General features: G+C 42.6%; 4 protein-coding genes across 4 annotated transcripts; 2 read left to right on the top strand and 2 right to left on the bottom strand.

Moving 5' to 3' along the window:
• Positions 1-2,525: 2,525 nt before the first annotated feature.
• Positions 2,526-3,758, bottom strand: FOXD1 (forkhead box D1). The gene has a single exon (XM_054398085.1). The coding sequence runs from the start codon at positions 3,756-3,758 to the stop codon at positions 2,526-2,528; it is 1,233 nt and encodes a 410-aa protein (XP_054254060.1).
• Positions 3,759-14,137: 10,379 nt separating this feature from the next.
• BTF3 (basic transcription factor 3) lies at positions 14,138-21,925 on the top strand. Its single transcript, XM_054397456.1, has 6 exons — positions 14,138-14,248; positions 14,584-14,652; positions 17,943-18,056; positions 18,209-18,410; positions 20,902-20,958; positions 21,565-21,925. The coding sequence occupies exons 2-6, from the start codon at positions 14,584-14,586 to the stop codon at positions 21,609-21,611; spliced, it is 489 nt and encodes a 162-aa protein (XP_054253431.1). The 5' UTR covers positions 14,138-14,248; the 3' UTR covers positions 21,612-21,925.
• A 17,911-nt stretch (positions 21,926-39,836) lies between these two features.
• On the bottom strand, positions 39,837-59,336 carry ANKRA2 (ankyrin repeat family A member 2). Its single transcript, XM_054397829.1, has 8 exons — positions 59,036-59,336; positions 56,798-56,956; positions 52,082-52,147; positions 41,544-41,641; positions 41,249-41,374; positions 41,013-41,079; positions 40,843-40,923; positions 39,837-39,892 (listed from the first exon to the last, which is right to left on the bottom strand). The coding sequence occupies exons 1-8, from the start codon at positions 59,334-59,336 to the stop codon at positions 39,837-39,839; spliced, it is 954 nt and encodes a 317-aa protein (XP_054253804.1).
• A 1,131-nt stretch (positions 59,337-60,467) lies between these two features.
• Positions 60,468-69,867, top strand: UTP15 (UTP15 small subunit processome component). Its single transcript, XM_054397881.1, has 12 exons — positions 60,468-60,557; positions 61,106-61,198; positions 61,283-61,467; positions 62,614-62,792; positions 63,490-63,615; positions 64,167-64,302; positions 65,385-65,469; positions 67,672-67,821; positions 68,012-68,113; positions 68,330-68,463; positions 68,959-69,017; positions 69,511-69,867. The coding sequence occupies exons 1-12, from the start codon at positions 60,468-60,470 to the stop codon at positions 69,732-69,734; spliced, it is 1,563 nt and encodes a 520-aa protein (XP_054253856.1). The 3' UTR covers positions 69,735-69,867.
• Positions 69,868-70,509: the final 642 nt, after the last annotated feature.

Genomic DNA, 70,509 nt, shown 5'->3' with positions numbered 1-70,509 from the left:
TAGTTTCCTTACCATATACCTTCCAGCATGGTCTTCCTCTGAAGAGACCCAGGGGAAGGGCGGCGAGCACGCTCGGCCCCCCTGCCCTTCGGGCCGGGCCGGGCCGGGCTGGGCCGGCCTTCGCGCAGGGGAGGTCGCCTAAGCTCCCCAGGGCTTGCGGCGAGAAAGCCAAGAGAAACAAATGCCGGGGCTCCGGAAAGGGCTTTTCCCATCCAGCTGCCTGGGGACGGCGCAAGGACTTACACAATCTCTCGCCCCCGTCCCTCGCCCTGCTGCAGCAGCCAGAAGCCGGGACGACCGCAGGCAGCAATCCTCCTCGGGGAGCCTAGCATTGCCGTGCTCAGGCTCACAGCCAGCTTTCCCCTCGCAAAGTCTTTCACTGCTTGGTTCTAGCCACATCTCCAAAAGGCCTCTAAACCGACCTCCGTACTCCTTGCTGGATCGGCGCGGCGGCCCGGCGCATCCGCTTGATAGGGCCCGGGAAAAGCAAGTTAACGGGTCTCTTATGAAAAAGAGGCGCTCTGCCCAAACGCGGTGCCTCTGCCATCTTTTCCCTTTAGTTCTAGAAATTAAACAGGTCTCTACCTGCTTCTTCTCTAAGGCACCCAGGACACCCAACGAGGTCCTCCAGCTGCAGGCTGCGAATGGAGCCCAGAAGACATCTTATGTCTAGTCTTTCTACTTATTGAAAACCATTGTTTTAACCCTGTACTTCTACGAACAGAAAAGCATCACTTTTCTATCTACGAGCAGACTTAAACCCAAGGCAACGAAGTGCTTTGATACATAAAATGCATGTAACTACACAACCTTCCCCTCCTCACTCTAAAGAGCACTAAATACCAAAAGTAATCTTTCTTTCTCTCTCTCTTTTTTTCTTTTCTTTCTTCTTCAAAAACTCTTATAACTTATCCTTGAAATCACTGATATGCTACAAATACAGTAGTACTCAAAAGGCTCCCCGCTGATTTGAAAAACGCATGTTCCTAGTCCACAAAGCAGCAACACGCCTACTTTTAAAAACGGTGATTCTCTTTTCATACTTCAGCTCCTAAGCTCCAAATATCTGAGGCAGGTTTTTTAGTTAAAAAGAAATTTTAAGTCTATGAAATAGATATCTATCGACCTTATGTGTGTGAAGACGAGAAATCAGCATCAGAAAAGCTTTCACAGTTAGTTTCATTTACATATCCTTACTTCATCAGCTCATGTACTTAACCAGATCCTCGTATGAGGATATTCCAATGCTCATTTTATATTGTATGTAATGAAAAGTAGAAACACATGTTCCTATTATCGTCACAGAAATATAAATGTCTAGAACAATTCCCTCTGAAGTTCAATACATGCCCTTATTAGCAGTATTTTTCTTTGAGCCTCTTGGAAATCAAATCATGATGCAGTTGTGATTTAGACCACAACTAAGAGAACAAAAATAGTTTAAACTCATAGTTTTGTTATTGTTTTTTGTTTGTTTGGTTGGTTGGCTGGGTTGGTTTGTTTGTTTGTTTTTTCAGTCTCCTGATTGATGCCTTACAGAACTGGGCTGTATTCCTGTGAGAGAGACCTATTTCTAATTTTTCCTTCTGTTACCCTTACTCTTGTAGTTTGGTTTTGGTTGGTTTTTTTGTTTGTTATTTGTTTTGGGGGCTTTGTTTGTTTGGGGTTGGTTTTGGTCTTTTATGCTCTGATAGGGTTAACGATGGTTTGACTGCAAAGATCATATTTTGATCTTATTCACAGTCAAATCCAGACATAATAAATTACATGATGTAAATTCCTTGGTTATTATGCTATTAATCTTGAAGAAAAAAAAAAATCAACATCCCAGCAAAGGGAGAAGTATTACAGAGAGAAGGTTCTGAAGCCAGTTCTTTGGCTGGATTCCTTTGGTCTTTGGTTTTGCTCCTTTCCCTTTTTTTTTTTTTTTTTTTTTTTTAAATTAAAATTTTTATTTTTCAAAATGTGTAAAAATTTTACATTAAAATGGTACAATAATACTTGCCAGTAATTTTTAACAATATTCCTTGTAAAGAATATGCATAAAGTACAAAATAAAAACCTCCATAAGTCTATTATAATACAAAACACAGGTTAAAATAAGAAATGATAATCTTGACTTTCTTCTGTGTAAACATGTTAATCTTTCTTTTATAAAAGTACATGAGACAAGTGTACTAAAATGAAAAAGTATTGCTTTGCTGTCCTCCCTCAAGCCTATTTTTTTTCTTGTACATTACTTTTTTCAAGCTTCTAGACCTGAGAATCTCTGAACTTCAACGGTTTAGAGACAATATTTATCATCGCTTTTTTTTCTTTTTAAGGAGTAACGAGTAACTTTCCAATAGCATGATCTCCTGCCCATGCTAGACCTGGCTTTGCTTAAAATACAGCGGATGCCCACCGAGCCCCACCGCGCAATCCCCACGCAAAACCGCGGCCCCTCCGGGCGGCGTCCACCGGATGTCCGAGCGGCGGAGAAAGAAGATACCCCAGATCCTACCTTCGGAAAGACTCCCAAACCCTTAACAGTTAGAGATGCGGGCAGCGAAGCCGGGGGTGGCAGGCAGGGCGGCAGCGGGGGGCAGGCCTCCCCCGGCGCTCCCCAGCGAGCGAGCCAGCCCCGGCGCCGCGGCCGACTGAGAGGCGCAGCTGCTGCCCGCGGCGGGGCCGCCCCCCGCCCCGATGATGCTCTCGATGGAGAAAGGCGAGCGGACCAGTGCCGCGCCGCTGCAGGGCTTGGCGGCGTGCAGGGAGGCCGCCAGTGCCGGGCCAAGCGGGTGCGCGTAGCCGAAGGGCGTCCGTGCCAGCTCCGCCGCCGGCAGCAAGGGGCCCGGCGGCGCCGCGGCAGCGGCGGGCAGCGCCGCGCCAGGGGCGCTGCCGGGGGTGGCGGGGGGCTGCCGGGGCGGCGGAGAGGGGTGGTGGAAGGCGAAGAGGGCGGAGTGGGGGTGGTACGGCTGGAGTTGGAGGCCGTAACCGCAGCCGTAGGGTCCGTAGGCGCAGGTCGGCTGCTGGGTAGGCTGGGGCGGAGGCTGCGGGAGGAAGGCGGCAGGGTCCACGGCGCGCAGCAGCAGCTCGGGTGCTGGGAGCTGCTGCCGCTTGAAGCGCTTTCGGCGGCGCAGGAAGCTGCCGTTGTCGAACATGTCGGCTGACTCGGGATCCAGCGTCCAGTAGTTGCCCTTGCCCGGGTTACCGGGCTCCCGGGGGATCTTGACGAAGCAGTCGTTGAGTGAGAGGTTGTGGCGAATGCTGTTCTGCCAGGCGGGGAACTTCTCCCGATAGTAGGGGAAGCGCCCGCTGATGAACTCGCAAATCTCGCTCAGCGTCAACCGCTTCTTGGGGCTCTGCAGGATGGCCATAGTGATGAGGGCGATGTACGAGTAGGGCGGCTTCACTAGGCTATTTTTGCCGCTGCCGCCGCCAGCCCCGCCGCCGCCGCCCGCCCCTCCGCCGCCCGCCGCCGGTTTCTGCGGGCCGCCCCGCGAAGGAGGCCTAGAACCGCCGGCACTGTCACCGCCGCCCGCCGCACTGCTGCCGCCGCCGCGCACGGGCGACCGTGGCAGCAGGGCGTCGTCCTGAAGGTCACCCACATCCTCTTCGTCCTCTTCTTCCTCCTCCTCCTCGTCCTCGGCATAAGAGCGGCGGTGGCGGGGCTGCGGCTCCTCCTCGTCCTCCTCCTCGTCCTCTTCGCCTACCACATCGATGTCGGTCTCCTCAGCTAGCGCCGACGCCTCGGACATCTCCGAGCCCAGGGTCATGGCGCGCCGGCGGGGCAGCGCATCGGTGGCGGCTAGCCAGCGGGCGCCCTCCCCTCCGCTGCTCGGCCTCCGCGCAGCTCCGCGGAGAGCCGCCCTGCCGCCGCGGGCAGGCAAGCAGCTCCGAGTCGCGCCGGCTCCCAGAACCACCGGCGCGCCGCGGGAGCGCTCCTGCCGCAGGCAGCGGCTCGTTTGAGTTCTGTTTCGGGGCGGGTTTTGCTGCTTTTTGGATTTCTCGTTCTCTCTTTTTGTTACCCTCCCCCCTTTTGGGGGGGTATTTTAGTTGTTTTTTGTTGTTGTTGTTGTTGTTGGGGTCGGGATTTTGGGGGCGGAGGGGCTGTGCAGCCGCACCTCGTAGTCGGTTTCCCCGGCTTTCTCTTCACCTCAGCCCCCAGACATTAATGGACGCGGGGCAGGAGGCAGCGCGCCTAGTCCAGGGAGGAGGAGAGGGGAGGAGGCTAGCGAGGAGGGAGGGCGGAGCGATTGGCTGGCGGCGCCTTAGGAAAGGCAGTAAAACCGCTAAGGCCCAGTCCCAGGGAGGGCGGCCTTGCTCTCCGCCTTATAGTGAGGGGGCCATCACATGGCTCCCAGCGTCACAGTGCGGCGGGGCGAGCGGCGGCCCTGGTCTGCGACGCACTCCCCCACCCGCCCCAAGGCAGCTGTCCTTGCTTCCTGCCCTAGCTTCCCTCCTTCGTCCCGTCACCGCCAGAACGGGCTCCGGGTCCTGAGGGGCGACCGGAGCAGTCTGTAGTGGAAAAATGGGACGTTAAAACGCAACGCACCACCATCCCGGGGGAAAAAAAAAAAGGCAAACCAGTCTCTCAAAGTGCTGAGGCATCTTCCCCGGAGCCGTCCGGAGCGTGCCGAAACCCTGCGTTTTCCTGGCTGTCCCCAGGGATGGGGTCCCGCTTCTCGTGGGAAGGAGAAAAAAACCCAACATAACAAAACAGGCCGGAAAGGGAGGTGGTGAGTTCATAAATTCCAGATTTCTGTCCGCGGGATGGTTTAGACACATCTCTCCCCACCACACTCTCCCCCCTTTTCCCTCCAGAGCTTACTTTATTTAGGAATTAAATATTTCTCGATGTCAACCTCGCAAACTCTCAACGAACTGCCTTCAAAGCACTAATCTCACACTTTATATGTAAGGCTACTGTTTTTAAAGTGAGACAAACAGCTCCCTCCATTATAGGAAACGCTAACAGAGAATTAGCATAAACTCTTTCCTATGCAAAGAAGACGATTCACTGGCCTTTAAAATGCGGTTTCTGCTGTAAGTGCAGCAACAGTCCCGAAAAAGCGACACAAAAGATTACTTCCGAAATTCCACCATTCATAGTTTCAGGTGAGGCATATGAGGAGAGCAGAAGAGCGAGGACATCTTTTACGCGAAGGCTTGGAAGGGGAAAACCCAAGCCTGGACATAAATGCAATCACTGTGATATTAAAAAGAAAAGCTTTGAAAATTCCCATCACTTCCAGTTCTGTCAGGATAACCCATGATCAGGATACAGCTGGGATGAGAGGACCAGAAGAGCATTTCATGCTGCGGATCGTGAAAAGGGCGGATTGATGCCTAGTGTCTTTACTACTCAAATCTTGCTTCTCAAACAACTCACACAAACCACTTGCTTGAAATATGTTTTCGATGTATTGTCCTAATCCAAAGGTACGATGCACCATGTTTCAAACAGAGTCCATTGGATTTACGGCTTAATCCTTTTCACTATTTCCAAACAATCCTATTTACATTTTGTTCACTAGTAAGGTTCCTGCAGTAGAATACCATCAAAAGTTATAAAAGTTAAAAAAAAAAAAGGGACACCACCCCTCCAACCATTAATTGACTACTTTTTTTTTTTTTTTCCTGCAGAAAGACGGATCATGTTACACGAAATTGACAGTTCATAGGAAATAAAACACCTCGCTGAATAAGTTTGGGGGTCCCAGGCAGGTCCCAGGACTTTTCCTCTCCGAGAGGTTTCTCTTCTTTACAAAGAGTTAGTATTTTTGTTAGTATTTTTTCCTTTTTACTCCCTTTTGGTTCCTTATCTTCTTCCTTGCTCTTCTCCCGATATTCTTTTAAGTGTCTGAACGTTTAAAATAATCCGAAAAACAAAACCATGCTGTAAAATAGGAAGAACGGTGGTGCTTAAAAATTTACAGGTAGAATTGCTTTAGCGACAAACAAGAAAAGCCAGATCTGCCCGCTGTCTGGAAGCAATATGTTTCACGAAGCGTGTGCACCGGCAGCTCCTCGGCAGCACCGTGGCCCTGGAAACACCGAGGCCCCGCGCTCCGAGAGGGCACGGGTCCTCCACGACGTGGCCGGCGTGGCCTTGGCGGCGGGGCTGGGAACCCCGCTGGCGACCTGGGCAAAGCTACAAGCTACAAGCTTTTGCCTGTCTTCGCGCGGAATGAGTGGGTGGCCGGGCCGGACGGAGTGGCTTGCTTTCCAACCCTGACTGATTCTATGATTCTATGATTCTATGATTCTATGACAGCTGAGCCAGCCCCCATCGCGGACTAGTAAAACCTGGTGTTGAAGCCCCTGGAGATCACGATTTGTCTTGGAGCGTCTTCGGCTCGCTCCTGTCCGAGTCTGGCAGGTGCTTTCTGAAAAGAGGAGGAAGGTGAGTCTCACCTGCACAGCCATGAGTAGCGTTTCTCCAGGTAGAACCGCGCCACTCCCGGGACTGAAGCTGTGCCCTGACCCTCGCCCCGCCGCCGCGCTCGCTCAGCCCCGGCAGTGCTCTGGGCGGGCGGCGGATGCCACCTACCGGCAAAAAGCGCCGCGTGGAGGCGAATAGGCTGCCTCCGGGATACTGTGTGCCGCGGCAGAGTGCCCGGCGTGGCCCAGCTGCTCAAAGCAGCCCCTAGGAAGGGCTGGACAGGACTTCCCCGAAACCCCGAGCAAAATCACGTTTTCGGGCTGGACTGAGAAACGTCTCTCCACGGAAGGGATGAAACTCTCCTGATCGCCTTTCCATCCGTGCCCCTGAACTGTATTCATCCTCCAGGCAGTGGGACTGCCCCCTCTCAGGTCATGCACCCACCCGCGAAATGGCAGCTTCCTGGGCCCAGGGCCTCAAGGATTGTCTTCCCTGTTTTTCTGCTAGTTGTGAAAGATGCAGTGTGATGCACACCTAAAACACCACTGGCACAAAGGCAAGATATGAAATACTGGCATGCAGGCAGGAGTTATTTGTTTGTTTGTTTGTCTTATTAATGTTTATCATAAATGTAAATTATATTTATATGTGCAATTCCAGTATTCTTATACAGAACACCTCACATTTTATCAATACGGTGCATGCCTGGGATCAAAGCACTGTGGTAATCCACACAAGCACTCCTGGTGACTCCTTCTGCTTGCCTGACGACCCTTCCTGGCAGCACAGCTGGGCCCCGGTGTCCACAGCTCCTGCTGGGAACCAAGAAACTTTCACCCCAACTCTGTTCCTCAGATCCAAACCTGAGAAAGGGCTGGGTATTTTGGCAGCTCTCTGCTGCTGGAGGTGACTGGACCAGGAGCATCCTGGCTCAGATAATGCGTTCAGTGACATTGGGCAGAAGCAAGACTGAGTTGAACTTATTACCACTGCTGCTTGAAATCTCCCTTGTTCTGGGAGACAGTATGCCTTGGGACCAATACAGCATCCCATCCCACACATCCTTCTACAGTTCAGGAGCCTGTGACCAAGAAAGACACCTAGGAGCCTGCCTTGGGACAGGGGATAGATGACCCTACAGACCTCTGGCCTGCTATGTAAAATCAAATAGCACCCATGGCACCTAAATGAACATTCAAGCAGTCACACTGGGACAGTGGCCGAGGTGCTCTGGGTTTTCTGGGGTTGACCCTGACCATGCAGAAGGATGCCCAAGCCTTCTTCATCACACTGTGGGTCACATGTCTGGTTGCAATGTTCACCCCTGGGTGACTTGTTGAGTGTTCAGCTAGGTGCAGTGTGTGGAAAGTGAAGTAAAGCCTGGCCACCAGCTACAAATGCTGGAGCTGAAGAGCCTTCCCTGGGCCTGCTGCACCTTTTGAGACTCCAACACCAAAATCCGTACTTCTTTGGGCACGGCCTCATACATCTCCACACCCAGATTCGAGTCTTACCTGAAGAACTGGAATTTCTATTATTGAAATAAATCCATTTCTTGAATATTTTACACTTTCTTTTAATGTAGTTTCTTCCACCAAAGATTAGACTGGATTCTGAGCTGCTTGTGCTGTGGAAATACTAAATCCTCCAGCAATACCTTGCAACAGGTTGATGGTGTCCATGACAGGGACTACTGCAGCAATGGCTGAGATGTCCATTGCCCAGTATCACAGTGATTACTATTTTAGCTCCACATTTTTGTGGGTTTATCCCCTTCTTCTCTTGATGTGTGCTTTTGAGGGAAGATAACACTTCCTTTGAGCCTTCTGCAGAGACTTGGATTTATAAACAACACCTATGTGACCCAGATGAAAAACAACGCATTGACAAGGGGTGGCAGCAGGCACTTGGAAAGCTGAAAAAACCTCCTGGGGCTTCCTGCTATGTATTCTGATGAAAAAGAGCTTGTCACCCTTGGAGGTGACCCTAGCTGGTCAAGAAGAAAATTTTTTAATTTCCCACCCCCTCACCCTCCCTTCTTTTCTCTCCTTGTTCTACAATTCTTGCAGGGCAGGTGTATTTGCTATGACAGATGAAAGTCACTTCATTTAAAGCCCTTTTGGACTGTGATGGGTTGAAAATTCCCCCTAACATAAAATTGCCAGACCAGCTCAGTTGAAAGCAAATGAAGCTATATTTATAAGCAAAACTACAATCTAAAATATGGAATGGAATGAATATGTACAAAATAGACAATATTTACATATATTTACAATTTATGAAGAGCACAAGAACCCCCCTGGACAAAACCAGGGGGCTACCAATATCTTTCCTCCTTTCTCCCTTCCTTCCCCCCTGCACACAGGACAAGATAAAGAGCAAAGAGTGGTTTGTTAGTACTTAGCCACAACAAGAATGCATTTGAGGTCAGCAACAGCTAGCAGAAACAACAGTTAGTATCCACCAGAGTGAAGGAAGCTGAAAAGAGAAAAAGTTAGTTTACAAATCTAACTTTATGCTGATAGTCAGACGAATGGGGTTATTTAGACTTTATCATTATTTTCCCTTTTACACCCAATGGTAATTTATTTACAGTCTACCACTCTTGCTCAAGATCTGCAGGAAATTTTCAAGGTACAGCTTAAAATTACCACACGGACCTTTAATTTCTGTAAACTGTGACTGAATGTTCTCAATATCCTCCTGAACTTCTCATCTAATAGAACACAAGGAGAGACCTGGCTAGCAACATAAGCTGAGTTCATCAGCGAACATTGGATGTTTAGGAAAGAATATAGAAGCAGAACAAGTATGTAAAATTAATTCCTAGCAGCTAGAAATCTAGGTTTGTTTTTTGTTTTGTTTGTTTTTAATCTAGAGATAACATCTGAATTCAGTAGCCTGTGATGAAGTATCTTCTGTGAATTTGCCCAGTCACTTTTTGAAAACATGTACGTTTACACCACGGAACATATTCTGAGGCAAAATATTTCCCAGCTCTAACCATATGTGGTGTGAAGTGTCTCTTTTTATTTGCTTTAAGCCAGTCACCTGCTCATTTAATCTGATATAATCTAATTTTTGTACTAGGAGAGGCAAACAGTAACTGTTATTAACCATTCTCTCCTTTCAATCATGACTTTATATATTTTATCACATTTTTTATTATTAGTTAGCTGTTTTTCAGGCTGAGGTGTTCTGTTTCGGATTTGCTGGCTTAGCCACAGAAGTAACTTTTACCCCTGACAATTCTTACCATCTTCTTCACCTTTTCTCAATCATCTAACCTGCTTATTATTGTAAGAACCATCCATAACGGCATAAAATACCTAAATTTGCTTTCCCAGGTTTCATTTAAACTTAATATTTTTAATGAGCCAGTGCCTATTTCCAGTGCCAGTGGAGGGACATCTGACTTTCAAAACGAAGTCACCATAGCTGATTCAGCAGGGTATTATTCACATAAACAAATCATATTTATTTAAGTTACATTTCATGATTCCACTGACTATTGAAAACCTTTCTAATATTCTCCACATAAGCCCTTAATTCTTTGTTGTAGACAGGCTATGGCTAAGAAGGAGGGAAATCCTGTAATTTATGGCTCAGGTATTTGAGATATTTTTCATTTAATTCTGCAGCAATGCAACTAAGCCCCAAAGGAGTATGAACCCTTTCATAAATGCAGAGACTACTGGCAGGTATGCTCTTCATTTGCTTAGAAATCCTTGGGGATAAGATATACTATGATCAAAGATAGAGAGGATTGATTTTTCCATCTAAAACTATGTGGGTGGTGGGTTCCTGGCAGTGCTTGAGCAGAAATCAAAACCAGTTGCTGCAGAAGGTGCAGTAGTTCACCCTCCAGCTCTGGTGCCCCCACTTCTGGCTACTGCACTCATCACTTGCCTCCTACTGAGCACCAAGCTGAATCAGTTCTAGAAAGCCAAATGCAAAATCCAGAATTAGTTGCACCTTCATAGCTGCCAAGATATTTGTCAGAGGTGGCACACAGACAGCTATACATCTAAAGCAGGATAAATTTAGTCCTGATTCATCCTGGGCTAAATATGCCATCCTTGAGTAAGATTATGCTGATTTGGGATCATGTCTTAACAGTATTTCTGACTTGTAACTACTTCTCTTACAGGGGTCAAAACACCTCTGTGATCATGGCTTGAATGATCAGTTTCTTTCGAATTCTCTATGTGTAAGATGTCTACAGAAATTACTTATTTGTCCGAGTCTCTAGTATCTATGCATAAGGTACCATCTTTTTCACACACAGCCAATGAGGACTATGACAATTTCTGACTTTTACCTATTTTGTATCTCTAGTTGGCTTTTGTGAAGTGTTTTAAACAGAGAGGCATCCGTAGCTCGTGAAAGGCTTGTGATGTGGCTTGAAGCTCAGGTATTCGGGGTTGCTGAGTTTACGAGTTACAGGCATAGTGAGTGAAGGACACTGTTAAGAAGCCCTCTCTCATCCTGGACACTGAGGACTATAATGGGTCATACAACTCACCACACAACTCACCAGCACATGGTACAACAATCTAGACTTTTAGAGGGAGTTTATTTTCCATTAGTATCTCTCACAGCACTTCTGCTTCATTATGCTTGTACCCCACAATGCTGCTACTTTCCTCTTTTAAATTACTAACACGTATGCATATTTTTCCAAATGCTTAGTGCTTTTCACCTCATGTTGTAGACTGTCTACATCAGGAATGACAAGATCATTATTCCCTTGGTACCTTGCTGAAGTGCCATACACTTCAGCTTTCTTGAGTGCTGAATCTGACATTCTTTTGAACAAACACTTCCTATTGAGATTTTGACACACATTTCCTTCAATGCCTGAAATTACATTGAATATATGTTCTTTGTGGTCTCTGGCAATCAGGACAAGTATTGGTTCACTTTAGCATGATAACTTCTGCTTATGACTTGTGATCTGTTTCCTGAGTACGATACTAAATAAACAATCTCTTCTCAACATACCCTGTTATTACCTATGCTGCAATAGCAATGTGTTTGAAAAGAGCCCATCCACTGGCATTTTGACAGCAAATGTTGTTATTCTTCTGCCTTTAACCTCCCACGTAATTTAGGAGACAATTTTCCTGAGTTACCAGTTTAATGGTCTTTTTCCACTCTATTCTGCTTCTGTGAAAATAATGAACTTTATTTTAGCAATGTATATTCTTTGATGGTGTTGAGATCCTAACTTTCACCCTTTTTTAGAACTGAAAAGATACTTACTGATCTCAGGCTCTGTTTCTGTGCTACAGGTTTTGGATCTGCTGCATTCCCCAATGGAAGTTCAGTTACAACTAAATTATGCTTAGGTTTGTTTCTTATTATGTGATTGCACAGAAAGGACTGGAAAAAACAAGTCAATACTGTTTCGGCATTCTAATATACTTTTTCCCTGATGTAGTTTGGTTCTCAAAGGTCTACTGTTTGATCCAGGGAATGTAACCAAATATTACATAGTCCTTTTAGCTGCAGTTCTTCAACTCCTTGATTTCCAATACAACTCAGTGATATGGTTTTCAGCACAATTCATCTTCGAAATTTCACATGAGGGAATGTAAGATCATACCTTTAGTCCAGTTAGTCTGAGCCTGACAACTGGGACAGCACTTACTACAGCTTCTATCTTGGAATAGTCTTCCTGTGATTCATTTTCACTTCAGTATTTCAGCGTATTAAAGCATTTTGCATGTTTGTAATCATCACTTAGCTTAGTAATAGTGAAATCTTTCTTCTACATTGATGCCAGACTGTGATAAATCTGAAGTAAAAAATACTGGTTTTACTTTCAATAGCACACAGTGATTCTAGCTTTAAGGGTTGGTGGGGGTTTTGTTTATTTGTTTGTTTTTAATCTTGGCTGTATTCTCTTTTGCTGCAGGTATACTGCCAATCACATCTTGCAATAAATTTGTAAGTCTTCTTTTTAGTTCACAACAAACTCTGTCTTCCCCAAATCTCATCTCAAACCCCTTCTTCCCCTAAATCTGTTTTGTGCCTTTCCTTCTGCATTAGATACTGGATTTGCTAGGTCAAATATACTAATATGTTTTTTGTTTGGTTTGCTTTCAGTTTTTGTGTATTTTCTTTCCCTGATTCACACATTCCAATTTCACAGATACGATGGTCTAAATTTCTTCAGTCTCCTTGTGTTGCTTTATAACTGTTTGATGCGGCTGTGATATTTGTCTCCTGAGATGTACACATTGCTCTCTTAGAATAACAACCTCCCAAAGACCTATTGCCACCAGATGGAGTAATTTCGGAATTATCATTCATAATTAAAAAAGTCTCAATTTTAATAGCAATCAAAATCTTCTGTACAAATTAACAGTGTTATGAAGACGCATATGAGCAAATGAAATTTACAGGCACAGGAGAACTGCTGCTTTGTCAAAGCCTTGCCTCTAGGAACTCTAACATTAAGGAGCTTTAACATTAATTACAGTAAGAAGGCTAAATTAATTATTAATATAATCTTACAGAAAGAAGAACAAAATGAACGCTTTAGTGAGCATATTCCATGGAAGACTAATTTTAAAAGGCATTAAAATACAAAATGAAATGGCAAGGCTTAGTAGTGTTTCTATTGATGCCAGGATGATCACTGGGTTTGGTTGCAGTGGTTGATGATGAGGACAGAACCATGAAGCAACAAGGCTTCTGCTCTTTTGTGTCACTTACTTAGCACTGATGGGATTTCTGGGCTTCTTCTCTCATAAATCTGTTCCTGTGCCCTGCTTTACAACACAGATCCAGACCCTTTGAACACTGCTTAGTTTTCTGCATTGTAAGAGTTGGTGCAGCCAAACATGTGAGCTCCTGCTAACAAAACGAAACACATTAGTAAACCTGCAGAGGGGGGCTGGACTTGAATTAGGGCTTTGGAGGTGTACACTTGGTTTTCAGAACAAGATTCAAACACAAAGAGAGAGCACAGGAAAAGGGCACGTTAAGATCTCAGTGGTGGAAACCAGCGCTACCGAAGAAAAGCTCTGAGAGAACTAGAGAGTGCAAACGAAGTGCACACTGATAACATAAAAGAGAATGCAAAGTGAGAAACACCGGGTGGAAGTGAAGTAGAAGGATACACGAGCTGCCTTCCACACGGGCAGTGGTGACAGAAGGTTTTGTGAACCAGAAAAAGCAGTTCATCTGTGACCAGGGCGGTGGATTTCACTCGAAGAGCCACACCGCGGGGCCCCTGCTGAGCAGTACGACCGGAGACCGGCGGCGGGGAGACAGAAGAGTCACAGCAGCGCTGATCTGGGAGAAGAACAATCATGCACACGAGGAGCAGGTCTGCGTTGCACAAGAAAGAAAGAGAATAGCACACTTAGGCGTTTCTCAGGGAAGGGAAAAAAAACCCCAAAAAACCAACCAAACCCAAACCAAACCAACCAACGAGGATCGCGGACAGACCTGCCCGTGGCAGACAGTGCCGCCGTCAATGCTGCAAGCTCCGACGGGGAGCGAGCAGAGAATGCGCAGCACGGCGCGGCGAAAGAGACCAAGGCAGCTGGTGACTCGCAGGCCCACCTCACACCCCGGCACAGCCTCACTGAGCAAGCGACGTGACATCCTCTCCTCGCGCCCCGCCCTGCAGCCCTGACTCTCTCTCCAGAGCGCCCCGCCCCGCTCTGCGGAAGCTCCGCCCCGCCCCCTTCTGCGCAGACCCCTCCCCGTGCTGGTCCCGGAGACGGCGCATGCGCTCTCTGGCGAGCGGTGTGTTCTTTCCGGCCGCCATCTCGCTTAACTCCGCGTGCCGTGCCGGGTGCTGCGCCTGGCCCGCATCTTTCTTCCTTCCTCTTGCTCTGGTGTCACCGCTCCTATCCCGGGAAGGTACAAGACGAGGCGGCGTGGGGTGGCCGGAGGGGCTGTTGCACGTCCGAGGGTTGTGGATCAATGGGCGGCGGTCGTGGTGGTGCTGGTTTGGGGCAAGGGAAGTAAGGCGAGCACGGGCCGGGCCTGAGGGGAGCCTCACCTCGCATCAGTAGCGTTGCGCGTGAGCAGGCCTCTTTCCGTCCCTGTGTCGGAGTTGGGGTGCCCTCCTGCTGGGAAGCGGGGTGTGATGAGGGGGGGCTGCGGAGCCCCTGGCCCCTGTCTGCCATACTGCTAGGTCCCTCATCGGACGCTTACTTACTCGCTTTCCACGGGCGATCTTTTTGCTTCCGCAGATGAAAGAGACAATCATGAACCAAGAAAAGCTCGCCAAGCTGCAAGCTCAAGTGCGCATCGGTGGCAAGGTAGGAGCCGCCTCCCCATCCTGCCCCTGGGACGGAGTCTCCCTACACACACACTAGACCTGGCACGGGGAGTTCGAAAACCGGGGTGGGACACAGCGTTAGGTACTGTCAGATTGATTTGACTGGCCTCAGAAGAAGCCATGGTGCTGCAGGGATCGCTAGAGTCAGTTCCGAGGCAGTAATAACTGAATCTTAAGCCTTTTTCTCTTTGTAACAATATGTTACATAAGGCTTGCAGCCTATATTCTTGTATGCGCTGTTTTAGAAGGCACGTGGAATTTCAAATGAGTAGACCTTAGAGCAAGTGTGCTCAGATACAGTTTTATTAACAGATAATAGTTCAAACTCCTGTCAGAAATGTTCAAGATGCCCAGGGCTGTTTCTTGTCTTTCTGGACAAAACTGGAATTTCTGTACTTGTAATAGCCTTGTATTTTTGGCTGAAATGCTCAGAAGACTTGTTATGGTTTTTTTTGCCATGATATTTGAATATATGTAGCTGTATGATTGATTACTTAATATCTGAAAATAAATATATTTAGTAGAGTCATGTGGTAAGAAATATTTACGGTGTCATTTTAAATGCAATAATCAGCAGTTAATTTTTTTATGCCCAAGGAAGTGTATGCACAATATTTTACAATACAAAGTATTCAACAGAGCTTTAGTTGGCAGAGTTTCCAGGAATGTTCATTCTTGTGTTGGTTTTTTACCCTTTTAGCTCAAGATTTAGGATGGTTAGTGAAGTAATTACATACCTTGGTAATTTTGTGTATTCTTTGTATAAATTGCTGTTTAAGCAGAGAACTGCTGTATTGATGATTGTGTGCATGCTTCAAGCATGTGTTTATTGACTGTGAGAGGCTTTTAATATTTGTCATGTATGAACATGCCTTCATGTTACAGTTCTTACAGCTGTCTGCTCAGTATAGGTCTTTCAGGGGTATTAAACAAAGCTTAGAATATGCTGGTGGTGCTGTCATTCAGTTTTAAAATTGGTCTGTGAAATGCTTTCCATTCCTGAACATTTTTTTAAGTTGTTTCATTACTGAGATTCCCTATGCCATTGTCACCATATAAATTGAGATGAGTGTGGAGGAGGCAAAGGGGAAGAGTTAATTCTTGTGATAATAGGTTGCACGAAGCCTTTGCTGGAAGATTTTCATGATCTTGCAATGCTGCAGATCTTAGAAATAAGCTAAATATGATGTTTAGGTGGAGGGCTGTTGTAGTACTTTATGTGAAATTTGAGATTTTTATGGTGATTATAGCTAAACCTAAATGTTGTGGCTCTTACTCAAAATCTTAGAGGAGTAGCAGAGAAGTCTGCAGTATTCCAGTGGTGGCCTTCTGTACTTACTCCTTTATTATAGAGGTAGGGCAGCGTGACCAGCATGTCCTTGCATGATCAAGATAGAATTCGTGTAGTAAAAACATGTAGTCTTTAGAAGCTTAAATCTGTGGAGATGAAAGCAGCAGCTCTTCGTTTAAATTAAATCAGTTTGTCTGAAGTTTGATATGTTTAGTATGGGTAAAAAGGAGATACGTGTTCCTACATAGCCGTTGATCCAAGGCATAATTTTATAAAATTTATTGAGAAAAGTTATCCAGAGAGATTTAGTGTGCTTTATTGTGGCTCAATTCCTTGTTATTCAAGGTAGTAAAGTAAAACTGTTTCTGTTACTTTTCTAGTTTTCAAATTGCTTGTGCATGTAGCAGGGAATGAGTATCAAGCTTTCTAGATAGATTACTAAAATTTTGAGCTGTAGTCTTACAAGTGGATTGTCATTAACATTCCTCATTGTTTGTTGGGGAACTTGCTTGTCAGGAACTTGTCAGGGAGAACCCGCGGCGAGGGAAGACCCGCACAATCAATATGATTGATAAGCAAGTCTGAACTTTATTGTTCAAAAGCACAGCTTATATAGCATCTTTGGCTAAATATGCACAGGTGGCATAATTCTATTGGTACACCTTAATTGAATATACCAAGTGTCATTTAATTGGTTTAAGGTAAAAAGCTCGATTATGATGTCACGCCTACTTGCAATTAATCCTACGTGCAGTTCCACAAACTTCTCTCTCATTAGGTACTTATTTTCATCCTGTTAAACACAGCTGCAAGGACAACCACAAGGCCATAGTAACCTTGGCACGTCCTGTAGTTCGATAACACAGCTGCAACACATCAGCCTAAAAGCTATCTGTGAGCAATAAGCAACAAGATGGAGTACGGCCTACACATTTTGCTCAAACAGTTGTTCCATAGAACCATGTCCCTTAGATTCAAGCCATTCTCCAACAATTGTTTGTAACTGGATTATGTGAGAGACGTTAATGTCCATCCAGTTTGTTAATTTCTATCAGTTAACTCAAAGTTCCAGCTATTCATACCACCAGGCAGCAACATATTGTCTTGCTGATAACATGTAGCAGATGGGCAGCTGGGGTAGGAGGATTTAGGTTAGTCCTTAGTAGTTACACTGTGTCAAAAAGGAGCTGTACTGTACTGTACATCTTGTGTTATATTTTACCAAATTCTTATAATTGTGAAAAGAAGCATAGCATGATACTTTCTGCTTTTCCGTGGGTATAAATATCTTATAATATGGGACAGTAATTACCCTGGAGAAATCTAGAGCTCTGCATATGCAAGGGGAACTTAACTTTTGCATTTTTGCTCTCTAAACGGGTGGTCTGGAATACTATGTAAAAGTATTATTTTAGAACATATTTATAAAATATTTTTGGAAAATAGGTGTTCTTCAACTGTTTAACTCCAGATGGGAGATGTCTCTTTGGAATGAAAAAATGGGAGGATTTTGTGTTTTCTGATAGTAATTTTTTAATGATATGTGTCCTATGATTTGGTGACCTCTGACTGCTAGCAAAATCTGGCTACAATTTAAGGAAGACAACATAGGGAAAAATACTTAAGGTTCAGAAATTACCTGACTGTACTTACTCCTTGGTTTTGTGCTTACAATAACAGACAAGGGTAAGCTTGCATATTTTATTTTCTGAGATGGTCCAGAATCTCTTTAAGAACTGTGGAATAAGTGTTCTCTGTTGTATTGCTTCCTAAGCCATCTCACTTCTCAGAGACATGTAAAGCTTGCTTTATAGCAAAGGAAAGATAGCTACAGTGCAGTTGGAAGGGTTGGGTTGTGTGCGCTGTAACACAGAAATAGAATGATTTGTAGATGGCTGCTGATCAGTAATGCAGCCCTCAAGATCAGAGTTTGTGAAGACCTAGTGCAGTGTTAATTTGTAAACATGGATTTTTTTAAGGGTACTGCCCGCAGAAAGAAGAAGGTTGTCCACAGAACAGCTACAGCAGATGACAAGAAACTTCAGTTTTCGTTGAAGAAACTGGGAGTCAACAATATTTCTGGAATTGAAGAGGTAACTGCTTTAAAGGGAAAAAAATAATTTTCTGTATAGAAATAGAAAATATCAAAATCAATTTCCTGGTAGGTAACATTCTAAACTTGTCTGTAAATTATGAGTAGGCCTTTACCGGGCTTCAGATAGTGGATTTTTTTTTTTTCTTGCAGGTAAACATGTTTACTAACCAAGGAACAGTCATTCACTTCAATAACCCTAAAGTTCAAGCATCTCTGGCTGCTAATACTTTCACTATTACTGGTCATGCTGAAACAAAGCAGCTGACAGAAATGCTTCCTAGCATCTTAAACCAGCTCGGAGCTGACAGTTTGACCAGCCTGAGGAGACTGGCAGAAGCCCTTCCCAAGCAATGTAAGTTGAAGCTTGAATGTGTTTCACTCTGGCAGCTGCCATGAAGGTTATTTGTATAGCAGTAGTGAAATTCAGTGCGCTTGTGCTGTCTGCAAGCATATTATAAAATGCTCATAACAAAGTTGAACTCTTAGATCTTATTTGTAGCTCAGATGCAGTGACGAGTATAATCAAATGAAGCAGAGGCACCTGTTAGCATATCTTGCCAGCTGGTCTAGGACAGGAAAGCTGAAGCCAAACTTCATTTTGTGGTAGTTAACTTCTTTGTGTGGCCACCATATTTTGACATAGCTTGTCATTAAATCTAAGTAGAGTAGTTACTGTGGAAGAGTTAAGTTTTAAAAAAAGAAACTTTCTGTATATCTGTTGTGACACTTTGAATGAAAATATTAGTAACGGGGAAAGGAATTTGAGGACAGCTGCCTTGCAACTGAATTTGATGCTTCAGGTATGATGAAGCTGTTTCTTTGCATGGGCTTTTTGATGGTAAGGAGGAAATTGCACAATATTTGTAAGGAAATATATTCATCGCAGCTTTTGTAGAATAGTGTGGTGAGTAGGACTGGCATCAGTGTTAAGCTAGATACACAAACTTCCATCCTTAAGTTAGTAGAAAAACATGAATGTTTATTCTTCCTAAAACTGTGTGGGAAAGGTAGAGAAAGAATGTAAGTATGTGGTATTTGGAAAAGGTGCTGCCAATGCAGGGGGACAATTAGTGAATTACAGGCTTTCTGACGCTGGAACAGTGACTCCTCATATCCTGCACATATGATCTTCCTGCTTCTCTAAAAAATCATAAGCCCATTCCTTCCAAGGTGTGGAACATCCTAGAGAACATAGGAGAAGAATATAATTGCGTCCAGTTTCTAGTAGTTCTGAACTTCAATGTTACTTTTGTTTTTTCTTCCTGTGCTTTGCTGCCAATAAGACAGCCTTTATTTCCATTCCTGAAGTTGGTGATACTTCCCTCCTGTCAATTATCAATGAAAAAAATTTGATAGAAGTAATCTTCAGGAGATGAAATAAATGGCTGTTTTCCCCATGGAGCTCATGTCCTTCCTGGTGTCACCTGTTGGCTTTGCTGTGGTAGTAGTATGGCTTGATAGGGAAAAAAGGAAAAAAAAAAAGGGGGGGGGGTTTAAAATGGTCCCTGAAGATCTCTTTTCTCCAAACAAGGTGAATATATTCTGGATAAGATAAATTGTGCAGTTTTAATATTAGGGGAACATGTTTAAAGTATTGGCTTTGTATGACATCATAAATGGCTATTCTTTTCCACTTTGGGTGGATGCCAGAGTAGTTGCACAGACCTTTCCATTCAGCATTGTCTGCTAGATTTGTAATTCTGACATTGAAGAGTGAAGTGTCTGTGATGATTGCTTTTCCAGGTGCTGAAGTAAGCTTAGTCTGGTATTGGGGATGAGAGAGAATGGAAGCAGTTTAGGAGGAAACAACATGGTTTGCTTCTAAAATGTATTTGACACTAATATGCACATAAACTCTAGCAGCTTTTTGCTGTGGAAAACCAAAGAGGGGTTAGCAGTGACCTTGTCCTTGTCTCTTTTCAGAGTAAAGTTTATGCATTCATGGGTTTTGGTTCTTTAGAAGTCAGTGTACAAGTCAAGTATGAACCCATCTTTTTCCTCACACTTTTCTTTAACTGAGGAGGATTAATTAGGATAAAACACAGGTGACAGAGTATAAGAGGCCTGGTAATACAACTAAAAATACCAGTTAAAATTAGTGGCACAGACACGCAGGGGCCTGAGATACATATTAGCATTATCCTGCTGCAGTTCATCAGATATTCCTTGGTTGCTACAGTGGGCATGATTAAGTCTGATTCACTCTGGCTAATACGATGGGAATGTTTAAGAAGTTACTGAGTTAGCAGGAATTTGGGTTAGACCACGCGGTTATTTCAACCTCCTAAGTGTAAAATTGTGCATCCATTTTCATATTTCTGTGACTTTTCCAGGCAACAATATCTTTTGAGTGTCTCTAGTCATATGTATCTGTCTGCACAAGTACACCTTATTTTCCTTGAAGGACTAGGACGATAACATTCTTTCTTTTCCTTAAAACTTAATGATGTAAAATACTTAAAACCTGAGAAACGTGAAATAGTCAATAAACCAAGCCGCTTTTAAAACAAATTGGTAAAAACAATCTCTGTACTTGTAAATGAAAGTTGTTAACATGCAAGACACTCTGTTCACCTAGATACAAGTTGTCTAGTAAGCTGGCAGCATGTACTTATAGTATGTATCTTCTCATCTCCCCACTGGGGCTGTTTGAGCATTATCAGTAACAAAGGGAATGTGAGCTTCCTGGGTTAGGTGGAGATTCTTACTCAATAGGGAGAACTGGATGAAGTATAACAGTTTAGCTCAGAATCCTTGATGATGCTTTCAAGAAACACTAAGCAACTAATCAGCGTGTCTATGGTGAGCTTGACTGATGCTTTTAAATTGCTTGCCTCTTGCAGCTGTGGATGGAAAAGCTCCACTTGCTACTGGTGAAGATGATGATGATGAAGTTCCAGGTAAGAAAATGAATTCAGTGGGGGAAAAGGAAGTGAATTTTGCCAAGAGATAGCATGTAGTGTGATTGGGACAGGGATGGTAAGGGTATTGGCTAGTCACTTGCTGTCACAAAATTTCTGAGGGCAGATGAGGCCCTGGGCAACCTGATCTAGTTGAGGGTGTCCCTGCTGACTGTGGGGAGGTCAGACTAGATAACCTTTGGAGGTCCCTTCTGGCCTGGACCATTCTATGATTCTGTAATAGCTTACTGGTTTGGGCTAGCATTTTTGTCCTGTGTAGGAGTAATAGCTATGGCTAAGGTAATACTTAGTATCCGTGAGAAGGGTGGGAAGAAATTATCTTCTTGGTATTATTTTGCCTGATTGTGGGTATAGTAAATAAAGTTAAGTGCTTGCAGAGTTGTGCTTTATAATGAGCTGTCCAAAGCTGACTTGGTTGAGCGAGGAGAATGAACTATAAGGCTCTTAGAAGTTATTTGGTCTGTATTTTAGAAGCTGTAAGTTACTTGTGTTGTAAACATTTGTTGTGAAGTAGAACTTTGAAAAAAGAAAAATGTCAAAGTGGAAATGTGTTATACTTCAATTTCAACATTCTTCTTTTTCTAGATCTGGTTGAAAACTTTGATGAAGCTTCAAAGAATGAGGCAAATTGAACTAAGTGTAACCTTGAGAATAAAGTTTAAACTTGAAAAAGCAGCTTGGAGTTGCTATTTTATATTGTGACTCCTTTGATTTTGTTCTTATTTCCTTATGAGATATCAAGATTTGTGATACTTGGAAAATCCTTGAACCTGCAGCTGGTTAGTTACTGCTCATACACAATACTATATTGTGGCCTGATTGAACAAATCTCTGCTTTGAAATAAGTCACATTGCTAACAAATCTCTGCCTAGGCACAATTTTTTAGTAACTCGTATACAAGCAAAACCTCATCTTTAATGAACTTTGACATACAATAAAAATATAAGAGAAACTTTCTGGTGTGGCTTCTTGTCAGAAAAGCAGGGAAAAAAATGAAAATAACCATTAATAACCATGAAAGGTCTTGCATTCCTGCAGAATGTCTTCCTTTGGATGTGTTAAAAAAACTCTTCTAAATTTTTTTTTTCTGTGTGTAATGGAGCATTTTGGACTTAAATGGTGAATTCCCATTGTTTGCAGAGCTACATATGCTCTTAAGTTAGTTTGTAAGCTAGTGAATTTAAAAATAGATTTGTACTTTAGAAACAATTAGTGGTAGTTTAATATAAAATGGGCAATCTGAGAGAGAACTTTACTTGGCCTTGAACAGTGCCAAGCTGTTGGCATCTTGGGAGAACTAGACAATAATGTTACTTTTATCTTCAGAAGTGTTTAGTATGTGTTTCCAGGGTGTAACTATCTAACGAGTTAAATAATACTTTCCCAGTATTTTAACTTTATTTACCTGAAAATCTCAATTATGTGGGAGAAGAAATACAGGAGGGGTAAAAAGCCTTCATGGAATTCATAATGGCTTTTAATTAAGTCTATTTAGCATCTTCAGATCTATTAACAAATAATTATATGTGGATGTTTCAGGCACATGTTACTGCTTTTCTGTGTTCCAGAGGAAAAAAAAGCACTTGCCTTTTTTTTTTTTTTTTTTTTTTTTTTGGGCACAGGGAATACTTCAATTCCAGTCTAGTGTTTTCATTGCTGGAGCTTCCAGGGGTAGTGGCTAAATTTCATGTTTATGAGTCTTTGGTGTTAGTCAGCCTTCTAAGGTTGTCTTTAGAACAAATGCTTCTTGAAGTGCAAGTTTGTACTGATCCATGCATGATAAAATTTAGGGTAAAATTGCGATCACCCTAAAGTTCTCCTTGTGCCTGGGAAAAGGTGGGGCAGTGTCTGACCTGCCAAGTGTGTTTCTCTTGGTGTAAGTCATTGCTGTTGGGAAACAGTGGAGGAACTTGTTCAAGCCCAATGGCTTGAAGTACAACAGCAGTCTGATGAGAACATGACATGGCTGAAGTCAGGTGCAAGAACTGAAGAGTAACAATTTAAGGTTACTTGTCTCAGTTTGCAGGTACTTCATCAGTAAATTACACTTAGCATTAGTTTTAAAAGTACATTCATTGAATTGTGGCAGTAAGATGCAAAACTTTCAAGGAACTATGCATGTCTGAGTTTTGAAATGGTGGCTTTAAGCTAACTGCCCTTTAAAAGGTAAATCCCAAGTTCTACAGACTTGTTTATCATTTCCCACTCTTCCTGTGACCTGTCAAATGTGTTGCCTATTCTGGGATTCAAATATCCTCAGAAATACATCCTTTAAGCCACTGTAGCTCTTGCTTAGGAAGTGTTTCATATTGGATTCTGTCTCATGAAGTGACTGTCTTGTTTACGCGATCTATACAGTGTTAACCTTTTCCCTTCTAGCAGACATGCTTAGTGCTTGAAAAATGTTTGCTATAATACTATCTTTGAAATGCAAAATTATGCTAATCCAGTGGTAAACGACCATGTGACATGTCTGTTGTAGGTACACACCCAGTCAGGAAATACTGGCATATTTTTGCATCCCCAAACAGAATCAAGATACAATCAAAATGTGTTCTTTATCATAGCAGAAGAGGAAGTGGTTTTGTTGGAAATTTATAGCAATCTTGACATCTAACGCTTAAATGCTCAGTCCTTGACTCAAAGCTGTGATTATTTTCTTTTAGTGAGGACTTTGGTTATAGTCTTTCTTGTCTGTCATTAACTGCTAGAAACTGAAAACAGGACTGTTGATGTTTTTCATTAGCTTGAACGTCTATCTAGCCATATTGTAATTACACTATTACAGATTCACATCTGTAGTCTTGCTCAAGGAAAATTACTTTGTATCTCCATTTCAAATATCTTGGACAATAGAGAAATGAAATCAGATGCCTGCATTTCTATTAAAGTTTTGTTTGAGATTTTTGTTTTAAAAAACTAAGGGAATTTTACTCTGTCAGATGAAGTTTTTTAACAGCTTAACTCCAATTTAGTAGTGAGTGCTAGTAAGGTACGGTTTTTTTCATCATGTTTGCAACAAATTTTTAGAAATACCCTTATAATTGTTAATGTCATGCTTCAAGGAATCTGCTCTGGTTTTAAATTAGTATTTTCTAATTAAAAAAAAGGCATTTTGGAAAATGGTGAAATTGTGTATTTTACTAAGCTAGTGTGATGCATATATAAAAATCAAAAGCTCTCTACTGTTGTTTTAAAGTAACTGTTTTTAAAGCTCTAGAAGACAGATTGATTTTTAAGTCATGTGTCTCTTAGGAAGTATTCCCTGTGAGAAATTAACATAGAAGTGCATATTTAATGTATGTGACCAAGGAGGATCACTTGAGTTCATTTAAAACGTTCACAGCTCAATACCTCAAATACCAAATCCAATGCTTGTTATCTTACTATGTTGATTTGCTGGGGAGGCAGGAGAAGTTTGTATGGTTCCCACTGACTTCTGGAAAATTTTGTGCTAATAATCTGTTTTGTGGATGGGACTTACTTCCAAAGGTCACAAAATGGTACAAATAAAGTAAGAAAGGATGTTTTGAAATTAAGAGAATAGCTTGTATTTGTGTCAGAGGCAGGGGAAGAAGTAAGACAATGTGATGAGGACAGTGGCTAGGAAAAAAGCTTATGTGTGAACATTAGAGGTGACAGGATGTGAGTTTAAGTTAGTATTTTTTAAGGGAGGTGGGAGAAGTGATTGAGAAGCCAGAACACCACAACATAGACGCCGGCTGATCATCTGGTTTATGAGAATGAATTCAAACAAGTTAGGAAACTAGAAAGTTAATCACAGATAGGAAAGGGTACAGGGAAGCTTGTGGTGATGGTGACTACAGCCCCAAATGACTGAGAAGATGGTGGTATATTGTGGTGGTTTGAAACTGTCTTTTTAGTTTTTCCTTGCAAAGTTCAGAACAGAGAAAGTGAAAGAATGTAAATAAGTCACTATTGGGTGTAAGAAGGCAAAATAACGATTGTTCTAAACACTTCCATTGGATAGATAGAAATGTTTAAGGACTATTACCCAAAACAAAGTAGGCACTCTGCACATTCTGCGTTCGGCAGTGGGGGCAGTTGCTGGGCTGTCTGGCTGCTGTTTCTTCTTCTCTTCTGGCTGAAGATAACACGTACTGACCTTGGCAGCTAAGTTAACAACTTTCTGCTCTAACTAAACTCTGCTTCTCTGTCCAGGGGGGTCTGGGGGGGAAGCTCCTGGGAGAGGGAGGCCCCTTTGGGAGGGTCCCCTTGGGGGGGGGAAGCAAAGGGAGCTTGGGTGTGTTTTTCTGTTGATTGTATATATTTGTAAGTGTTGTGAATTTTGTATATTTGTACATATTCATTGCATTTCATCTGCTTGTAAACACAGCTTTTCATTTGCTTCCAGACTGAGCTAGCCTGGTTATTGTCGGTGGGGGGGAATTTCGCTCACACCGACACATATATGTAAAGGGAGATGTTTAAGATAGGTATTTTAAAATACAAGTGATTCAGGCTTGCATAAATACATACAGTGTGCCCTCTGATTTTTCTAAGGTATTCTTCATTCCTTTTCAGATCTATAGTTTCAGATGCATCTGGTGGGTTGTGCTAATTGCCAAAAATATCACTGGGTGTAATAGTTCAGAGAACCTGACCTGTAATGCAGGTTGGACTCTGGAAGAACGTATTTTTTTAGAGGAAAGGAGGTGGCAGTGCAGTTGAGCAAAGTTTATGTAGCTAAGTCAGACAGTCTATAGCACAAGGGACTATCATGATTAGTTTGACTGAATTGAACTTGGTAACTTTAAAGATGGATAAAAAGTAGATGCATCTAGGAGCTCTTAGGATTAGAACTATTTCTGTGTATTCTAATGAATTTTAGGCTGTAGTTTCTTAGTATCATGAGGTACTTGCAGTCTCATCATGAAAGGCTCATTGGCCTGTTAATATTCTGCCTTCATTTCATGCATGGTTTGTCATTAGAGAATAATGTTAATGAACTGACAGAAGACATCTTATGTAATACTGTTAGTGCACTGTCTGGCTATAATCTGCGGGTTTTTGGTAAGAAAGAGATTTAACAAATGTAGTTTGTGTGTTGCCTTTACATTGCAGTGAAGGTATGAATGGGAATGAAAAAGCCATTCTGACAATGCTTGTGTGGTGCAGGGATTAATAATACTTTTACAGATGAATTAGAGCCCAGCTTTTGAATTACTAATTAATCCAAACAAATCATGGGTCAGTTAGTATTGTAATGGTATAAACATTAATTATTTTTGTAGCATATTATCTCTTACGTAGGTGGATAGCAGAATTCTGCATCATCTGACTGATGTTCAGGTCCTGGGCTGGTGGAAGATGAGTTTAACCATGCAACACAGTGCTTTTGTTTTTGTTAACCAATAACAAACAATTACAATACTTCCTCACAAAGTCAGGGGTTCAGTGTGCTGTACCAGATATTGGTGGACGAGAAGCTCAGCATGAGCTGTCAATGTGCACTTGCTGCCCAGAAAGCCAACCAGATCCTGGGCTGCATCAAGAGAAGTGTGGCCAGCAGGTCAGGGGAGGTGATTCTCCCCCTCTACTCAGCTCTGGTGAGACCCCACCTGGAGTACTGCATCCAGTTCTGGAACCCCTATTACAAGAGGGATATGGACATGCTGGAACATATCCAGAGAAGGGCCACAAGGATGATCAGAGGGCTGGAGCAACTCTTATGAGGAGAGACTGAGAGAGTTGGGGCTGTTCAGTCTGGAGAAGAGAAGGCTCCGAGGTGACCTTATTGTGGCCTTCCAGTATCTGAAGGGGGCCTACAAGAAAGCTGGGGAGGGACTTTTAGGATATCAGGTAGTGACAGGACTAGGGGGAATGGAACAAAGCTGGAAGATGGTAGATTCAGGCTGGATGTAAGGAAGAAGCTCTTTCCCATGAGAGTGGTGAGAGCCTGGAATGGGTTGTCCAGGGAGGTAGTTGAGGCCCCATCCCTGGAGGTGTTTAAGGCCAGGCTGGATGAGGCTCTGGCCAGCCTGATCTAGTGTGAGGTGTCCCTGCCCATGGCAGGGGGTTGGAATTAGATGATCCTTGTGGTCCCTTCCAACCCTGACTGATTCTATGATTCTATGATATTCCACCATGCAGATAATGGTGGGAGGACCTGCTGCATTTGAAATCCTTATTCTGCCTTTTTGCTCAAGTCTGAGTAGTGTTTCAGTGTTTTGGGATTGGTGGTTTTGATTTGATTTTTTTGTTTGTTGGGTGATGCAATTTATGATCAAATTTATAAGCTGGAGATATGATATAATATAATATGATTTATCATATATAAAAAATATTTTTCTGTGATAATTTGATCCAGGATGATAGGTTGATTACACACAATAGGACATAAGAGAACAATGGAATAACAGTCTAGAAAAGTCAGAAACGTGGAACACAGAGGAACAAACTGGAAACTCTTATAATACGAAAACAAACAGCTATGCTGCCTGGGGAGGCAGGACAGACCCTGCCAGCCACGCTGTGGAGTTGAGCTACAGAGAAACACTCTGGGAACTTTAGAAATGAGCCGCTGAGCTTCTAGTCACCAAAACTTTTGCCAAATGAAGAGATACACGGAGTTGCAACTTGTAGTCCAGAGGGCAGGGATAATCCAAAGGCAAAATTCCAAACTGGAGGAAGTGGGGGAGAGAAAGAGAGCACGCTGCTGTGCTGCTGCAGTGTGGCTCGGGACCCACAGGCTGCTATGAGGACAACAGCAGGTAATCACCCTGAAGACAGGCACGAAGTGAGTGCTTGTTGCTGTCTTGAATCCCATTAACAAACAGGGGTAGGCTTTCGAATCATCCCCTGGAAGGTTCCCTTCTTGAACACTGAACAGCCCAATGGCAGATTACCTGCTCAAATCTCGCCAATCAGTTCAAAGTGCTGTATGGCAGGCAAGCTGTACAGGCCTTCTTGATGAGCCTCTGACACCTGCAGTTGTCTGCGTGAAACGTGAGGCACGGGGTCCAGCTTCCGCCTCCTGCAGGCAGCCTCAATGGCACCTGCCTGTTGGCTCCTCGACCTCTAACCTGGACTGCTGCAACAGGGAGGGAGGAGGAACAGCAGTGGCCAGTTTAGCTGGGTCATTAATGCCATTTCCAGGACATTGGGTCTTTTTTTTTTTTTTTCAGTACTGGAAAAATGTAAATATAGGTTGTGCCCCACTCTCCCAGTTTTTAGGAGACACCTGGAGTTGAACAGGTATTACTTTCTCTGGAGACCTGCTGTCTGTGGAGCTGCACCTGAGTTAATGCACTTTTGCTAAATCTGGGAAATTTCAGCCATATACATTTGAGCAGTCTTCTTCATAATCAACAATGACCTGTGCCAAATGTTTACACGTGCTTGCTATCACTGGGTTTAAAATAATGTGGTAAGACTAAGCAAGATTTGAAGGTATTTGAAGTATCTACTGTAATAGGAGGAACTCGAGTTTGAGACACAGCTCCATGAGCTGTGGCTGGTACTGCTATGCTTTCTTGCTATTTCCAGCAACCAAACTGGGCAGTTGCAGAGGTAACGGAGTATGGCTTGAGGGTCAAATTTTCTCTCAGACGCAGCATTTTGTTTGGTGCTGTTTTGCAGTGAATTCCTGATAAGTTATGCACAAGTAAGACTGCTGCCACCTTTTAAGGACCTAACAGATACAGTTGGGCTTCTAGTGTGCGCTCTTGACTTGTGACTGCAGAACAAAGACAATATGAAGGTTGTGAGGTAGGCCAATATCTATGCTAGATCTGTGACATTAGTGTTTGACACATCTAAGGCATTACACACCTGTTAAGTGTAACTGGCAGTCACAGTAGAATGGTGTTGGTAATGCACGTGGTGATTAAAATATTCCTTGTCTCTCCAGTGTTACCTCTGAAGGACTAGCAGCAGTTAAAAGTGGTAATGCCTCATTAGAACTACTTACATGAGCAACATGGCTGTGATACATAGCAGATTTTAGTGGGTAGGAACCCTTGTTATAATATTTATTCTGTTTAACTACATTTTGAAGTACTTCTGCGTTTGTACTGATTTCTGACATTGTTTGATGTCACCTATATGTCTTGGTGAACTCATATTTCATTTTGTTACAGTTGGGGGATTCATCTGTCCCCACTAGGCATGAGTTTGATGTAAACAGGGTGAGAGGCATCTACTGCCTTGAAGCTCCTGATCCTGTAAAGGTAATGTGAACATGCATGTTTGTAGGATTTATAGCTAAACTAAAAATGAAGTGAAAAATTTGAACAGTTCTGTGTCAGGTTTATTGATATGAGGCATCTGTTACAAGTTTTCACCCCGGGACAGCTGGCATCAAAAGCAGCAGAGTTAATGTGAAAATTCATTTATCTCCCTTCTGGCTTCTTTGCACCACTTAGTGTTAGGAATCAGGAGATGGTGCAGTTCTTCCTGGTTTAGAGAAGTTCCTAAACAGCATGAAACCAGCACAGCTGGCTCATGCAGCTGAGGTTTGCCTTCAGCATATGTTGGGGGCAGTGTTTGGATAAACAATCTCCATGTACATCTGCAGCATTTCATGCTCCAGTAATTCCTACCCAGCGGTGATGATCTTTAAGATATGTATTTTTGTGTGTGTTTTTGTTACTGTTTGTGGAAACTGGAGTAGCCTACAGGTCTCAGGATTCACTGAGTCATCTTCTTCCACCAGCATACAAAATTCAGACTTGCTTAGATGTGGCCTTGTGCACGTATACACCAGTACCTAGGCTGACCTTTGCCAGGAACTGTAGCGTAGAAGGGTTGTCATTCTGTTTTAGTGTGTCAGCCTCTCACATCTGTAGACTAGACCCTTCTGTATTTGGTCCTCATTTTTTAATATTGTCCTACATCAGTTAATTGCACATTGAAAATTAAGTGCTAATATTTGTTTCAAAACCTGGGTTGTATTTTTTTTTTTCTTTTTTCAATTATACCCCATCTTGGTAGCTCTTTGGTTTCATCAGGAAATACAGTGTATTTGACAAACTGTCAGCAGGCAGTAAGTTAAATTCCAAGAGACATACCACATACGGAGAGCAGCTAAGCAAGTTTTGTGATGCATTTTGGGAAGCGACTCTGTTTTGAGTCATTTGGGTTGTAACATTTGACATAATTTAGGTGTAGCCCAGTGGCTTCAAATGCAGGCTGCAGGGATTTTTAAGGTTTAGCCAGAGTTTGCTGATTTTTCAGCTGTGCTAGGAGCCTAGCTAAGTGCTGGCACATAGAATTTGCCTGCAGATTGCACATCATCCAGTGTCCTCTTACTGTCAATACAGAAAGATCAAATCAAGCCACTGGGTGTTCTGAAATACTTGTGAGTGATCTGTATACTAGAACTTGTGTGCGAATGGTACTGTCCTGTAAGCTGTATTTTCTGCTTATGAAATAAAAATGCTGATGTGCCAGAAAAATCTGTGGACTGTGAAAAGCCTGTCATGTGGTGGAATTTGCCATGTTTTAATTTCAGTGCTAGAAAAAGATCACAGGCAGTTGGCTTACATAATGAATCAGAATAATATTCCCCACAATGCAGGTCAGGATTTTTTTTATCCCCCCACCCCAAGCGTTATTGCTTAGATTTCTTCTTGCAGGAAAAGGATGAGCTGTACAGTGCAGTCCTACAGCTGTAATCCACCTTGTTTCAGTGTCCAGTTTACATCTCCTTTTCTGCTGGGCTCTGCAACCTTCCCTTCTGATTTTTGCATGCATGGCTGGCTTCATCACTACTCATCTGTTGAAGACTGACTGACGTGTTACAGTCCTGTGTGCCTGAAGAGTTGCTACCTTACCTTGGTGACGATCTTCAACAGAAAGATCTATTCAGATGTCATTCCTAGTACTAACTCCTAAGAATATCTTTGAAGTTCCAAGTGACTGGATTTCTAATTCATCCAGTTACACTTTCATTGCCAGACAGAGCAGTGTACTTCCTGAAAGCATGATGTGCTGCACAGCAGGAGGTGCATGCAAGCGGAACTGCTACAACAATACTAATGATGACTGTTCTAGTGACGGGCCGTGTCTGCACTCCAGTGATTTATACTGTTGTCATAAAGGAAAGTCTGGTCCACAACGATCAGGAAAAAGTCTGCTGAAATGCCTCTAACAATCAGCTTCCTAGTGAAAAATAGATAACGGATTTTTAGTCTATTACCCCAGTAAATACAGTATTTTTTCCCTACCCTTTTATGAGAGCATGGTTCATCTGGTTCATGCTAGGGATTAGCTAGAGCTGCGTATGTGCTTATGTGGAATATTACCTAGAATTATAATAAACTTCCATGGTTGCTCCATTTCTGACAATTTTTATTCCTACTACTGTTACAAACTGTTGTGGGGTAAAAAAAAAAAAAGGAAAATGTCGTTTGGGCATTAGTTTACATTTGTCTTTTCAGGCCATGAGTTAAGTAGCATCATCAGGCTTTAAAGAAGTGAGCTTGAGGATTGCTTAGAGGTTACTGGACGAATGTAGGACTGAGGCACAGTAAAAAAGCTTTGGAAATCCAAAAATATGGGTGCATGCCATGAGTAGAAGGTTGTCTGTGTTGTTTCTCAGACAAGTAAGAATAAGGTTCAATGGCTGATACCCATCTCCTTGGAGTTAAGTAACAGTATTTCTTTCTAAAGGAATACCATTGGGAAAGCAACAGACAAATTCTCTGAAAAAAAAAAGTATTATGGGAGCAACCTTGCATCATAGGCCCAGGACAGAGTTTCCTTCTGGTGCCACAGTGGGGATCTGTGATCACCTCGTGTGGTTCTTGGAAAAGGTGGCAAGCAGAGGTCCTATGTGTGATTCCAGGGCTCCCTGCATGGCATGAAAAGGTGTAAGATACTCGTTTTGGTTGCTGGGTTTTTTTTTGTTTGTTTGGTTTTTTTTTTTTTTTTCCCTATACAAAGGTAGGACCTAGAGGAGGCTGAAGGGAGGTGAGTGTGTACCCTGGGAAGGTCTGGCAGGAGGTTGTTGCTTTTTGTAACTGTCTCAGAAGTACAAGTGGGGAATACAAAGTACAATACAGATGAACATAGAAGGCAATAGAGTGGAACTAGTAAAGGCCCCTGGGGAAACCAGGACAGACAGGGAAGAGTGTTATAAAGTGCTCATGAAATTTACATGCAAATAGTATTGCTAACATTGTACATGATTAAATCCTCACTTGACTGAATCCTTCCTGGACCAAAATGTATAGATTTAAAGTAATGTTTTGGTTGCCCAACACTGAGGTACAGGCAGGTACTTTTAGGGAGCATTGGTAGACTGTGACAGCATGTAGTTAAAATTTAAGCTTTATTTTCTTAACAAGGTGTTACGAGTAGTATAGCACAGAATTTATTACTAGAGTAGCACAGAATTTCTACAAGCAGAATCGATGTATATAATTTTTAAGTATGATACAGAATTTGTAATAGAAGTTAACTTAAAATTTCTAATTACCTGGACTATCTGCAGATTGGGTAAAATCTTAATAGATGGTTTGCTGTGTCAATGTAACAATTATAATCTAGACTTAAAAAAAATCTCTAAAAAAAAACCCCAAACTATTTACTCCCTCAGTCCTCAGGGGAAGCAGATAACAGTGGATGTGTCTCAGGCCATTGGACAGTCCTGGTCTCACTGTCCAGCAGCAGTTCCAGTCCAAGTTCCCCATTAACAACTACATAGGGTGTTATGCTTCCCTGTTCAGTGGTGGGGTCATCAACAACGCACAGTGAATCAGGTTCCTGGGACCTTCTCAGCTGACAAGAAAAAGAGCGAGTGGCCAGTTAGCCAGGAACCTGTGGCTGGTAGCGAGAAGAAGAAGAAACCAGTTTGGTTTGTTTATTTGGTGCACAGGGCCTGATACTGGGAGGAAGTGGAACAGGGAACTACAGGCCAGTCAGTCTCACCTCTGTGCCTGGTAAAATCATGGAGCAGACCCTCCTGGAGGCACTGCTGAGGCAGAAGAATAACGAAGAGGTGATTTGGTACAGTCAGCATGGCTTCACCAAGGGCAAATCCTGCCTGACAAACTTGGTGGCCTTCCATGACAAGGTCACATTATTAGATGAAGACCAAGCAACTGAAGTCATTTATCTGGACCTGAGCAAAGTCTTTGACACTGTCCCACACAACATTCTGGTCTCCAAACTGGTGAAGTATGGGTTTGATGGATGGACCCGACAGCCACACCCAAAGAGTGGCTGTCAATGGCTCCATGTCCAAGTGGAGGCCAGTGACAAGCAGAGTCCCTCAGGGCTCAGTCCTGGGACCAGTCTTGTTCAACATCTTTGTTGGTGACACGGACAGTGGCACTGAGTGCACCCTCAGCAAGTTTGCTGATGACACCAAGCTGTGTGGTGCAGCAGACACGCTGGAGGGAAGGGATGGCATCCAGAGGGACCTGGACAGGCTGGAGAGGTGGGCACAAGCCAACCTCATGAGGTTCAACAAGACCAAGTGCAGGGTCCTGCATCTGGGTCCAGGCAATCCCAAGCACAAATACAGGCTGGGCAGTGACTGGCTGGAGAGCAGCCCTGAAGAAAAGGACTTGGGGGTGCTGGTGGATGAGAAGCTCAACATGAGCCACCAGTGTGCACTTGCAGCCCAGAAAGCCAACCAGATCCTGGGCTGCATCAAGAGAAGCATAGGCCAAGGGAGGTGATTCTTGCCCTCTACTCTGCTCTGGTGAGACTCCACCTGGAGTACTGTGTCCAGTTCTGGAGCCCCTATTACAGGAAGGATCTGGACATGCTGGAACGTGTCCTGAGAAGAGCCATGAGGGTGATCAGAGGGCTGAAGCTCCTCTCCTATGAGAACAGATTGAGAGAATTGGGACTATTCAGTCTGGAGAAGAGAAGGCTCCAAGGAGACCTTATTGTGGCCTTCCAGTATCTGAAGGGGGCCTCCAAGAAAGCTGGGGAGGGACTTTTCAGGGTGTTAGGTAATGATAGGACTAGGGGGAATGGAACAGAAATAGAAATTAGTAGATTCAGATTGGATGTTAGGAAGAAGTTTTTCACCATGAGGGTATATTTAGATTAGATATATGCTTTACAGACAACATCTTATTTTAATCAAATGTTAACTGTCTATGGTTATGCACTGTCTTCATTGGTTCAGTTTCTATGCCATTGCCTAACAGTGAGAGAGAATTTCTCTGAGCAGGTATAAAGTGGATTTGTAAAATTCTGTGTTATCCTTGGTGGAATTCACACCTAAATTATTGCTCTCTATAGAGCTGCTTGCTTCCTTAGCTTTCATTTCTCTGCCTACCAGACAGATAACACCTCTCTGTCATGTAATGGAAGATTTCCAAGGTGCTGTAGCCATTAGTAGCTGTAAATGAAGGCTGGTTCTGATAAATGTCATACCCTCTGCAGTCCAGGGTAACGTTCACCCCTTGTGTATCCTTCTGTTAGAACAGAGTGCTCCACAAAGTCACATGTGAATGAATGAGACAAAGGCTTTGTGCAGCTCTGAAGCACTGGACTGCTGTTACTACGTGGAGCTAGGCACTGTGCTCTGTGAGGCAGACCTCATGACACCTGTGATGACTTGCTGCACACTAGAACTGGCAGAGGTTTAGTTAATCAACAAAAGTTACTTGTTCGCTAATAGTGAAATACAGCATGCTATCATAGAAGTTCACATGTAAAATAGTTTATTAACATTCCTGTAAGGAATTACACCAGCAAGAGTTTTTGGTAAAAAGTTTCGAGAGAATCAGCCAGGGATGAAAATTCTGACTGCAGACCTTTCAGAGTGCTCTGGTCTTGTGACATGCTGTGGCAAGGAAACACACCCATGGGAGTGGTTCAGAGAGGATTGCTAGTGCCGTCTCCCTGCTATCAGAGGCTGCAGAAACTGTTCACTAAAACAAAAGCAGCGGGCTAGTGACATTCCAAAACACTTATCAAGGCTGAATCAGGGGCTTTACGATTTTACTACTATAAACAAAGAAAACTGACTACTGGGCAGTATTTACACCAACAGAAAAGTTGTTGCATCTCAGAGAAGCACAAAGTGCGTGCAGCTGTTAATATTGCATAATCCACAGTTGTCTGTGCTATCTTAACAGTGATTTTTTTTTTCCCAGTGAGTAAAGTTTTTACTTTGCATAGATTTTCCCTGCCCAGTGTGCTAAGTCTGAACTTTTCCTCACAGAGTGTCTGAATCATAGCTTATGGAATTCTCTGGCTCTTCCCTGTAGAGTCCTCGCAAGAGCCACAGAAAATTTGATTCCCTGTTCACTGCCTTAAGCAGTACAAAGTCAAGTGATAGAAAGGGCTCTTAATGCAGGAAATTGGTTCTGAAAGATGTCCATCTTCACATTTGTACTCACTTTTGTGGGATACGTGGTCTGGTTTTGCACCTTCTAAGTCAAAGGACCACAAGAGGTGGACCATGGGACAGAGTCCCTCCCACAGTAAGTGAAGACGAGGTTCATGACCACCTGAGGAACCTGAACATACCCAAGTTTGGGTCCTGATGAGATGCATCCCAGAGCCCTGAAGCAATTGGCTGATACAGTTGCCAATCCATCCCTCTCTCCATGATACTTATAAAGTCCAGGCAGTCAGGTGAAGTGCCCAGGGACTTAAAAGAAAGGAAACATTGAACTCCTGTTCAAAGAGGGTAGAGAAGAGGACCCCAGGGTCCTGACAGCCACTACTGAGCTGTCAGCCTCACCTCTGTGCCTGGGAAGATCATGGAACAGATCCTCCTAGAAGCTATGCTAAGACACATAGAGGACAGGGAGGTGATTCAAGACAGTCAGCGTGGCTTTACTTAGGGCACGTCCTGCCTGACCACCCTAGTTGCTTTCTACAATGGACTACATCAGTGGACAAAGGAAGGGCAAATGAGGCCATCTCTCTGGACCTCTGCAAGGCTTTTAACATGGTCTCTGAGAACATCCTTTTCTCCAAGCTGGAGATACAGGGATTCAATGGGTTGACTGCGTGGTGGATAACGAATTAGCTGGAGGATAACGTCCAGAGGGTAGTGGTCAGTTTCTCAATGGCCGGATGGAGATGGATGATAAGTGATATCCCTCAAGGGTCTGTTCTGGGACCAGTGCTGTTTAGTATCTTCATCAGTGACAACAGACAGTGGGATTGAGTGCAGCCTCCAAGTTTGCAGATGACACCAAGCTGAGTAGTGTGGTTGGTATGTCCAAAGGATGTGATGTCATCTGGAGGGACCTTCACAAGCTGGAGAAGCAGGCTCAGGTGTACCTCATGAGGTTCAACAAGGCCAAGTGCAAGGTCCACACCTAGATTGGGACAATGCTTGTTATCAATACAGGCTGGGGGATGATGTGGTAGAGTGCAGCCCTGCAGAAAGGGCTTGGGCATGGTGGATGAAAAGCTGGATGAGTCAACAGTGCGCACCTGCAGCGCAGCAGGCCAATTGCATCCTGGACAGAAAAACATGGCAAGCACATCGAGAGAGGTGATTCTGCCATTCTACTTTGCTCTAGTGAGACCTCACTTGGAGTTCCATGTCTAGCTCTGAGGTACTCAACAGGACACAGATCTGATAAAGCAGATCCAAAAGAGGGCCACGAAGATGATCAAAGGGCTGGAGCACCTCTCCTATGAAGACAGTCTGAGAGAGTTTGGGCTGTTCAGCCTGGAGAAGGCTCCAGCGAGTCCTTATAGTAGCCTTCTAGTACCTGAAGGGGACCTAAAAGAAGGCCAAGGAGGAGCTGTTCACAAAAGCTTATAGTGATAGGACAAGGGGCAGTGGTTTTAAACTAGAGAAGAGTAAATTTAGATTGAACATTAAGAAGAAGCTCTTTACTATGAGGGTCTGGGACACAAAACAGGTTGCCCAGGGAGGTGGTGGAGGCCCCATCCCTGGAGATGTTCAAGATCAGGCTTGATGGGGCTCTGAGCTACCTGATCTAGTTAAAGATGTCCCTGCTTACTCTAGGATGATGGGACTGGATGACCCTTAAAGGTCTCTTCCAACCCCATGTATTCTATGATTCTGTAACTGACAATTGCTTGAAATTCTACAGCAAAAAATGGAAGAAGTTTTACATTTTGCTATCACAATCTACATTCTTCTATATCTGTATTGTGCCATATAATAAACCCCCCACATATTCTAGAATACATTGTCAGGTAGTAGTTAAGAAGTAGTTTATTTCCTATACGTTAATGTAATGCTGACTGAAACAGAGGACAAAATACAATGCAGATATTTGAAGAGTCATCATTTAGAACTGGCATTTCCTTGTAACAATATAGGAAAAAAATTTCTGCTCCTTATGCATACTTGCATAGTGTATTTATATGTGTCTTAAAATGAATCAGGAATGGCTCAGATTATAGTATTTCAAGAAAACAGCATTTCATATGCATTGATTTTCAGTAAATGTAGAAGTTCCTTTGTTTTTACAAAGGCTGTTAAATCTCAGTATTTTTAATATGCAACTTTACAACAATTGCCACTTCATGTTACTTTAAAATTATTTACAATAAGAAATTTTTCCAGATTTTGATTATAAAACAATTTCCCTCTCTTGCTGCTGCTTTCACCTGATTTAATCATGCATGAGACAGTAAAATTGGTGTAAACCCTACATAAAATACAAGTGTCAAAATTGGGAAACAGACAATACTCACTTAAATGTATCAAGGATTTCACCAACACTTGCAAGATCAGTCACATTTTCTTGCTTCACCTCCCTTAAGGTTCATATAATTTCAGATTTCAGCTTCATGGAAGAAATGGATCTCTGGACTGGCTCTTTCAAAGCCAACAACCAAGGTTAATTCTGACCTGATTTACACCACAGATGTTTCAGTTTAGAGTCAGAGAGAAATTGGCCAGAAATTCAGGTGTAATCCATAGGTTTTGATTATTATCTTTTTTCCTCCTTTCCCCCCTACTGTATAAACAGTCATTTTGAAATAATGAAGTTAGCATTTTGAATTCATTATTTCTTTGGTTCTGACTCAAATAACTCATCTGAATTGTCCCGTCACTCCAGCACCTTTGGTCAGGATCACAGTGCACGTACTTCAAACAGTATCAATTTCCTTTGTGTAGGGAATGGTTTTCAAATGAAAAATGAAGCACAGTTAGAGATAGTATACTAGGAATGCAGTAACGTACCTCAGTCCACTCATGTCTTGTGAGCTCTAGCTGGAGAGTAAATTGGTGATTTGGCTCACCACCCACGGATTGAAGGCAGGGACTGGGGGTCTATGTATGTGAATAGATGCCACACCTCTGGTGGACACAGTGGAGAAATGCATGTGTGTACTGTCAGCTGGTGAAAAGTCTCTGTGCAAAACTACCACGTGTCCCATCACTCAGTAATTCTGAGCTCCTTGCTCAGAAAATCAGTTAGCACTGCCTGAATTTTCAGCTGATTTCAAAATCATTATTGCTATTCTAACTAAATATCAGAATACACTGGGATGTCCCCCCAGGCTAGGAGATGAAAGCAGTTCTGTAGAAAAAGATCTGGGGGTCTGGTTTGATAGCAAGCTGAGTATGAGTCAGTAATATGCCTTGGCAGCCAAAAAGGCTGGGGTGCACCACTGTCCCACACTGCACTGCCCTGCTGTGGCCCCATGTTAAGTACTGTGTGCCGTTTTGGGCACCTTCATATATGGAGGACATCAAACTGTTAAGAATAGGTCTAAAGGAGAGCAACCAAAATGGTGAAAGGCCTTAAAGGGCAAGATTTAGGAATGGCTGAGGTCAGCTGGTTTACTCTGCTTGGAGAAGGCTGAGGGATGACCTTATTGCAGCCTATGACCACCTTAAGGCAGGCAGCAGAGGAAGAGGTGCTGATCTTTTTGGTGACCAACAATATAGGACACTAAGAATTAGAGTAAAGCTTCATCAGAGGAAGTTCAGATAGGACATTAGGAAAAGGTTATTTGCTAAGAAGGTGGTTGGTCCCCCTTGGAACAGGCTCCCAGGGGAAGTGATCACAGAACCAAATCTGTCAAGAGTTCAAGCAATGTCTGAATGAGACTCATATGGCTTAGCTATAGGTGGTTTAGCTATAGGTGTGAGGAGCAGGGAGTTGGACTTAATGATCTTTATGGGTCACTTGCAACTCAAGAAACTGCAATTCTGTGATGCAAAGGACTACACTTTGGATGAAGAAGGCTGGAATGCAGTAGGCTCTGGCCTCTCTTCCCATACAGATGATGCCCGCTTTCAGCCACTGCAAGGAGGATACTTAGGAGCTAGGTGTTCTGCACTTGCAGTTAGATTGCCTTATACCAGAGAAACTTCTACCTAGGACACTCTGGCCTACTTGTTTCAGGATTACAACAGGAAGGCAGAGGCAGATAGAAATCAGGTAGGAATTAACTACTGTCATCAAAGTCCTCCAATTTATTACCAAACTTTTTCAAAGCAGGACAAAACCAAAGCTGGTACAGTAATACTAACTGGGGATCTTAAAGCAATCACACATGGTGCACATTTTAGTGTAATTAACAGCAAAGACATCTATATGGTAACACATGTCAATAACTAGACAATTTTTTTCCTATGTATATGTATCAATGATGTAATGAACTAGGACACCTGGCACAGCACCACCTACTTCACTCAGTATAAACATTTAGATGGTCAAAACTGGTTTTATTTTACAGAGTTTTTCATGCACAACATCTGACTTTTCTAAAATAATATAAAATATATTTAAGAAAAGGATTGCATCACCAATTCCTATGAACAACGACAGAAGAGGAAGAATATTAAAAAGCTTAACTAAAACCAGCACATATATGAGCTGAGGTAAACAGCCAACCCTTGTCACTGATTACCAGGCCAAAAAGCAGTTCCAACTTCCAAGCCAAGAAATTACACCTGCCGAAGATCCAAACATTATTCCTTGATATTTTGAAGTAGCCTTAATAAATGAGACTCAATAACCTGTTGAACTAAAGCAGAGGGGAAAAAAAATCAGGTTAATGGATGTTTGATATTTTTTCACATTTTTAGGGTTGTACCTTTGGCTCCTGGCAGATACTAGCTTGTCCTGTACAATCATCTATAAAAACCAAACTGGAGAGTTGGCATCCCCTCAGGAAATAAAAGCCTTGTGTAATTCAAAACCAAAACATCCAGTAAGGTGGGTACTTTTTAAAAGCGATAATGTGTTCTCTGGTTTGAATAGGCAGATAGCATGACAAAAGCAAATTTTTAAGCCTGTATATGGCAAGTCAGCAAAACTATTAGAAACTACTTCTGTGGAATGTTGAGACTGAACCCTTAAAGTAGTCTGACATCTAGACATCCTTGAAATTACTGCCACTGGAGTGGGTAGGCTTATTTTTTGATTGTTTGTTTCTGTAGTGACAGACATTTCATGGTTTTCAAAATGAAAGCAGCACAAGGGAAAAACAATGAAGAGTCCCTTCTTTGCCTCTGTTTTCCAAAAACCAGTAGCCTAATTCACTGACCCTGGCAGTATTACTGTCTGGCTCCAAGATACACTAGAGCTATTATGACAGGGGAAGGTGGTTTTGCAGACGTCATCACAACATGCCAATCAGTGCTGTGCCAGGTTGAGAGATTGAGGAGGGTTGCAGACCTTTTAACAGAGTGAGGGAGCAGCTCTCCTTGTCTGGATTATGGCTGCATCGGCCTTATACACCTTTATTTGTGCTCAAAGATGTACATCTAGGTCCATGATGTTTTCTTAGTTGGTACCTGACTTTTTGAGACAGGTATGGGAATTCCTACCTATTTTGGGCTGATACACTTACGTGTATTAAGACTTGTGGGATAGGGAACTTCTTACAGGTGCAAAACCTCTGTTAGGCCATTACAGCAGCTACATGAACAAGGAGCAGTAGAAATAAGAATCATTTACTTTTGCAATACTCACCACTCCGATAGCCCAAGGCTACAGCCAAATCCATGGAATTACAGCCAGCATCTGTTTCAATAGTTGGATCAGCACCACTTTCTATGTGAAACAGGAAAAGAAACTCATATGTCTGACAATGAGTACTTCAAGTACATTTTTATTGATAATTCATTTTGGACAGTACTTACCAAGGAGAATTTTTACGCACTTCACATGATTCCCATGTACTGCATACAGTAGAGGTGTGCCTCCATTCTGCAAAAGTAGAGAAAAGTTAATGATTGAGCAGTCTCCTATCTTGTGGAAGTTTTAAAACTCACGGATACTTCAGAAGAGGTAGAACAATTTTCAACCCCAAGCCACTGCTGTGTTTCAATTTTCTTAACAAAACACCCTCCAGAGTAAGTTCAAGCTATGGTCTTACCCAGTCATATTCATTGACATCAACTCCACAGTCAAGTAGCATTTTGACAATATCTGTGTATCCTTTACTGCAAGCCAGTGAGAGGGCACTTTCTCGCCCTTTTCCCAAAATCTGGGGATCTGCACCCTGAAATAGTAAAATAATTACAGTAATTATCATCAAATTAACCTTTTCATTTTTTAATGTAATGTTTTACATAGAACTTAACTTTAAAGCACTTAGGTGTATAGCAGCATTGACAAATTGAACTAAAAAGTAAATAAATTCAAAACTAAGTATGGCATTTTTTCCTTACATTCTGAAGGAGAAATTCCACCACTGCTATCTGTCCATGAGCTGCAGCCCACATTAGAGGGGTAAATCCTTCTTCATCCTTATGATTGATTACATTTTCTGTTTAAAGAAAAACACGCAACTTAGTAATCCCTTTTACTACTTGTGGTGGTTTGAAGCTGTCTTTTTAGTTTTTCCTTGCAAAGTTCAGAACAGAGAAAGTGAAAGAATGTAAATAAGTCACTATTGGGTGTAAGAAAGCAAAATAACAATTGTTCTAAACACTTCCATTGGATAGATAGAAATGTTTAAGGACTGTTACCCAAAACAAAGTAGGCATTCGGCACATTCTGCGTTCTGCAGTGGGGGCAGTTGCTGGGCTGTCTGGCTGCTGTTTCTTCTTCTCTTCTGGCTGAAGATAACACGTACTGACCTTGGCAGCTAAGTTAACAACCTTCTGCTCTAACTAAACTCTGCTTCTCTGTCCAGGGGGGTCTGGGGGGGAAGCTCCTGGGAGAGGGAGGCCCCCTTTGGGAGGGTCCCCTTGGGGGGGAAGCAAAGGGAGCTTGGGTGTGTTTTTCTGTTGATTGTATATATTTGTAAGTGTTGTGAATTTTGTATATTTGTACATATTCATTGCATTTCATCTGCTTGTAAATACAGCCTTCATTTGCTTCCAGACTGAGCTAGCCTGGTTATTGTCGGTGGGGGGGGGGAATTTCAGCTCACACCGACACACTTTTTATTTTTGGCGCTCCAACTCGGGGCTCGATTGCTTGTTTGATTTATTCCTGCTCAGATTAGGAAGCAAAATGAAGCTGTTTTGGGTTCTGAGTCATTCTATTTTATCTATTATCAGTGTGAGTGTCTACAGATGGGCCATTTCTTGCATGATAGACAAGATTGTGAGATATGTGGCATATAAGTCGTTTCTTTGGGTTAAGAACAAGTTACTGAATGCTGTTGAATTCTGTTGTGGTCTTATTGGGCTTAGAAGATATGGTAACTCAACTATGAATCTGCTAGCAGACACATTTGAGTTTGTTACTCCTCTTACAACTACAGAGGGTCTTTGGAACCAGTGGTACCCTAGATACCTTGTGCTAGCCTTAATTTTGTTGTTTCTTGGAATAATCATATGGCTGCTGATAGCACTGTGTCAAGAAAGACGTAAGGCCACTCACTCTTCCGACCTGCGTAGATGTAAGAGGAAACGTAGAAAATCTCAGAGAGGTTCGGAATTGGTTTCTGATTCTGATTACGGTGACCAGGAAATCACAGTTCAGGTTTGTGAGAAAGCTGCCGATAGTTTTGACTCAGAGCCAGCAGCAGTAGCTGCAGGACCTTTGCCAGAATCTGAGATAACAGACTCGGGTACACAGGCAGACATAGTTACACAGACAGACTCGGCGACACAGACAGACTCGATTACACAGGCAGAGAGGGGTGCACGGGCAGACAGGGGGACACAGACACAGTTGCACAGAGAGAAATGGATGCGCAGACAGACATGGTTACACAGAGAGAAATGGTTGTGCAGACAGACATAGTTACACAGAGAGAAATGGTTGTGCAGACAGACATAGTTACACAGAGAGAAATGGTTGTGCAGGCAGACATAGTTACACAGAGAGAAATGGTTGTGCAGACAGACATAGTTACACAGAGAGAAATGGTTGTGCAGACAGACATGGTTACACAGACAGAAATGGTTGTCCAGGCAGACATAGTTACACAGAGAGAAATGGTTGTGCAGGCAGACATAGCTGTGCAGGCAGACGCCATTAACGAGGCACAGTCTCCTCCTCCTCCCTCTGCTGCCCAGATGGACGCAGCAGTGGCTGCAGGATCTCAAAGCACACCTCCTACCAACCCTGCACAGACTCCCTCTGCTCCTGCTAACCCTGCACAAAATTCCTCTACTCCCTCCAACTCTGCTGTGAATGTGAAAGCCAATCCAGTAAATTTGGTGGCTACTGTAAGCAGAAAGCGTAAAGGAGCTGCAGGAGGAGATGCAGATGCTGCAGGAGATGGTGCAATGGAGATGAGGGTCCTTCTACTCAGGGTCCCTCTGTTAAGAAAGATCCTTCTGGTGAGGAAGAGAAGGTTAGCCTTAAAACTCTGGCAGACCTCTTGAGACCCCACATGGATGATGGAGATGTAGACCCTGCTGAATTAGCAACTGCAGGCAGTGCCTCTGAACTCAAGGAAATTCAACGGAGGATTAAAATAGGATTATGGGGACAGCGACCTCAGGATGATGATGATGATGAGGATGACATACAGTCAGCTAATGCACCCAGACAGGAAATTAGACATGTGAGGAAGGATTACATCAGAGGAGATAATGAGCCAGTCCTGTCTTGGCTAGCCAGGTGTTTTGATATGGGAGCCCCAGCATTGGTGGTAGGCGACAAGTCGGCCTCTCAGTTGGGGATGCTCTCAAAGGATACAGGCATAGACAGGCACCTAGGCAAGTGCATTGGTAAAGCTTCTCTGTGGGCACGCCTCCTACTGGCAGTCTCACTGAGATACCCCAGCAGAGATGATTTACCATGGAACCCTAAGCCTTGGACCACAATAGATGAGGGAATCAAGAGTCTGAGAGAATTTGCTGTGAGAGAAATAATATACGGAGATCATAAGACTCTGAATCCTGATGAAATTCCTGTTGGAACAGGCCTTGCCAAAAAGCTCATTAAGCTTGCTCCTCCTAATTATGCTACTATTCTGGCAAGCAGGATTGTGGCAAGAAATTAAGGTGGAGTGCCTCCCACTGTTGGCCATTTCACTGACCAAATGAGGCAATTGGAGGATAGTCTTGCACGTACTTCTTTGGTTTCAGCCATTGAAACTTTGTCTGGAAAGATTGAGAATTGCATGAAAGAGCTGAAGGAGGAATTTAAAACCTCCATATCCAACTTGATGAAGGGGGATGATTCTGATTCCTCTTCCTCCAGATGGATACAAGTTTCAGCTGTTAGGAACAGACGTGCTCCAAGAAGGCCATTCCAGAATAGGTCAAACCAAAACAGACAGCAGAGGCAATCACGTGGCAGTATCTGGATAACTCTGCGTGATCAGTTTGGTGAGAACATGAACAGATGGGATGGTCAACCAACTTCTGATCTTTTCAAGAGGTTACGGGAGCTGCAGAGGGGCAGATCCCGAGGTAGCAATACCAGGAGGGTAGCTGTCGCTTCCTCAGTTTCCCAGAACAACTCTGATAGCTCCAACAGTGATCCTAATTCTGATGCTGGACGTTGTGCCAGCTGTACATGTGGAGGTAATCCCCACCATTAGGGGTGCCCTGCCTTCCGCCAGGGGGAGGTAAGGGATAATGGAGATAACAGAATCTATTGGGATGTGTACATCCAGTGGCCTGGCACTTCAAAATTTCAGAAGTACAGGGCCTTGGTTGACACAGGAGCTCAGTGCACCATAATACCATCAAATTATCAAGGGGGAGAATCTATAACTATTCAGGGAGTCACTGGTGGATCTCAAGAGTTGTTTAAGATAGAGGTTGACATAAGTTTAACTGGGAAGCAGTGGAAGAAACATACTATTGTAACAGGACCTAATGCACCTTGTATTTTGGGAATTGACTTTCTGAGAGAAGGGCGTTTTAAAGACCCTAAGGGTTACAAATGGGCTTTTGGAATAGCAACTGTAGAAATTGATGGAGGAAAATTGAAGTTGTCTATCAGACCTGAGCTTTCAGATGAATCTGCAGTTGTGGGACAACATGAGATAGAGGATGTAAAGCTGCCGGTTGCTTCTCAAACTGTGCATCACAGACAATACAGAACCGACCGTGACTCTTTGGTGCCCATTCAAAACTTGATTCGTCAGTTGGAGAGTCAGAAGGTCATCAGCAAAACTCATTCACCTTTCAACAGTCCAGTCTGGCCTGTGAGAAAGCAGAATGGAGAGTGGCGTCTGACAGTTGATTTCCGTGCCTTGAATGAAGTAACTCCACCCATGAGTGCAGCTGTACCAGACATGATGGAACTCCAATATGAGCTGGAATCCAAGCAGGCCAAATGGTATGCTACCACAGACATTGCTAATGCTTTCTTCTCTATTCCCATAGCAGAGGAATGCAGGCCTCAGTTTGCTTTCACCTGGAGAGGCATTCAGTACACATTCAATCGTTTGCCCCAGGGGTGGATTCACAGTTCAACCATCTGCCATGCAGTGATCCATGATGCTCTGGAGAAAGGTGGAGCTCCAGAACACATTCAGTTCATCGATGACATCATCGTCTGGGGTGAGACTGCTGAAGAAGTCTTCGAGAAAGGTAACAAAATCATTGACATTCTCTTGCAAGCTGGTTTCGCTATCAAGCGAGACAAGGTGAAAGGACCTGCCAGAGAAATCCAGTTTCTGGGAGTGCGGTGGCAAGATGGTCGCCGTCACATCCCAATGGATGTGATAAACAGAGTCTCCACCATGGCAAATCCCATCAACAAGAAAGAAACTCTGCGTTTCTTAGGCATAGTGGGATTTTGGAGACTGCACATTCCTGGATACAGTCAGATTGTGAAACCTCTATATGATGTGACTCGAAAGAGAAACAGTTTCCAATGGGGTCCTGAGCAACAAGCAGCCTTTGACCAGATCAAGCGAGAGGTAGTCCAAGCGATGGGTCTGGGACCTGTCCGAACTGGTCCAGACATTAAGAACATTCTGTACACGGCCGCGAGTGACAATGGTCCAACCTGGTGCTTATGGCAAAGAGCTCCAGGGGAGACACGAGGACGTCCTCTTGGTTTCTGGGGTCGTGGCTACAGAGGCTCAGAGGCAAACTACACTCCAACAGAGAAAGAGATTTTAGCTGCTTATGAAGGAGTGAAAGCTGCTTCTGAAGTGATTGGAACTGAGTCACAACTTCTTCTAGCTCCTAGATTGCCAGTTCTGAATTGGATGTTCAAAGGTAAAGGTTCTTCACCACATCATGCAACAGATGCTACCTGGTCTAAGTGGATGGCTCTAATAACACAGAGAGCTCGAATGGGAAATCTCGAAAGGCCTGGTTTGGTGGAGGTGATCACAAACTGGCCAGAAGGCACAAGCTGTGCTAAACCTCCAGAGGAGAGAGTAACTCGTGCTGAGGAAGCTCCTCCTTACAGTGATCTGTCTGATGATGAAAAGAGATATGCTTTGTTCACTGACGGTTCCTGTCGTCTTGTTGGGAACAAGCGGAGATGGAAATCTGCAGTGTGGAGTCCAACACGCAGAGTTGCAGAAGCGAGAGATGGAGAAGGAGAATCCAGTCAATTTGCAGAGGTAAAAGCTGTCCAGCTAGCTCTTAACGTAGCTGAACGTGAGAGATGGCCAAAGCTTTATCTCTACACCGACTCGTGGATGGTAGCCAATGCCTTGTGGGGTTGGCTGAAAAACTGGAAAAAGAATGGCTGGCAGAGGAAAGGAAAGCCAATCTGGGCTGCAGATCTGTGGCAAGACATTGCTGCTCGCATTGAGAGAATCCCAGTGAAAGTGAGACACATCGATGCTCACATTCCTAAGAGCAAAGCTACTGAGGAACAACAACACAACCATCAGGCAGATCTAGCTGCAAGAGTTTCCCAGGTGGACACAAACTCTGGTCCTGATCCTGATCTTGACTGGAAACACCGAGGTGAGCTGTTCTTAGCTCGGTGGGCCCATGACTCATCAGGACATCAAGGCAGAGATGCAACCTACCGATGGGCTCGTGACAGATCCATTGACATTTCCATGGATGCTATCACACAAGTCATCCATGACTGTGACATTTGTGCTGCTATTAAGCAGGCAAAGCGGATCAAGCCCTTGTGGTACGGTGACCGATGGTCCAAGTACAAGTATGGTGAAGCCTGGCAGATTGACTACATCACTCTGCCTCGTTCTCCATCTGGTAAGCAGTATGTGCTGACTATGGTAGAGGCAAGCACTGGATGGCTGGAAACTTATCCAGTTCCTCATGCAACTGCACGTAACACCATTCTTGGTCTGGAGAGACAAATCCTGTGGAGACACGGAACTCCAGAGAGGATTGAGTCAGACAACGGAACTCACTTCAAGAACAATCTTGTGAAAAACTGGGCCAAAGAGCACGGCATGGAGTGGATATTCCACATTCCCTACTATGCACCAGCTGCAGGGAAGATCGAACGCTACAACGGTTTGCTGAAAACCACTCTCAAAGCCATGGGGGGTGGATCTTTGAAAAACTGGGAGAAACATTTAGCACAAGCAACCTGGTTGGTGAATAGTAGAGGTTCAGTGAATCGAGCTGGACCTGCCCAATCAGATTTCTTGCGAAAGGAAGAAGGTGATAGAGTTCCTGTTATCAGAGAAAAGAATCTGTTAGGCAAAACGGTTTGGGTATTTTCTCCTTCAGGAGAGGCCAAACCTGTCCGAGGGGTGGTTTCTGCTGAAGGTCCTGGTCACACCTATTGGGTGATGCAAGAAAATGGTGAAATTCAGTGTATTCCACAAAGAAATCTAACTTTGGCTGAGAGAGGTTAAATTCAGAGTGTTGCGCAGATACAGCATCGCGCCCAAGAGGAGAGTCCATGAGATCTACGGTGCACGAACCCTGAGAGCCCTGAGTCACCTGAGAGTCCCTGTTCCTTTCTTTGCTCCATCTGTGAGGAAACAAGCTGTTTGCTGTTTTTCCTGTGATTTGACTCTTTTGAATCATCTACATCTGAGATAGCCAGAATGGACTATGGTCTTTATTCACCTATTGTTGTAGATATTATTTTTGATTAGATAAATGATAGTAGCAGCCAATGGAATTGTTTAGAAGGGGTGGACTGTGGTGGTTTGAAGCTGTCTTTTTAGTTTTTCCTTGCAAAGTTCAGAACAGAGAAAGTGAAAGAATGTAAATAAGTCACTATTGGGTGTAAGAAAGCAAAATACTGATTGTTCTAAACACTTCCATTGGATAGATAGAAATGTTTAAGGACTGTTACCCAAAACAAAGTAGGCATTCTGCACATTCTGCGTTCGGCAGTGGGGGCAGTTGCTGGGCTGTCTGGCTGCTGTTTCTTCTTCTCTTCTGGCTGAAGATAACACGTACTGACCTTGGCAGCTAAGTTAACAACCTTCTGCTCTAACTAAACTCTGCTTCTCTGTCCAGGGGTGTCTGGGGGGGAAGCTCCTGGGAGAGGGAGGCCCCCTATGGGAGGGTCCCCTTGGGGGGAAGCAAAGGGAGCTTGGTTGTGCTTTTCTATTGATTGTATATATTTGTAAGTGTTGTGAATTTTGTATATTTGTACATATTCATTGCATTTCATCTGCTTGTAAATACAGCCTTCATTTGCTTCCAGACTGGGCTAGTCTGGTTATTGTCGGTGGGGGGGGAATTTCAGCTCACACCGACACACTACTGCACTGTATGAGCTGGTGAAATAGACTGAGCTATCCCTGGTGAATAGACTGAGGTCACAATGTGTTGTCAAATTCATTCTCATTTTAATTTTAAAAACAAAATTCTATCCCCATGGTGGTACAACTACATTGTTCAAAAAAAAAAAAAAAAAGGGGGGAAAAAAAAAAGAAAAAGGCAAAAAGCCCCATACAACTGATCAAAGTAAAATAGAAGATGTGAGGGGGGTTATTTATTTTTCTAAGCTCTATAAATCAAGCTCTTTTCACTCAGAAATGTTACAAGTTGTCTGTAATATGGGCTTTATCTTTGGAAAGAAGAGAAAGGCTGCTTCAAAAATAAAGAAGTGGATTCTGTATTATACTCTAGAAAGTGATTTATCCACTGTGTGGTCCATCCATCAAACCTGTATTTTACCAGCTTGGAGACCAGGATGTCGTAAGGAACAGTGTCAAAGGCTTTGCTCAGGTCCAGGTACATGACATCAGTTGCTCTCCCCTTGTCTATTAATGTTGTGACCTTTTCATAGAAGGCCACCAGGTCTGTCAGTCAGGATCTGCCCCTGGTGAAGTCGTGCTGATTGTACCCAGTCACCTCTTCATTATTCTTCTATCTCAGCAGTGGCTCTAGGAGGATCTGCTCCATGATCTTATCAGGCACAGAGGTGAGACTGACTGGTCTATAGTTCCCCAGCTCTTCCTTCTTTCCCTTTTTGAAAATGGGAGTTATGTTTTCCCTCTTCCAGTCAGTGGAGACTTCTCCGGACTGCCAGGACTTTTGGAATACAATAGAGAGTGGTTTAGTGACATTGTCTGCCAGTTTCCTCAGCACCCGTGGGTGTGTCCCGTAATGTCCCATGGCCTTGTACACTCTCAAGTTCTTCAGATGGTCATGAACCTGATCTTCACTTACAACAGGCAGTTTCTGCATCTGAGTCAGGGCAATCCCAGGCACCGATATAGTCTGGGCAGTGACTGGCTTGAGAGCAGCCCTGAAGAAAAGAACTTGGGATGCTGGTAGATGAGAAGCTCAATATGAGCTGCCTGTGTACACCTGCAGCCCAGAAAGCCAACTGTATCCTGGGTTGCATCAAAAGAAGTGTGGCCAGCAGGTCGAGAGAGGTGATTCTCCCCCTCCACACTGCTCTCATGAGGCCCCACTTGGAGTACTGTGTCCAGTTCTGGAGCCCCTGTTACAAGAAAGATCTGGACGTGCTGGAACGTGTCCAGAGAAGGGCCACGAGGATGATCAGAGAGCTGGAGCACCTCTTCCATGAAGTCAGACTGAGAGAGCTGGGGTTGTTCAGTTTGGAGAAGAGAAGGCTCTGAGAAGACCTCATTGTGGCCTTCCAATATCTGAAGGGGGCCTACACAAAAGCTGGTGAGGGACTTTTTCGGGTGTCAGATAGTGACAGGAGTAGGAGGAATGGATGCAAGCTAGAGAACAGTAGCTTACGATTAGATGTTAGGAAGAAGTTCTTCACCGTAAGGGTGGTGAGACACTGGAACAGGCTGCCCAGGGAGGTGGTGGAAGCCCCATCCCTGGAGGTTTATAAGGCCAGGCTAGATGTGCCTTTGGGCAACCTGATCTAGTGGAGGGTGTCCCTGCCTGTGGCAGGGAGGTTGGAACTAGATGAGATCCTTTGGATCCCCTTGAACCCTGACAATTCTGTGGTTTCTCAATAGAGTGACTGATAAAATTTGTAAAAAAATTAGCTTGTGAAGCAATATAAAAAGTGTAACTTAATTCTCCCCATGTTCATATAATAAACATGGTGTTTAGTAGAAACAAAGTCTACTTCTAGTGCAGCTAGAAGAAGAAAGAACAATTTTTTTTCAAGAACTGGCAGATTGAATTAGATTTTTTTTTTTATATTTAAGTACTTTAAAAATCCAGGGCTTATCGTAGCTCCATAATAGGTATTTTAACTGTTACTGGTGCTCCACAATTGATTTGCTGTCCATATACGTGACTAATTACAAAGCCTGTAGACTTGGTGACTCATCAGCTGCCTTCCAGTAAACATTTTAACAAAGATGTATTGAAATCATTGCTAATTATTAATAGTACAGTAAGAATGAACTATTAACAGTACCCAATTCAATATATTATGTAGAGTTGACATTTATGTATTATGGACACACAGACATCATACTGAAGACTACTACACAACTCAGGATGAGTAGCACTTTTATACTGCAGGTGTGAGCCATGGCTTAAATTACCAACATGTTGATTGACTGAATAGAGCTGGAAAGCCACCATTAATCAAAATGTGTTTTAAAGTACAAAGATAATAAAATTAAAATTAACTCTTGTGAGAGAACTAAGAGATCGTTCCTTCTCATTTCCGTGGATTACCTATATAGCTGGGGGGGGTAGGGTGAGGAAGGAATTTATCTACAACTCCTAGTAATGATAATGTTTAATTTAAACCCAAATAACATAAATATGTGAAGACTGATTGTGGTGGTTCAGTTCTGACTGGGAGTCAGATTCCCACCACAGCTACACTATCACTCCCCTTCTTCAATGGACAGGAGAGAGGGACAATGCAACTAGAGGCCTGTGTGTCAAGACAGAAGCAGTTTAGTAAGACATAAAACAAAAGCAAAGGCTGCACACAGAATCGAGAGCAAACCAAGGTGTTATTCCCTACTTCCTGTCAGGAGATGATGTTCAGTCACTCCTGGAAAGCAGGGCTTCAATATGAGTAGTAGTTGCTCCAGAGGACAGGCACCATCAAGCCCCCCACTTCCTTCTTTCCCTTAGCTTTTGTGTCTTGAGCTGATGTCATATGGTACCCCGTTGGTCAGTTTGGGTCAGCTGGCCCAGCCACGTTGTCTCCCGAGGTCTTGTCCATCCCTCAGCCTACTGATGGCAGGGGGGAATGCTGGAAAAGCATAACCGTGGTGCTTGGCTCAGCAGTAGCCAAAACACCGATGTGTTAACCAACACTCAGCTACATCACTTCAAAACACAGAAAGCACTACAAAGATGCTATAGGGAGAACTAAATCCATCTCAGCCAGACCAAATACACTGATGTAGGACAGTAGTCCACATCCACAAAGAACAGATACCTCAGCTATCCTCCGATTTACCAGAATTCAGGATTTTTTAAAATAAAGCTATAGGGGAAAAGTCAAGCAAAAGGAAGACATTCAAATTCTGTCTCACCTTGTTCAATACGTGTGGCCAGGTACAACATTTCTCCTTGAGCAGCCAGCTGATGAACTGACAAAGCTGCAGAAAGGAAAGCAAAAGCAGATGTTAACACACACCAGTTTCCATTCTACCCTCTTGGGAGCTGGCGATAACACATCCATTGGTTTGTGAAGTACAGAACTTGGGTTTGAGTGTAGGTAAGTTTCACCTTACACTCTGAACTGAAATCAGTACCATAAAAACTGGAAAGTTTCCAGAGAATTTCAGAGCTGTAGGTAATTTTTCAACCAATGCATAAATCATACGAGAAAGCAAAGATACTTTCGAGACAGACTCTTTTCTCTGCTGCTTGGTAAGCGACCCGAGTGACATTTAAGTACATTTATCAAAGGGAAATAAGCATCTTTTGATAAATTAAAGCTATGTAGTTTAAAAATTACATCTAAGAGATCACATGCCATTAGGAAACCTGCCATGCTGCTCAATAAAGCCTGTAACATGACTTTCACTCACTAGAGTATGGAATAGATCAGACATTACAAAACTGTACACAACACAACATCTACAGGGGAAGTGTTTTTGTTGTTGTTTGGGGTTTTTTTTTAATTTTTAATAAAAAATTCTCCGATTCTACAGTGAATTCTAAACAGATGCATGGTTTTGATAATTACATCATGGAGCAGGTCTGAAAGGTGCTCAGGAGGGAATATATAATAAATTATAAATATAATATATTATGAAATAAATTATCCACACTATACAGTAACCAAATTAGCTAATGTCTACATAATATGTAAATGTTTGCTGCCCTCTTCCTATTTGCAACATGGAAGTTTGATTTGTTTCAGAAGGACTTCTTATTTTGTTCAGAGGTTGATGTTGCAGCTCCGTTTTTTCCTGTTAAGGCAGCCTTTTTTTTCCCCCCAAACATTAGACTTATAATTTATCAGAGAACTCCCCAACATGGTGTGGTCACCAAGCTATTATCCATTACTGATCTTCTAGATAGGTGGGGAGGAAGCTGCATCCTGTAATCTGAGGGAAATGAATAGAGAGATTTCAAGACCTTGGGACAGTTGGTGAAAGAGTCTGGGGCACATTTTCTCTTGCCTACTTCCAGTACCTGGCCATGATATGGAAGGGAGTAGAAGAATCCATCCATAAATACCTGGCTCCAAGACTGGTGCTACAGGCAGGGCTTTGGGTTCTTTGATAATGGCTGGGTTTATAGGACACCAGGACCGATGGTAGTACATGGGAAAGGCTTATGTCACAGAGGGAAAGGATTCTAGGACAAGAAGTAGCAGGGCTCATTCATAGAACTTTAAACTAGAATCAAAGGGGGATGGGGTTGCTGCTGGGTTTGCACCAGCGGGGCAGCATTCCAGTATTAATGAAGACCAGAAGGCCTCCTACCCCAGCAGGGTAAAGTTGTCGTGCTCAGCTTGCTCCCTGCAATGCCTGTACACCAAAGCACACAGCCTGGGGAACGACCAGGAGTTAGAAATCCACGTGGGATCAAGGGGTTATGATCTAGTGGCAATTACAGAGATGTGGTGGGAGAGTTCACGTGACTAGAATGTGGTCACGGATGGCTATGTCCTCTTTAGGAAAGACAGGTCAACAAAGCAAGGTGGTGGAGTTGCTCTTTACATGAGGGAGCAACTAGAACACATTGAGTTCTGTCCATGAGTGGATGATGGACAAGTTGAGAGTTGGTGGGTGTGAATTAAGGGGCAGGCTAGCATGGGTGATACTGTGGTGGGTGTTGATTACAAACCATCTGATCAGGATGAGAAAGTTCAGGAGGCCTTCTACAAGCAGCTGACAGCAGCCTTGCAATCACAGGCACGGGCTCTCATGGGGTATTTTAACTACCCACATATTTGCTGGAAGGACTACTCAGCCAGCCATCCACAGTCCAGAAGGCTCCTCCTGTGCACTGGTGGTAACTTCTTGATGCAACTGGTAGTTGAACCAACTAGGAGCGGAGTGCTACTGGACCTGATACTAACAATGAGGGTCTGGTTAAGGTTCAGGGCAGCCTTAGCTATAGTGATCATGAGATGGTGGAGTTAGGATCTTGTGTGGTAGGAACAGAATGCCTAACAGGATCACAACCTTGGACCAGGGCGAACTTCAGCCTTTTTAAGCAACTGCTAGGGGAAATCTCATGGGACAGGGTACTAGAAGGCAAAGGGACCCAAGACAGTGGGTTAATACTCAAGGACCACTTCTTCCAAGCTCAAGATCAGAGCATTTCAATGAGTAGGAAATTGAGAAAGGGAGCCAGGAGACCTGCATGGTTAAGTAGGGAACTGCTGACCAAACTCAAGTGGAAGAAGAGAGTCTATAGATCATGGAAGGAGGGGCTGGCCACTTGGGAGGCAGCTAGGAAACCTAAGGCCTCCTTGGAATTCAACCTCGCAAGGGAGGTCAAGGACAACAGAGAGGGCTTATTCAAATACATTTCAGGAAAAACTAACACTAAAGGCAGTGCCGGCCCCCTGCTGAAGGAGGTGGGTGCCTTGGTGACAGAGGATATAAAGAAGGTGGAGTTACTAAATGCCCTCTTTGTCTCCATCTATACTGCCAGAGACTGTCCTCAGGAGCCCCAGACCCCTGAGGCCCCAGAGGAAGACAGGACAAAGGAGGAGTTTTCCTTGGTTGAAGAGGACTAGGTTAGAGAATAGTTAAGTAATCTGAACATCCATAAATCCATGGGTCCTGGTGGCATGCACCTGTGGGTGCTGAGAGAGCTGGCAGAGGTCGTTGCCAGACCACTCTCCATCATCTTGGGTAAGTCATGGTGGACAGGAGAGGTGCCTGGGGACTGAAGGAGGGCAAACGTCACTCCAATCTTCAAAAAGGGTAAGAAGGAGGACCCAGGTAATGACAGACTGGTGAGCCTCACCTCCATCCCCAGAAAGGTAATGGAACAACTTATCCTTGGTGCTGTCCTTAGGCATATCAAGGCGCAGTCAACATGGTTTTACCAAAGGGAAGTCATTCTGACCAACCTGATAGCCTTTTATGAGGACAAAACCAGGTGGATAGATGATGGTAGAGCAGTAGATGTAGTCTATCTTGATTTCAGTAAAGCATTTGACACTGTCTCCCACAGCATCCTTGCAGCTAAACTGAGTTACGTGTGGTCTGGATGATCAGGTAGTGAGGTAGATTGGGAACTGGTTCAAGGAAAGAAGTCAGAGAGTCGTGGTCAATGGGACAGTCTAGTTGGAGGCCTGCATCTAGTGGAGTCTCTCAGGGGTCAGTACTGGGACCAGTACTATTCAATATATTCATCAATGACCTGGATGAGGGCACAGAGAGCACTGTCAGCAAGTTTGCTGAGGACAAAACTGTGTGGAGTGGCTGACACACCTCAAGGTTGTGCTGCCATTCAGTGAGACTTAGGCTGGAGAGTTGGGCAGGGAGAAATTTAATGAAATTCAGCAAGGGCAAGTGTAGAGTCTTGCCCCTGGGATAGAACAACTCCATGTATCAGTATAGGTTGGGGAATGACCTGCTGGAGAGCAGCGAAGGGGAAAAAGACCTGGGGGTCCTGGTGGATGGAAGGCTTGAACATGAGCCAGAAATGTGCTCTTGTAGCCAAGAAGGCCAATGCCATTCTGGGGTGTATTAGAAGGGATGTGCTTAGTAGGTCAACAGAGGTTCTCCATACCTACACTGCCCTGATGAGGCCACATTTCGAATATTGTGTCCAGTTGTAGGCCCCTCAGTTCAAGAAGGACAGGGAACTGTTTGAGAGAGTCCAGCACAAAGGCACAAAAATGGTTAAGAGATTAGAATATCTTCCTTACAAGGAGAGACTGAGGGAGTTTGGGCTCTTTAGTTTGGAGAGGAAGAGACTAAGGGGTGACCTCATTCCTGTGTATAAATACATAAAGGGTGAGTGCCAAGAGGATGGAGTCAGGCTCTTCCTGGTGATGCCCAATGACAGGACAAGGGGCAATGGGTAGAAGTTGAGGCACAGGAAGTTCCCTGGACACATGAGGAAAAATTATTTGACTGTGAAGGTGATGGAGCACTGGAACAGGCTGCCCAGGGAGGTTGTGAAATCTCCCTCTCTGGAGATATTCAAGACCTGTCTGGATGTGTTCCTGTGTGACCTGGTATAGATGATCCTGCTCTGGCAGGGGCGTTCGACTAGGTGATCTTTCGAGGTCCCTTCCAACCCCTAACACTCTATGATTCTGTGATAATTTATAGAGGAAATATTTTATAGATAAAGTAAATTTGAGATAATTAATTCATAAAGAAGAAGTTTGACAAAAAAGAATAACAAAATCCCACAAATAATACTGCCTTCTTGACTTTCAAGGTCTGTGACAAGACATTTGCAGTAGTCTGTAGCACTTACCAATCATCTATTTTTAATACATTTTACAAGATGGACAAGTTCTATGTAAGTAATGTGAACCACATAAACTTAAAGCCTCAAAAGGATCAGAAAAATCTATGTTTTTAAAAATAAAAAATTGGATCCTTTCTGGAAAATACATTTCAGTCATGGATTCCATACAGTGGGTACATTACTATTTTATGGTTGGACCCATGTGAAACCAGACAAGGCTCTCTCAATGTTTTCTTCGTATATTAAAGTTCACTACAGCACCAAAGAAAAAAAAAATCAGAAAAAAAATCTGTGAAGCGCCTAACACACAGTTCACAAAATAATTAACAGTAAGGCAGATGAGTACTTACAGTTCACAAGCAGAGGTGTAGTAGAGACTTCATTTCCCCTGTGTTTGTTAGTGAGGGTAGTTGATTGTTTTATTGGTGAGAAATGCTTAGTAGTTGATGGAGTATAAACATGTCTTACTTGGATACCGGGGGAAGGAGAAGTGTGGATGTTGCATTCAGCTACATTGAACAGAGAAAACATGATTTTAGTACTAGTAAGTGCATCAAAAGCAAACCACAGATTCTAAGTCACACTAGAAAGGTTTTAAATACCACAAGATATTTAAAACCTATGCTAAGTAAGCTTTGTGACATGTACCTTTTCCACCGTGTATTGTGAGAGTTGAATAAAAGGCTGTGCTTATTTCTTGCATTAAAATAATGCTGCTATCCCACATGTTCAGTATGCTGTAATGTCACCCAGAGACAAGCTAGTGTTCAAACAAGGTAAACTTTTGTCTAGATTTTCAACTTGCATAGTATGAATTATCAGTCAGGATGACTCCACGTAGCCTGGCATATCCTTTCTAATGCTCTCCAGTGCAGTAACAGGATGGTTGCATCATGTCAGCCATGCAGTCAGGTTAAGAGCTCATCTGATCACTTTGCCTGCTCCCTAGCCAGTTCACTGCATGGGTAGAGATAACCATCACTTAATTTTTTTCACCCACACTTTTTCCACTCCTGTTGGATAAAACTGTAACTACATCATGAATGCCTTAGTAATGCCTATCCAACAGCAAGGGAGAGTTATTCCACACTAACTTGCATAAAATGCAACCACCAGGCCACCATTTAGAATTCAAGAAGTCATTCACAGATTACACTGGGTTAGAAGGGACCTTCAAAGGCCATCCAGTGCTGCTGTGTTCATTTGTACTCAATTTTCTAGCTTTCTATGAGAATCTAATGGCAATTTATTATACAATATATGTAATCTTGGCATCTAATTCTCCAGAGTAGATCTGGGTTTTGAGAAGTAGCTGAGAAGCCAACTAATTTTTAAGAAACTATCTGATTAGACACTGGGACAACATACCATTATTTGCCTCAGTGTGCACTAGTAATTAATGACTAGAAGCTAATTAACAAGCACACAGAATTTGCACCACAGAGAATGTAATGATCATAAACCAAAGTGCAAATCTGGAGTGTGAACCAATTAAAAGTACTATGAGCTAACACAATGCAAATGAAATTACATTCTGACTGATAATCAAAGAGAAGCTACAGCTGAGGTGATCAAATTAAGAGACCTACCAGGTATTTTTGACCTGCGGTCCCTGGATCCACAGGGCTACTTCTAAGGGATTCACAAATGTTACCTATGAAAAACCTCCCTATCACTGATGGGTCTAAATTTGCCGTTCAGGTCTGCAGCTCCACTAGGAAGCACTTAGAGCCTGCAAATCAAAAAAGTTTGAAAATTACAATGGCTGAACTGCAGCCACACACTACAAATCAGAGAAACCACCAAACCCCACAATAGGTCTGTGCTTGTGCATGTTACAGAAAATGGTTCAGTTTTAACTTCACGAAAAGACACACCACCAACAGTCAAATACAACAAGTGACCACTGGAAACTACAGTTGTTAAGGGGAAACAGATGGAAGTCCTAATTCTGTCCATTATCAATATTCTCAGCCAAGAAAAACGACAAATCCGTGATTCATTATGACAAAGCTGCCCAGCAACAGCTGGAGATTAGCTGCAGGGACTCAGAACTGGGGCAACATTTGCTTTGCAGCAGCATGAAGCTGGTCTGGCAAGCCAATTGCTACAATGACAGGCTTTGTACATCCATGTTGACAAAATGAAGTCAGCTGCACAACCTGTGTTACCTTGTCACTGTACTAGTTAAAAGCTAAAATGTGCTGCAGAAAGCTGGAAAGTTGAACCGATCATATAGCGCTTTCAGCAACATTCTGTAAAGATACATTCAACAATGTATCATATGTTGTAAGGCATACTACACCAAAGTAAGCTTGTTCTCATAATCAGCATCAGCTCTTACTAGAGACTTTTCTGTGACACTATTTTTAAATTTAAAAAGGTGATTTAAGAAACAACCTTAGGGTCAATTATTTTTATATTAATAATCCAGTAAGCATGTAATAAAAATCTTAGGAGAACAAATCTTAGAAAACTGTTACTGATGAACACACATATAAAGCAGAAGGTTTTGTTTGTTTGTTTTTTAAATAGTCTCAACAGGACAACACAGTACACACATAACAATTTGAACCATAAAATTCAACCTTTAAATAAGACGGATGCCACTTCAAGGTCAGAGTTAACTTGGTCTTGAATATTTTTACTGTCCTCCTCGTTCAAAGATTTCACAAATCGTGAGCAAACGTTCATATCAAATCTATTTGGCAAAATGAATTTCATTCCCATGGCAACACTCTGAGCTGGGCCTTCCTCTGTGCTAGAGTCAAGCTGATGCTCCACTTTAATGTCTGGCATGGGTGAAAGGCTGTAGCTAGTGGCACATTCTTCTACAATTAACTGGGCCCCAACATCTAAGTTTGTTGAAGATGCCATGGCCTCAGTCATATAAAAGCTTTATGCAAAATGCTTTTTCATAGTTTCTAGCCAAGAGCAGTTCCAGCCAACCAAGCCGAAAAGATCCAGGTGTTTGAATAACCTGCAACTGAACACATGTAAAATAGGTTAACAGCATTCTAGCAAAGTAATGCGTAATAGTACACCAAACTTACCTTCAATTAAGTTTAGAGAGTTTGGTTTTTCATAGGTAAAACCTTGGTGAAATACCAGTCTAACCGCTGTCACAAGCTATTGACTAAATCATCCGTTTAAATTCTACCACATGGATACTTGAGCCAAATCCTGGAATGAAGCCAGGAGTTTCATCTAAGTGACATTTCAACATATTAGTCTGGTTGCAACAACAAAAAAATCACCACAAGCCACTACGCTTATATCAAGACAGAAACAGGGTGTAAGGAAATTACTCAATTGCTTAAAAACATGAGACTTGAATAAATTAAAGGGACTTCCTGTTCGTTTATGATCCGTAAGCGTTTTCATAACCTGAATACAATAAACGGTGTTTAACATACGCGCAGGAAAACGACAAATCCCTTTTAGCTCGAAGACTGTAAAGTGTCTCTGAATAACCGGGGCTTCTTAACAGCACCGCGAGAAGCCTAACGCCAGGCTAGGCTCCGCGACCGCGCACACCGGCAGCTGCCCCCCGCCCCCACCTCAGGCCGCCAGCTCTAGAAAGAAGGACGCGCTACGTCCGGCTACAGCGGCAACACCGACCTCCGTGGCCGCTGCGGAACGCCCACCGCCGGGGTAAACCCCTCCGGTAGACCGGACCTGCAGCTGCCGTCCCGGCAGCAACCGCACCCTCACCTCAACGCCAGAGTCCTAACGGCTGACGGGGGAGCGAAGTGACGTCCTACGGCCCCGCCGCGGTGGCGATTGGCTAGGCGGAGTCGCCTCCTAATGACGCTCTCCACGTGCGGACGGTGCTCTCCTCGAGGGAGGTGCGGGGCACGCCATAACGGGCACGGTGGCGGCGGTTCGTTCGGCCCTCACGGAGCTCACCCCAGAGAGCCACCTGCCTGTCAGGGCTCGCAGGCGGGAGCTGTCCTGTGAGGAGGAGTGGTGCAGGCTTTTGCTCTGCCCGAAGGCTCCGGCTCCCGCTCCCACTCAGCCATGGCCACGTACAAGCCGGTGGTGGTTCAGGGGTTCCCTAAGCTCGGGGAGAGGATCACGCAGGACACGGTGTACTGGCGGGGCTACAAGGTAGGAAGCAGGCCTTCGGGGCGTGTGGTGCTTGGGCAGCGGGCCGGATCCTCTGACCGTGTCTCTGGCATGGGCTCTGCGGTCAGGTCCATTCCTGTCTCGCCGACATACTGTGGCTTTCGATTAGAACCAGTTCTTCACTACTGCCCTGAAAACTTAAACGGCTTCCTGAGAAGTGGCGCTGAAGTGTGCCCCAAATTGGTCAAAAGTCGTAGCTACCGTCCTATTATTTTTATGTCTTACTGTTTTCCTATATATTCCATGTGTCTATTTCTGTATACTCTTAAGTGTTTTAAAACGTGTGTGAGTGAATAAGGTTTTTTCCACTAGACGCTTACCTAATGGGTCATTTGTAATGCATGAATTGGAAAAAATACATAGGGGCAGAACTGGCCTGGCAGAAGTGCTCGGTAGGACTGTTTTAAAAATTGGTTTTGTTTTTAAATCGAGTTTTGAGCTTTTTGGAGGAAGAGTAGGTTTTGTTCTGTGGTTTCGTTTTTGACAGTGCTTACATGTCTATTTACTGATCTTTCTTGCAATTGTTTTAGACACCTGTTCAGATAAAGGAGTTTGGTGCAGTAAATAAAATTGACTTCTCCCCAGTTTCTCCATATAACTATGCTGTCACAGCCTCCTCAAGGGTAAGTACCTTTTCTGAGATTTTCCTGCTCTTGTCCTTCAATTAGTATCGTATGAGCTAACTTAATGTCTTCTTGTTTCTCTAGATCCACATTTATGGTCGATACTCTCAGGAACCTATCAAAACATTTTCTCGCTTCAAAGATGCTGCTTACTGTGCCACATACAGAGATGATGGCAATCTGCTTGTTGCTGGTAGTGAGGAAGGGAGCATACGCCTCTTTGATGTTAGTGGAAGAGCACCTCTGAGACAATTTGATGGTCACACTAAGTAAGACTGTTTTTCTTCATTGTGTGTATTGACGTATGTATTTGCATATGTCTGCTTTGCATGTTGCTGAAAATCTGAATAATACCCACTTAGGTTGCTTGCCACTGTCTCCTGTACATCTTAGTGAAAGGTGGTTAAATTTAATTCAAAATTGGAAGTGTGGGTTATTTTAAATTTAAATATGAATTGAGTACATGGAAAAATAAATACATGGTGTCTGTTCTTACATTGTGTAGACACAGTCTTGTGACTGCATGTCAGCGGTAAGCTCATTTATGTGATGCTGGTAGGAAGTGTTCTTAACCAAGAAGTGGTTAAACAGACAGTGAAGAGGTATGTCAGAAATAGCAGGAATCCCTTAAAAAAAAACACCCAACCACAAACAAACCAAAATAACAACAAAAAAATCCAAACCACCGAAAAAAAACCCCAATCCTGAAGCCAATAAACCAAACAAATCCAGAAAAGAAGTCCATAATAATGGAGTGGGGTTGTGGTGGGGAAGGAGTTTGAAGAGGAGTTCTGATGTACCTGTGAGGAGAAGGCAGTGCCTAGGTTAAACAGATTTCTGTGATATGGAAGACCAGGAGATCGCTGACGAGCACACAGGTGAACCTTAAGAATGTTTCTATTTGAGGTCTGTATTTTCTGATTGAGTATTGTCTTATGTCCCTACCGTTAATGTAGCTGTAATAAGATTCAGAGAATCTGTGTTTCTGACAAAGTAATTATCTTTTGGGATATTACAGTGATAATACAGATTTAAGTAGTGATTTTAAAGGACAAGAAAAGTGTCCAAGCCGGTCATACCTAAAATTTGCCTTTAAAATTTTTTCTAAAGGAAGAGTGCCAGGCCATAGAACTCTTAAGTAACAAATGCAGAATTTGCAGCTTTTGAGTGAGCCTCAAGGTAAACCTGTAAAACCTTTAAGGCAGACCATATCAGTGCTTAAGTAAGCATCTGTCAGCATTGTCTGGAAATATAAAAACTAAAGTGTTTTTAACCTCTAAAATGAGGCTTTGTAACTTCCAACAGTGATCACTTTGCACTTTTAATTTGGAGAGAATACTTTACTAAGTTCTTCATGCAGACAAACTCTTGTGGAAACAAGTACATGTTTTAACTTTGGATATTGTTGTTTCTAGACCCGTTCATGTTGTGGGCTTCCTGTCTGATATGTACCGAATATTTTCTGCTGGTGATGATTATGCGTCAAGTTTGTGGGATATCCCAAGTGGTACAGAAATCATTTCATACAATGAACATACGGACTATGTGAGATGTGGCTGTCCAAGTAAAGTGAATGCAGATGTCTTTATAACAGGTTTGGATTTGTAACATATGTTTCTTTTGGATGAAATTGAAGAAAATTGCGGGAAGATAGTTTTGTTACAGTATTTTATTATTATATTTAAAACATGGAAGAGTTGTCTTCCGGCTGAATGCCTACTTGGTTATTTCCTTTTCTCTTGCTTTTAAAGTTTGACACTGATGTTTATAGAGAAAATCTGAGTGAACTAATTTCTAACATCTTTTGCTTTGGCCTGTTGGAGTTGATAGGATTGTTCTGACTGCCCTTTGAAAGGTTTGAGAAAGTCCTTTAGATGGGATTGATAGTCTTCTATCAGTTTTCTGAAGGAGGACACTAGTTCTGTTGTGGTTGGTACAGCTCAAAACTGGTAAACTCGAAAGGTTGTGTGAGGAGTTCTTTGAAACCAGTTGATTTTGGTTTTCCTAGAAGTAGCTTTCTCTTAATACATGGTAAATTGCTACAAAGAAAATAGTATTCCTAGCACAAGAAGCTAGGTTTCATCAGCTTGTCTGGTGTTTGTTATTAATACACTTTATTAATGGAAATGCAGTAAAACTAAGATTTAAATGGCTAAGATAAGACATGTTCTACATGTAGAATTAGAAGACTTATGTTGCCCAAAGGCAACTAAGGTAAATCACAAAGTGTTCTAAAGGTAAGGTTGAAATTGAAATTAGGAAACCAAAGCTATTTGCTGTGTTGTCTGCAGGTTCCTATGATCACACTGTGAAACTGTTTGACACACGAATGAAAAATAGTGTCATGACAATAGAACATGGTCAGCCTGTGGAGAGTGTGCTCCTGTTCCCTTCCGGTGGGCTTCTAGTATCTGCAGGTACTTCAATAAAATAATTTTTTTTTTTCTGTGGCCCTAATTTGAGAAATGCTTCTGCTGCTTCTTACTTGTCTCTTGTTTTCATTTGGTAGTGAAGTTCTCACAGTTGGATTTCTCACAGGTCTTTAGGAGTTTAAAAAAATGACATTTCTCCTGACAAGAAACAAACTTTAATTGACCCAGTGCTAAAGTGAAAGAATGAACATTTAAGGAGTTTAGAAAAGATGGGACTGTATGGCTTTCTAAATGATAGCAAGGCTTTTTCTTGCCACTGCATTGGAAGTCCTGTAACACAGAGGTATTTAGATTTTGATGAATTTTTTTTCTTTGTTTTTTGGTAAGTATGTTGAATCACCCAGCTATGCCTGCAGAATGGCCTAAGAAAGAGTAGGCTTGTAAAGTGTCTCGTCCCAGGAGATAGTCTTAGTGGTTGGGAATAATGGTACAGGAAACTGTTAAGAAGGAGGCATGATAGCACTCCGTGAGAACTTCTCCCAAGAAGCATGTATGTGTATGTATGTCAGACTGTTTTGTGTGTTTTTTTCTCACAGGAGGTCGATATGTCAAAGTTTGGGATGTACTAAAAGGTGGACAATTACTGGTTTCACTTAAAAATCACCATAAAACTGTAACTTGTTTATGCCTGAACAGCTCTGGACAAAGGTTATTGTCAGGATCGCTGGACAGGTTAGTGTATTTTGTGACTTTGTTGTGATTTGAATTCTTTAGGGCTTTTCTTTGAAAATTTTTATACATCACTGTGAATCAGAGTATGTTTTGTGGGCTTGAAAACTTATCTTGGAGCCAAGGTAGGTATTGTGATACAATTCAGCCTTTTTCCTCTTACTAGCCTGAGTGTCAGTCAGTTAGGGTTGCATGTGCTCTTTAGGAATGCATGTGAGGAACTTCTGAGCAAGCATTAATTTTTCTGAATCTCTAAACTGACATTTGCAGTCTCTGTAATGTAGTTTTCCTTAAATGCAATTTACATAATGGAAAGTATTATAATACTTACCTTTATAAAGCTTGTTTTTCTGTCTCTATTCTGATGCCTTTTTTTGTACCAAAGGTGCACAGGTGAAATATGTCCTCCTTGCTTTCTCATTTGTTAACCTTAGGTTGAGTTGCTAAGTACCAACACTCAGTCTGTTGTGTCTGAAACTAGAAATATGAAGTGGTCTGAAACTGTAGTGATTTGTTTTCTTCCTTCTTTCTTCCCTTCCTCCTGTACTTCATAGGCTTTCATAGGCTTTATGATTACAATGCATAAGCTTCAGCTGTGCAGCTGTTTGCCATAGAGTGGTCACGTTAAGGTTTCCCTTTCATTGAATGTTTTGTACCTTCAACCAAGCCATTAAAGAGCATCTGAATAGAAGACAATGGATTTACTTCTACTAGTTGTCAGTACATCTTAAATTTAAAATTTAAGAACAAACTCAAAGAATTGCTTTGCTTAGTGTTTCCTCATAAGCATTACTGAAGTCAGACAGTCACTACGTCTGCCTTCAATTTCTTCTGTGGATCTCATAACATTTTAATCTTTTCTTGTGTCAGAGTAATCCTTTCTTGACTTTGGTGTGTCTGTTAACAGAACCTTTCTGTTGCAGGAGAGGTAATAACTAAGGAGTACACTGGTGGTCTGAAGAATGCTTTGCATAAATACTTAATTTCTTTAAATGATTTGTAGACGTTGAGAGTGACAAAATTCCTGTGAAGTGTCTACAATAAGGCACTACTAACAAGGTTTTAATCATTACTCTTCCATGTAGGCATGTGAAGATTTATAGTACTACTTCTTACAAAGTAGTCCACAGCTTTAACTATGCAACGTCCATCCTCAGTCTGGCGTTGTCGGTAAGTACATTAGAAATCTTTGTATGCAAGATAGTTACTGATACCTTTTAAGTCATTGAGGGAGGTAGTTTTTGCTTTCATTACTGCTGTGTGTTTCAGAAGAATGCTGTGCATGCAAAGTAGGATGATTAAATACATTCCTCCCGAGTTAAAAGTGCATTAAGAGGTTTTAAATATAATATATTCAAATACCAGATGTTACCAGATTAGGTCTGTACAAAGTTGTGTGTTTATGAAGGACAGCATATATCTTAGGGAAAGCATTCAGTTTAGGAGGGAAATCCATTGACATTAAGAAGATTCTGCTAGATCTCTTTTGAGTAATCTTGTGAGTCTTCTTATGTAGCAGTGGTAAATAAAAAAAGTTTTAATTTGTTGAGAAATTTAGAATAGGGTGAACTTGTTTTAGAAGTTGTTGGTATGGGGTTGGTCTGAGGATGAAAAGAGGTGAAGAGGTGAGCATGAACAAACTGGTTTGCCACAGCATGCGTCTCAGTGCCTTGGAAACAGAAAGACTCATTTCTCTGAAACATTTAAATTCTAATAGATAAGTGGTCTGCTCGCCACTTACCCAGAATTTGGAGGTTGGCACCACTTTTTAAAACAATGTTGGCATCATATAGTTGCCCTCTTACGTAGCTTCTGAAGGACATGTGAAAAAGGGACTGTGCAGAATCTTTATTATCTTTGCTACTTTACTCTTGGCCTGCTCTTCTGAAATCTAGGGGATGGTGTGTGTCTTCCTTTCTTCATTTCTTACCTTGTTCCCTAGGGAGCTAGAGCTACATGAGTTTTGAATTACTTTTGCTTGAGGTAGAAGAATACAGAACAAAAAAATCCTCCATATTTTTAAGTCCTTACAGCAGCCACAAAATTTGAAATACCTCTCTACAGGTGTGTGTATCTATAATTTGGAACATAATTTTTTGTTTCCTATTGACTAAAACCAATTGAACTTTAAATGGTCATATGAGAACCTCGGAGTGACTTTACTGGGTCGAACCAAATTCTGGTCTAATTCCATATGCTGTGTCCAACTATAGCCATACATAAATGTGTATGAAAAACTAAAACCAAGGCAAATGTGTATAAATTTCCTGATATTATTCCAACCTTGTTTTCAGATGAGAAACAAGCTCATTAGAGTGTAATTTCTTTGTAATGCAAAGAATTTCTCTTACGTAAACCTGCTCAGTCTTGCCCTGAGCTTTGACAAAATTAATCTTCACTAGATTCATTGACAGTAAGTTCCAGGTTGTTATTAATTTGTGTGAAGAATTGCTTCCCTTTTGTTCCATTTGAACCTTTATTAGCTGCATTTGTTGCCCTTAAAAGACACATTGACCTGTTTTAAATCTGTTTTAAATCAAGCCATAATCTTTCATTACCCTTAGGCTTTTCTCATTTTTTTTTTTTTTGAGTCTGCTACTGTTTTTTGAGAGTGATTCACATAGGATTTAGGATGTGGGTTAACGATGGATCTGTTTGGTATCATGACTTTCTGAGTTTTCGGTTTTTTAGGCAGTGATTCGTAACGCTTTTTTTTTCTCACCAGCAGTTGAGTATTCAGATAATGTTTTCATAGAATTATGTGTTAATAGTAACTTAGTATTTTTATATGTGAAGTCAGTACATCATTTAAAATTATAATCAAATTTTAGAAAAGATGGGATTGTATGGCTTTCTAAATGATATTAAGGCTATCCAAATAGATAAAATAGATAAAACCTTAGGTATGTTTGTGAAATTTATACTAGTGACTGGTATTTTGAACAACTTTCACTTGTTTCCCCAAATCCTGCTTTGTCATAGGTGGTGTTCATGTCTGCTGTATGACATGTAACAGCTGAAGGCAGTTGTACACTGTTAAAAAACCAAAACCTGTCATAGATCATAGATGCAGAAGGATGTTAGTGTATATTTTTGCTCGTTTCCCATAGTCAGGCTGTAGTCCCTCTAGGTATTTTTAAAAGGTTTATTAGATGGTTAATGCTGCTTACTGTCATAGCCTTGGAGCTGTCTCTGCTTTGAACACGGTGTTTGACCATGGAACATCATAAAACTGCCTTCCCACATAAGTTATTGTATGATACTGTGGTTGGAGCCTTACCATGAAGCATAAAAATTATAAAATTTGTGTAGCAGAGCATGCATCATCAAAGAAAACACTAGGTTCATAACTCTACAATTTCTTTGTTTTAGCCTGAAGATGAAACCATAGTTGTAGGCATGACCAATGGAGTGCTAAATGTTAAACACAGAAAACCTGAAGTAAGGAAAGAAAAGAGTGTGAAGAAGAGACAACCAGCATATAGAACCTATGTGAAAGGAAGAACTTACATGCCAAAACAGGTATAGGGTGGTGAGAAAATGTATACTAAAGCATTTTTTTGGGGTTTTTTTTTTTTTGGTGTGTGTTCATTAACGCTGAAGATAGGGAAGGGAGGAAAGATATAAAGAGATACAAAGACATTCATTGTAATACTTATAATCCGTTTTGTGTGTCTGTCTGTCTTATTCTGGACTCATCTTCCAATTCTAGGAAGATTTCTGTGTCAGTAAACCTGTAAAACGTGTTTTGAGGAAGTATGACAAGCTGCTAAAGAGCTTTCAGTCTTCCAAGGCCCTTGATGCAGTACTGGAGGTAATGCTTTTTGGTTTGTTTTTTTTTCCTGTCTCAGAGTTGTTTGCTCTCATCTGATGTGGATCATTTTACTGTATAGCAAATTAATTTTACTGCAGTGTATACCTAGAAATTAATCCAACGTGTATGGGTTCCATTTTAGTTTGGCTGATACCAGCTCTGTTTTATGTGTCAAGGTGTTGTTTTGATGCTAAACTCTCCACTGTGTGTGTCCAGCCACCCATCAGGCTTTATACTCCTGAAGTTACAGTTGCAGTCATGCAGGAACTACATCGCAGAGGAACGCTGAGGAGCGCGCTTGCAGGCCGAGATGAGAAGCAAATCAATCTTCTTCTTACCTTTGTGGCAAGGTATTACTTTAACCTGAATGTTCTCCTCACTGTTTTGAGACTGGTCTTTCTTAGTAGCTTTTGTGTCAGTCTCAAGAGATCATGAGTAGAACACAGGTATTCTTGAAATGACATATGTATACAGCTTTCCGATATCAGAGTCTGGGATAGCACAGAAATAGTTAGCAGAAAACAATTTTATTGATCGATAGTAGGAGTGAGTATGTTTTACTACTTTGCCACTTCCTACCTTTGGTCTATTATGTCTCCTTGGTGAAACTCATGTCTTCATGTACCTGAAGACATGAGTTTTTTGAGTCTTTTGCCAGTTTTCCCAACCCCCATTGCCTTCCTGAAGTAGTTAATACTATGTATGTAGCCCTTTTTGACTTTGACTGCTGTTCTGTGACATCTCTTCATGAAGAAAAAATTCTGTATGCCTTCATGAGAAGGCTCTGTGTTGGTGGGAGAAGGAGGGCAGTTTACAAAGCAATAATATGTGCTCTATTTTTACAGGCGTGTGATTGATCCTAGATTTACTTCTACACTGGTGACTGTTGCAGATATAATCACTGGTAAGTAGACAGAAATTCTCAATGCTGTACAGCTAGCTTGGAAGTAAACTAAGATTGCATTTTTAGGAAACCTAACAATTTTGGGTTTGTTAATAACTGTGAACTTAATGATCCAGAAAGAAATACTACCAGAGAACTTCGACTACAGTCAGCATCTGATTTGCACAGGCTGCAGGAAACTCCCCATGGTTTCTTAAGTATCTTTGATACTTCCTGGTTCTAGACTTAAATAGATAGCACTAGTGACTTCCACTTCCCCAATGAGACAGAAACAGTATTTGAGGTTGTAAAAACATGTATTTGTTAGTTTGACTTACTGTTAGTAAGTATATACCAATAATTAACACTGTTTTCAGAACTCCATTATGATTTTTTTTTTGTTGATAATGTTGGACTTGTGCCAGACTCCTTAAATGCATCTCTGGCTAGCTAATAATATAATTCTAATGTTTTTATAGATACGTGGATTCTTAAGTGACGTTTTTCTTTCCAGACATTTATCAGCCTGTGGTTGGGCAGTCGGCAGTTGTTGATAGACAGTTCTTGAAACTTCAGAAAGCCATAGGAAAAGAGATTGACTATCAAGAGGAACTACTGGAAGTTTTGGGAATGATGGATACACTGTTTGCTACTTTTACGAGGAAAAGAGCTGCTTATCTAGAAGAGAGTAAAAGTAATGGTCTTGGAGAGACCATTGAAACAAGTATGAATAATTGACTGACAACTATCACCAAAATTTGTCACAAAAATAATGTGGACTTGTGAAATACCTGTTCTCCTGGTAACTTTTTGTAATAGTGACTTTCAAAATAAGCCTCTCAAGATGTGGCTTTAAATAGGCTGAATTATTGAAAATAGGAAAAGGAATGTTTTCAAGATTTTTCCATGCAATATTTTGCAAACAATTGAATTTTGAAGTTTTATTCTAAAGTTATGTAACTTTTGAAGGTGTTTTATGCATCCAGTGCTAAATCATTATTTTATTTAGACCAGCTGTCAACAATTTTCCACTTTTGTTTATCAGAAAATAACAGATTATTTTTACTAGAAAATAATTGAGACTTACCTAATGTGTCATTGCCCTTATTTAAGGTTAATATCCCATCTCACATACTTGGACATCAGAATAAAACCATGACTCCTTTTATAACACATGACTACGTTGTGTTTTCCCTCCCTGCTTTATCTCTATTTCAGACTTCCATGAATTCATAGGAAGCAGTAGAATGACTCAAGAAAACAAGTGTATGCTTATGTGTACTGAAACATTTGTTAAGTGGTGCATATGCATTTACAAATTATAATTCTCTCAAAAAAAATAGATAATTCTTACTTTGAAAGGGAACTTAATTTATATTAAATGAATACAGTAAGTAAACAGCACACCACTGAGAAAATCTGCAGTAAAGTAAAAGGTTCTACCTAAAATTTTAATAATCTTTGACTCTATAGTGTGGAGTGATAGCTGGTCCCCCTTAAAATTAATGTGAAC

The sequence above is a fragment of the Indicator indicator genome, chromosome Z (genome assembly GCF_027791375.1).
Source record: "Indicator indicator isolate 239-I01 chromosome Z, UM_Iind_1.1, whole genome shotgun sequence".
Taxonomy (NCBI): domain Eukaryota; kingdom Metazoa; phylum Chordata; class Aves; order Piciformes; family Indicatoridae; genus Indicator; species Indicator indicator.
The sequence above is the reverse complement of the archived record's forward strand: the minus strand, read 5'-3'. Positions and strand labels throughout refer to the sequence as shown.

What these genes read in the sequence shown, in the direction of transcription:
- UTP15 (XM_054397881.1), top strand. Translation starts at nt 60,468, where the DNA reads ATGGCCACGTACAAGCCGGTGGTGGTTCAGGGGTTCCCTAAGCTCGGG. An exon ending in TTGTCAGGATCGCTGGACAG is followed by an intron (nt 64,303 to 65,384) that starts GTTAGTGTATTT and finishes TCTTCCATGTAG; the next exon opens with GCATGTGAAGATTTATAGTA. An exon ending in TGTTGCAGATATAATCACTG is followed by an intron (nt 69,018 to 69,510) that starts GTAAGTAGACAG and finishes TTTTCTTTCCAG; the next exon opens with ACATTTATCAGCCTGTGGTT.
- FOXD1 (XM_054398085.1), bottom strand. Translation starts at nt 3,758, where the DNA reads ATGACCCTGGGCTCGGAGATGTCCGAGGCGTCGGCGCTAGCTGAGGAG.
- BTF3 (XM_054397456.1), top strand. Translation starts at nt 14,584, where the DNA reads ATGAAAGAGACAATCATGAACCAAGAAAAGCTCGCCAAGCTGCAAGCT. An exon ending in ATATTTCTGGAATTGAAGAG is followed by an intron (nt 18,057 to 18,208) that starts GTAACTGCTTTA and finishes TTTTTCTTGCAG; the next exon opens with GTAAACATGTTTACTAACCA. An exon ending in AGAAGCCCTTCCCAAGCAAT is followed by an intron (nt 18,411 to 20,901) that starts GTAAGTTGAAGC and finishes TGCCTCTTGCAG; the next exon opens with CTGTGGATGGAAAAGCTCCA.
- ANKRA2 (XM_054397829.1), bottom strand. Translation starts at nt 59,336, where the DNA reads ATGACTGAGGCCATGGCATCTTCAACAAACTTAGATGTTGGGGCCCAG. An exon ending in TGGAATTTCTCCTTCAGAAT is followed by an intron (nt 41,375 to 41,543) that starts GTAAGGAAAAAA and finishes TTACTATTTCAG; the next exon opens with GGTGCAGATCCCCAGATTTT. An exon ending in AGCCTTGGGCTATCGGAGTG is followed by an intron (nt 39,893 to 40,842) that starts GTGAGTATTGCA and finishes CCTCTGCTTTAG; the next exon opens with TTCAACAGGTTATTGAGTCT.